The sequence below is a fragment of the Musa acuminata genome, chromosome BXJ1-7 (assembly GCF_036884655.1).
Source record: "Musa acuminata AAA Group cultivar baxijiao chromosome BXJ1-7, Cavendish_Baxijiao_AAA, whole genome shotgun sequence".
Lineage (NCBI taxonomy): Eukaryota > Viridiplantae > Streptophyta > Magnoliopsida > Zingiberales > Musaceae > Musa > Musa acuminata.
This window is the reverse complement of record NC_088333.1, coordinates 37,881,003-37,951,965: the sequence shown is the minus strand read 5'-3', so window position 1 is coordinate 37,951,965 and position 70,963 is coordinate 37,881,003. Positions and strand designations below refer to the sequence as shown.

The following is a 70,963-nucleotide window of genomic DNA, read 5'->3' as shown; positions in this document are numbered from 1 at the left end:
TGCCTTGAAAATTTTAGTTAATCTGGTCAAGCTATCTTTAATTATTGAGGCAACACTGGAAAGCTTTCTAATTATCACTCCAATAATACATTAAGAAGACAATGCTAGAAGCAAATTAAAGATCAAGAGAAAGCAACAGGCACTATCATATAGTGCAGAATAAGACAAACTTGGAGCTTCTCCTCCACAAATCAAAGTCTTCTCTTTTGAATTGTTCTATTGGCAATGAACACATTGCATATGTGATCTTGGTAGGATTCTGAAACTAAAATAATGCTTCTTTTGGAAATGTGCTGCATCTCCATTTGTTCTGGAACAATTACTGGTACAGTAATCATAATTTGTCTTCCTCCTCTTCTTCTTCTTTTGGGTTACAAGAGAAACAAGAGAGGATTGTTCATCTGGTTTGGTAGATTATATTATCTTTATGCTAAAGCAACCTTGATTGCTTTAAAGTTAATCCAACTTCAATGTTTTCATCTAGACTAAGGCACATTATAATTTTCATCATCTCTCTCTCTCTCTCTCTCTCTCTCTCTTTCTCTCTCTCTCTCTCTCTCTCTCTCTGTGGTCAGGACAGACAGCTAGCTTGTCCTTTACCTCTGGCTTCACCAGAGGCACAAAAAAGTATACCCCTCATGTGTTCCCACTTGACTTGGACATCCTGTAATGATAACTATGAAGCTTTTCAGATAATAATTAAAAGAAAACTATGAAGCTTTTTCCTCTTTTGAGTTCTTTGATCAAACAAGTCAGTAAAAGGATGGAGAAGAGAAGATGAAGTAGGTAAGCAGTGGTAAAAAGTTAGACAAGTTGCACCTTTTGATCATGGTCACAGAAAAGGAGGTTATTCTGGATAGGAATGTGAAGCTAACCTTTTCCTCCTCCATGAGACATGTATCTTTCCTTGGGTGGCTGGTCATCTTCTCCATGCCATTGGGAACTTTGGCTGACCCAATAGAATCACAGAAGCTTGCTACTTGGCACTGACACCCTAAGGCCTAATATGGGCAAGAAAATGCTTTCACTCATCTCAACACAAACTACTTGGATGCTTTCACACAACAAATAATAAGAAATTATGTCTTTGGATGCTCTCACACAACAAATAAAAAGCATTTCTTGTTTGGGCTGATGTAAGAAACTGTTGCCATACTTTCTTCTAGATTGGAGTGTTGTGCCAATTTCAGTGGTGAATTATTGACATGCTTTCTTCTGCATTGGAAGGCTCAGGAAAGCTTAACTGAGAAGAATAAATCAAGTACATGTTCTATCTGTAAAGCTACAGCTCTGTAGCAACTTTTTGTTTGTGGTGGATACAATTATAGTCACCAGATGTTTCAAAGTTCATAATGAACTAACTAAGTGATTCACCTTTATCTGTCTGACCCCACAGTCTATTGTACCTAAATCATTACTTCATGGCATAAACTAGTGAGGGATCAAAGATTTTAGCTTCCATAAATGAGATTTTGACAAGAAAGCTTATCAGTAGGAGCCATCTAACATGACAAGAACAAAACATCAGAAAGAAAAATGGTTCTATTTGTTTTTCTTGAGAGATTTCCATTTATTAACAAATGTAACATTAAAAAATGGAGTCCTGTATACATGGCCACAATCATCCCCATGGACAAAGTTGGCAAATCTCTAAGAATGGATCAGGTGAGCAAACTGGTTTACTGTATTGAGGCATATCATATGATCAGTTCAGCTGATATTATTGCCAAGCATATTCTGCACAACATGTTTCATCAGATTCCTGCCATGTACAAAAGCTATGATGCTTGCATGTTGCAACCATTTCCAAGTGGGCAGTCAAGAGTTACTGCAATGAAAACCATTGACAGAGTCCAAAGTTTTCTTCTCTGCCTTGATTGGGTTTAACAGTCATGTGGGAAGGAAAGCAAATGTGCACTTTTTATCATTTGCAGCATGGAAACATTCCCTGCTGACACATTCAAGGCATTATTTGTATTTTGTCTCATCAAATCATTTATAAGAAGAACAAGAAGAAGGCTTCAAGCAATTAGGATTACAAGACCAAGATGTGCAGCGTGCGATTCATCCAAACAAATGGCACAGGAAATGGAATATCCTTCACATAAATCAGTTGATGGAACAAAAGAATGAATGCAGGGCAGGTGTTAGAGATCACTCACAAAACTAATGCATTTTGTTGGGAACCCAGAAAGCAAGTGATGTTCCTGCAATGATGAAAGGCTAGCAGATCTTGTGGACACCCCCCTTTGAAATTTGAAATGCTTTTTTGGTAGTCTCAATGAAGTGATTGATATTTAAGAGCAAAGACAGGACAAGAGATAAGGTTTTTGGGTGCAAAGGATGTAATGAATACACAGTTCATCAGAGCAGACAAAGATATAGAACTCAACAGTGACTTAGATTTCCAAGTTGTCACACAACTGGTCTTTGATAGGACCTTCCACAGGACATCATTGACTGGTTGTTCTTGGAGAAGCCAACTGGTTGAATGCCCCAAGGTCAGAGAAGGTCTATCTATCTATTCTTAATCAGCTCTTTGCCAGCCTGATCTGCAGAAGGTTATGACAACAAGAAATAGAAAGAGGTGAGTTTTGAGATGAGACTCAATTCTAAGAAACTTTGCTGATGAAATTATTGAGGTTGGCATATATGTCAGGCAATCATTGGAAATAGAAGTTTATACTCAAACTCCACATTGCATTCTGGAATACCTGAGTTGCAGGCAGCTCACCTCTTGAAACTTTTGGCTGGGCTATATGTTTATCCACAACAGTTTCAATAAAGAAGACCATGAACAACAAATAGTGCACTTCTATTGATGTTAGATTGCTGCTGAAAGAGCACACATCTAAATTGACTGCTAATAATAATTATCTAGTTTTCTTGGGGGTAGGTATAATCATTCTCAGGATATGTTGACAGAGAGATGCAGGACATGCTTCAATCATTTGTCAGCCACTCCATTTCTTCATATGTTCATAAAGATCATTGGTTACTTTATGTGCAAAATCTCATCAAGATCATTACATAAAGCCATTATTGTCTCCAAAATCACACGGCTCTCCTTTTGTACATATCATTTGTACATAGAATAGAGAATTGCATGTTTCATTTAGCCAGCAACTACAATTATATGGATTGCTGATAGCCACACTACACTGGTATGATTGAGTCCACAGGACTGGTACCATGTTTTAAGAGGGTTGTGACCATTAAAACCATCAATTGAGCCACTGAGTTAGTATCTTTTTATGATGAGTAAGGTCTAAGAGATGGTATTTAGCTAGGATCTATCAAGTATTCTAGTTCTTGTTATTTATGGATGATTGATCTTTTTTTAATTATTATTCTAATTCTAGTTCTTGTTATCTAAGTATTATTATCTTCTTTTTTTTAACAACTATCATTTATGATAGCATATCATACTCACCCGATAAACATGTTAGGGAAATTCCATTGTTGCTGACAAAAACAACTTGATAGGATGATAATTTATGATCCCTCGTGTTAAGGTAAATTATTACTTTATAATTATAACACCCGATGATTCAACGTATGATTGCACAACTTAAATGATAGTTGGATGATTCATATAATTGTTTCCTCCATTATCCTCGGCTTACGCCTCAACAATCACTCCATCATAAAAAGCCTTTATATATATCCTCGACGAATAAGGAAAGACATTGGATTTCTACTATTTCTTTTATATGATTATTATCGAATCTTAATTATTATGGAATCTTTGTTCTCTCCAACACATCAATTTGTGACGAGCACAAAAGCAAGTCTAATTCAATCGGGACTCTATTACTAACCTAGGCATCAATGAGTTTTTATTGAATATACATTAGATTTTTTACATGATTCTTCATCGAATCTCTTTTCTAGAACACATCGATTTGCGACAAGCGCGAAAGCAAGTCCAATTCAATTAGGACTCTATTAAACAATTTATATTTTTTCGTGATCATCTTTATAAAATAAAAATAATAAAGATGTTATTAATATAATAAAAATAAAATGATTAAGATAAAGAAGAGCTTCAAAAATTATAATAATAGTATACTGAACGGTTTATAAATTCCCGTGTTCAATAATTAAAAAAATAATATTAAAAAATTATGAGATTGAATTAAGAATTTTAAGATGAACATGTAAAGTTATTTGAAAAGATTGAAAAAATTATTACTACTTTTCTAAGATACAAATTTTTAAGGATGCAATCAATTATGAGCTGAGTTTTAGGAAATTTCAAGTATAGAATTTCAGATGGTGTATAAAAATAATATAAAAGAATTGTGTTGATGACATGAGGGGGATAAAGAAACATAAATAGACGACAACCTCATGTCTTCGACCTCGCCTCGCTCCTTCCACTAAAGTCTTCCCTTTGCTTCTTCTTCTTCTTCTCCTTCCACCAGAGAGACAGAGAGCCAAGAAAAGAAAGGGATCGAAGGATACCAAGAATGGCTGGCTTGGACTAGGAATCGATCCGACATGGGAAGTAGTAAGCAGCGATGGAAGCTGTCCTTCCGCCGGTCGGTGGCCACCTCGCCGTCGACCTCCGCATCGACTTCGCCCGCGCCCTCCTTCACGGCGGAGATGCCGGTGGAGTTCCTCTGCCCCATCTCCCGCTCCATCATGGCTGATCCCGTCATCATCCCCTCCGGTCACACCTTCGAGCGCAGCTGCATCCAGGCCTGCCTCGACCTCGCCTTTCCTCCACCAGGCCTTCCCCTCGATCTCCACCTCCCCTTCTCCTCGCCGGAAGCTGCTCCGCCCCTCCTCCTCATCTCCAACGCCGCCCTCAAGGCCGCCATCGTCGCCTGGTGCTCCCGCTGCGGCCTCCCCCCTCCCCTTCCCATCCCCCCGGAAGCCGCCGTGGCCATTGTCCGCCGCCTCATGCCCCAAGATCAACCTCTCCCTCCCTCTGCTGCTGCCTCTGTCGGAAAAGACGGAAAAGATGAAGTCTGCAATGGAGGTAAAGAAAAAGGTATGGAATTGCGAGCTTCCGAGTTCGTTGATGGCGGAAAGGATGCGAAAGATGGCATCTTGCCATCGGTGTTGGAGGAGTCGAAGCAGACGATGAACCCCACCACTTCTCCCCCTCTCTCCGAGCGACAACGAGGGAAGAACAAATCCTCAAGCTTTTCGTCGGCGTCTACTCCGTCGTCATCCTCTTATCACTCGTCATCTTCCTATTCTTCTTCTGAGATCGTGGTCGTCGACGAAAGATTAGGTCGAGAGCAAGCTCCAAGAGTCACCAATTCGCCCTCGCGGAGGACGACCGATGCGATGGAAGAGGTGTTGACCAAGTTGACGGATTTGGATGAGGGGGACCAAGAATCCGCCGCGGCAGCCCTCCGACAGGCCACGAGGGAGAGCTGCGACCGGCGCGTCGCCCTCTGCACCCCGCAACTCCTCGGCGCTCTCCGGCCTATGCTCCTCTCGTCCTGCGCTGCCGTCCAAATCAACACTGCCGCGGCGTTGGCGAACCTTTCGCTGGAGCCGGTGAATAAAGTTAGGATCTTGAGGTCGGGGATAGTGCCGGCGATCGTGGAGGTGCTCCGGAGGGGCCATTCGGAGGCCCGCGACCACGCAGCCGGCGCTTTGTTCGGCCTCGCCCTCCAGGACGAGAATCGCACCACGATGGGCGTCTTGGGCGCCATCCCGCCGCTCCTTAACCTATTCGCCCGACACTCCGCCGACGGCCCCCGCGCCCGTCGCGACGCAGGGATGGCGCTCTACCACCTCTCCCTCGCCGCCGCCAACCGGACCAAGATCGCGCGCGCCCCGGGAGCAGTCCACGCGTTGCTCGCGGTCGCGAGGGAGAGGGAGGAAGAGGCGGCCACTCTGGGGCAGGGCACGAAGCCAGCGAGGATAGCGTTGATGGTGATCCATAACCTGGCCAGCTGCAACGAGGGGCGCGCAGCGCTGATGGACGCCGGCGCAGTGGCGGCACTGGTGGCGCTCATGAGGGGGCCGCCGCTGGAGGCAGCGGAGGAGGAGCACTGCGTGGCGGTGCTATACTGGATGAGCCAAGGGAGCCTACGGTTCCGGGGCCTGGCGAAGGCGGCGGGAGCGGAGCAGGAGCTGACGAGGGTGGTGACGGAGGGCGGCGGAAGAGGGCCCCGGGGGGAGATGGCAAGGAGGACACTGAGGGCGATCCAAGAGGAGGAAGGCGACAATGAGGCCGTGGCCTCCCTGGGGTTCGATGCGGGGGACGACGTCAGTAGCGCCCTCTCGGACGGGCTGATGTCGCTTCGGCCGCGACGCAACGTTTTCGATAACAGGCCGACCGGGATCAACTCAGCCAACTCAGCCAAGTTCTGAGTCAACTCGGCCGAGTGCGTTAGAGTTTGCCTCGCCTTTCATCTCTCTCTTACCGAGCGAGGGATGGTGAGCTCGTTGAGTTGGTAGTCTGTGGAAGAATGGAAGCTTGTACGTCTTTGTTTGTAAGCTCTTCCGTAACTATTTGGGAACGGCCATGTGGACAAGGCTTGGTGGATTCGGATGTGTGTAAATTTGTTCCTTTTATCTTAATTTCTTCTCTCTCTTTTTTTTTTTTTAATCCTTGTTGGAGCTTCCGGTGTGTGACTTGTTTCCGTACCTTTCAAAAGCAGGTTGGATGAGGTAACATTTGGGAGCTATTATAACAGTTGAATACAGTTGATGGTGTTGGTTGGTCCAACAAGCCATCATGGTATTGTTGGCCGGTAGATTGACCGGGTCTTTAGATCAATTCCGCCCTTGAGAAGATTGACCCAACAAACCATTATGATCTTTCATCAATAACTAAACACAATATCAACACTGGTCATTAGTGATCTATCAATACAATAAAGTATAAGCTCCATAGTCAACACAAAGGAACTCTTCCCTTGAATCCATAAGATTAATCGAGGATGCTCTTCAAAGAAGGCATCACGTCAATTCTCCCTTCCACTGACCAAATCTAAAGAATTTCTCTACATGACAGATAAATAATCATTATTTATGGCAACTTGCCTCAAATTGTTCCGAGAGAGACAAAAACCCAAGGACAGGTTTGTACAGAACATATGATATTTTTTAAATGACATACTTGACACACACAGCTAGAAAATGCCTCGAGAAAAACAAAAGAAACCTTCAATCTACTTACATTGAGCGAATCCAGCAACCTTCAAGGTAAGGAAAAACAAATAATCGGTGCATGTGTATAAATAAGTTGTCTTGTTGCAGAGTTCTTCGTTTCAGTCAATGAAATGATTAAATAAGTTGTCTAGCTAGCCGTAACACCAACTACTTCATCTCTAAATACTGTACTTTTTCAAGCTTTGTGTCCCGCATTATTTAGTAAGTGCAAGGATAAAATTGTGCAACACCAATTTGAAAAAGCTTTCAATTGACACTGATGAATGAAAGGTTTAATCATCTGAGAACATTAGATTCCAAAGATGGGTATGAAAATAAGCGTTAATTGAGGATAAGATCCTACAATTTGGTGTCTCAATTGCCATAACAAAAACAAACCCAAAATCAACTGGCATTTGGTTTTCTCACCGTTGCCGTTGTGGATGTCTTGCTTGAGATACCACTGCAAGAAGGATTTTCTTCCTAGGGCCCTACATAGAAGAAATGTTAGTTTCAAGCTTTAATAAAAGACAAAACAAGAATTACATACATGTACTAAAAACAGAAACTATCAAATTAAAACGACAAACTAAAAATATTCAAATGAACTATTGTTCAAATATGGCAAGTAGTTTGTCAAAGTTCTTTATTTGGACAAGGTAAAATATATCAAACATCTGAATTAATCTTATAAACAGGTACTTAAGGAATAATATGTTAGGAAATTTACTTCAGGAAAAGCCTAATTGTGGATAATATACAAGCAAAAGAAGACATTGAAAGCAATGTAAAGTCACCATGGGAATTCCCAATTCTTTGAGGTCATTGTCTCCCATCTGCCTCAGCGCAGTCATATCCACCTGCAACCAGATGCAATACAGTGATTATGAGCACAAAACTCCATAATGTCAATCTTAAGCATTATCTATAATCGATGGTCTCACAGGAACAAGAAGCATAAGTACCAACTGGTTCAGGCAAACTTTAGTCATGTCCATTCAGGAAACTTTATTAGTTCCAAGTACTGTAGAGTCTAAAGTAGATTAGATATTCTATTTTAAATCAAATAGTGTCAAATCTAGTTTTGTAAGTATTATAGGCAACTTCTATGTCCTTTTTAGCATTAAAATTGGATGCGATTGCCCAAGAGTACATGTGAGGAATAAATTTCTATAAATAATATTGGCTAATTCAAATAAATTTCTTTCTAAATATCAGAAGTATCTGTGTAACACCCGTTTAGTCCCACATCGAAAGTGGGTAAGATTAAGATCGACTTATAAATATTTGATGAGTATATTACTATCAACTTTAAAGTTAAACATTTTAATCAATAGTTTAGGTCAAACAAAGTTAATGGGTCAATTACCCTATCAAGCTCGGGTCGTGACATTTGGTATCAGAGCTGACCTAGTAATTGAGCATGGTAAGAAGGCTCGAGTAGGAAAGGGCTACCCGTGGATGGAGTCAAAGGACGACTCGTCATGATGTGGAGCCACCATTGGGCTACGCCTCGCATGTATCATGCTTGAGTTTAATCTGGGCTATGTTGGGCCTTGACGAAGACGTCAAAGTCCTTGAGGGGGAAAATTATAACACCCTGATTAGTCCTATATTGAAAGTGAAAAATATTAAGATTGACTTATACAGATATGATAAGTGTACTACTATCAACTTCTACCTTAAGCATTTTGAACAGTAGTTTAGGTCAAACGAAGTTGATAGGTTAGTTAGCCTATCAAGCCCATATCATAACAACTAGTCTTTTATAAAAAATTTGAATGGATCTACATGTAAGCATGCATAAACATCCAAACATGGATTTGCAAGTTCACATAAATTTTACATGCATTCATGTAGTGAAGATGTGACATAAAGATAAAGTTTTACATAATCATAATATACCAGATAAATTTATTTCTAAAGTTCCTAACACATACCATTGAACATGTTACCTCATGCAAAACGATAAGATAGATTTCTAACACAATATAGTTAAAAACTATGGCATATTTGACTATAGTCTAGATCACTTGACTAGTAAAATTCTCAACACCCGATAGAATAATATGAACAAATATTTCAAGTTCTCGATAGTTGTAGAAGACTCTTAAAGTACACCAGAAATTTAAGCACCAAGAAGTATTCTAAAAAATAAAATTGACAGAAAATAATACCTCTTCTGCCTGAAATAGTACGGCATATTTTCCAAGACCTAATGAGTGTAGTAAGCCAGAAACTGTTAGAGGTTCCTCAGGCTGCATAAAGGAAAAAAAGTTCGATACATTGTGTCCAATAAGGAAAGCTTGGCTATAATTATAATATTAGGAAATACACATGATGTACAATATTGCAAAAAATTATAAGCTCATAAGTTAGTGGAAGTTATCATCACTCATCTTGCAAGTTGTAGCATAATAAGCTCTTGAATCAGTCATAAGCATTTCTATAAGTCCTAAATGAATAAAGTTAGAGACAGTTTTGTTGAAGGCTAAGGCACATAGCGCGCCAAGGTCCTCACCAATTAACCAAAGCTAAGTGGCTTTAGCAAGAGGTGACTGAGGTGCACACAGAATAAAAACCCAATGCACAGAAACTGCATCTTCTGATACAACAATAATAACAACGACATATTGTCATAACGGCTACATGGATCTTTTGTCGCTATTGAACAAAGGTGCATCTCAGGATATATGACCAACCAACAACATTAGACAAAAATCTAATACATTAACGTTTGCCATACCATGGGATATAGACGTGCCAACTAGACTATCCATATGTCGGAACATCTGGCACTTCAAAGGTCCCAATTCAAATCCATTGGGTAAAATCGACTTCACATGGATCAAACCCGTTCAAGATGACTAATCGGTTAGGTTGGGACAGGATTGAAACTTACCAAAACCTCTAGCTAATTGAGTGGGTTTCAGGCCATAAGGCCTTGTACCATCAAATCATGGTAATGCCCACAATCCTATAAAAATGTTGGTCTCAACCATGTAAGCTGTATTCATAAACCCACAATCACAAGCTCGCACCAAGAAGCCTGTTAATTTCCTAAAAGAAAGGACGAACCCAGTGCACAAGGCTCTCGCAAAATGGGGGTTCAAAGGAGAGGGTCAATATATGCAATCTTATCTATTGCTTCAATACCAATGCTAAAAAGTAGAATTTTCTCCCGATCTATCCATCTTGTCCACAGCCATGCAAAGAATTTTTGAGCAAGTTCCTCACCCCTCTACCATGCATAGACTTGAGAATGGCAACTCATGCATATATCCAACTACCAAAGAACATACAATAAATATAGAAAAAGAAATCTTATTTTCTCATATATTTCTTTTAATATTTATGATTAATGTAGAATTAACATTTAACAGTAGAAAGATGAATTGCTTAATGGTGGAAATATATTAAGCCTCTATAAGAAACAGTGGTAAAGACATTAGTGCAAGTAAATGGGTTAAAATGGTTAAACTCCAACCACATGAATCATGTAGGGTTCATGCTGGGCCATAGCTTGGCTACGCAACCTGTTTATAAGTCTAGGTATTAATTCCGTATCAGCATTGTAAATTTTATCCATGTCAGGCAGAATGATTGAAAGAACAAATCCATTCAAAATAGGAATATTTAAGGTATCAAAACCATCAATTTAGGATATCACACTCTTCCAAAAAAAAAGTCACTTAACTATGCTTCAAAAAGTGGTCATATATATTACACATCTAACTCTTTGCTTCCAAGACAAATAGCACTACGAAAAATAAATTACTATTTAATTGTATAACAATTTAAGAATTCCAGACACCATAACTTTACAGAGTTAGGCATGTGACAACAGTGAAAATTGCCTCACAGTCTGAAGTTACATTTTTGCAGCATATGAGTTAAATCTAGTGAAACTTAATTACGAAAGTTTGTGAACATCATAGTTTCTAAGATCCTTATTTTTAACTGACCATAATCAACAGATGATTCATTTTAGAAAAGAAATTTTGGATTTCATGCATGTTCACCTTCACTAGCAATGAAATGGTGTCAAAATAGCCATTTAGAATAATATATCACTATATAGTGTGTACAATAAAGAAGGATAGGCATTCCCCACACAACTACTAATCAGTAAAAAGCTACTGAGTTTTACAAGTATCATAAAGCAGTCCATTGGATCAGATATCTACGATTCTTCATCTGCAAATGCTCAAGTTAAAAGACATTCACAATAATGAGAAACAATTTGGAAGAGTCAGATATACCTTAAGTACAACTCTTTGCCCAATATCCCCTGGTACAGGAGCTCGGACAACTGGCTTGACTGCATCGGCAGAAGTGTTTTTAGTCATAAAAGCAAAAGATCTAGAAGAATCACCTACTCCACTGTTTGTTAGAAAACTAGTTCTGGAAGCATCAACAGATCTTATCACAGATGTGTGCTTCAGTTCCTCGTATCTTCTTGAAGGAGAGATACGCCTTGGAGCGCTAATAAGCCTATCTGGAGAACTACGCCTCTGCTGATCCAAAGTCCAAGAATATGACTTCCTATGTGAATCCAATTCAAGTAAATCATCCGCACTTCTTGTAGAAGGTATTCTCCTTCCAAAGCCAGAGGTTCTTGATTCTATTGTATGTTGCCGAGGATCAGATACGCGAGAAGCACGTGTATTCTGAGAAAGCTTTTCACGTAGGTCAACATCATATTGTCCTTCAGCAACAGGATGTCTTCTTCGAGATAAGCTTTTATTAATAAGTTTCCATCTCAGATCATCTCTACGAACCTGATGATCTTTATGCATTAAGGCACCAACAAAGCAGAGGAAAGAAAGTTCAAGTGGAAACAATTAATTCTGTATAATTTCAAATGGATACTAGATTTGATATGCTTGTCTCTCGGATTTTTATTCATGAATCTTGAATCATGATCATCTGTTCTCTGACTGCAACATAGTAACAAATTACCAGCATCATGAAACATAATATAGAATTTGGTTAACTAATAAAAAACAACAAATCAGGATAACAGGTCAGAAAATTATTCTCTTGTGTTCTCAGGGTTGTGACCCAACACATTGCTTTGTCAAGCAAATGAGGTTTAAGTCAGAGCCGCAAAAGGCCAATTCCACGGCAAAATATATCTTAAGTGCTAAAGTCTTCAGAAACATAAAACTGCTCAATTAAAGTAAATGTTGTACTCATTATGTAGATCTTTTAAAATTGACCATACATTGTTCCAAAATTCTAAAAACTAAAAACCAATATCCACAAGTAAAGTCTTACAATTGAATCCTGAAGTCAAACACTAAAACAAAAGAAAATGAATACACACACACACACACACATAACCCTTTACGTGAAGCCAAGGGCAGGAAAGCTAAAATGTCCAGCATGTCACAGAAACAATATTGTTTCCATTGCTATTGCCAGCAAAGAGAACTGTTACAACTAGTGTTAATGAATAAAAATATTAAGGACCGTGGATTAGGAATTAGGATCCCCTTTCAATGTAGCTTTCTGCAAAAGTGGAGATGATTTACATGCATATGGCCAAATTGGTATAGGACAAACATCATGATAGGCAAACACTTGAAGAGGGTGTAAAGTTGGACGAAGCTAGCTTATTGTTACAACATGGTGCTAATAGACAGCACAAGTACAAGAGTATAACCAGTAAGCAGAAAAACAATTGGCAATTATATACATCTATTTAATTTCTCTAGCAACGAAAAATGGTGTATGGTCAAAAGTCATTTTGGTATACAAGGAACAAGAGCATACTTATTAAAGAAACCTTAAAAAGTTGGACAAAGCTAATCTCAAAATAATGTTTAAACCTTGATGCTCATAGATAGCACAGCAAGAGTACATACAGCTAAGCTGCAGTAAGCAGACTAAAATTTCTTTAGCAACAAAGAATACGAGGACAAGAACAGATTCAGAATGAAGATCATCCATTAGAAAGGGCATATATCTATAAAATGGTTCTAAATATTTCTTTTTTGCCACATAAGCTAACTGACAACAGAGTAAATTTTATCACTACATTACGCTAGAAAGAAAAAAGCACACCGTTTGTTTTCATACTGGCTCCCATAACAACTGCTATTGGCCATGTTGTTCTCCAACCTTTCTCTCACTGATAGCTTGGATGCTAAGGAGGGCATGTCATCATCACAATGACTGCCATCAGATATAGGTCTTGCTCTCTTAACAACCTGCAAACATCAGAAAGGAAAGAGGTCAACGTATCTATGAATTTGCGTTTTGTAAATCTGTCAAGTGTTACATACACATGTCAACCAACCAAGCATAACATGTAACACAATCATACAAAAATATAAGCACGCCACAACTCTCTTGAAGAAAAGGCTAACAAATTCTTCTAGGTACTGAAAAGAACCAATGAGAATTGAAACTGAGGCAGAATCTTATTTGACAACTGAAAAACAAATCTGAAACTCTCCCTGAACATCTGCAAAAATGACTCAAACACAATAATTAAAAAAAAAAAACTCTTTCAGGCAGAAATCAAAAGGCAAGCATATAAAATTCTCTTAAGCTTGAATATCCACCGTACTAGCAAGAGAAGCCAATGTCCACAAGAAACACCATTTCCAACCCTAAAAGCAGAAGGCTCAAATCAAGCACCCATTGTGCAGGAGGAACCGTGTATTCATATAACGGATATTATTTGACAATAAATAACAGATGCGCGAATGTGACGATGTAATTTCAGAGAAAAATGGAGGAGGTAGGAAGTTCTACCTGACCGCTTCGGCCCAGGGTGATCGTGAACTGGGGCCGAGCAGACATCTGTTCGTTCTTACTCTCCCCTCCCTTCTTTTTCTCCTTTATTGGTAATTCCTTCTCTCTCTCTCTCTCTCTCTCTCGTCAAGCGAATCAAGCGGCACCAACAGAACAGATCCGGAACCCTAATAAACCAAGACGGTAAAAGGATCAGGATCTTGCTCTCGCCCGGGAACCCTAGAGATCGACGAGGGTTACAGAACACACGAAACAAGGAAGATGAGTAAAAGAACAGAAAAGAATCGTTTATTTACCTCCAAGCTTCGCAGTCAGAACCGGAACAACCAATCGAGAGATGGTATGAGGAGCAACAGAAGAAAGCCCGGCCCGGAGAATGAAAGGACGAGGCGGTTCAAGAAAATAAGAAATATAGCTACTATTATTATTACCGCTGTTTCATTATCTTTTTTGTAATCAAGCGCTTGAGGCCATTTATCAACCAAAACCTCTTTTTCTTTCTCTTATTCTTCCTGAATAAAATTCCTATTCGCCCAGCACAAGGTAAAAAAATGTTACATACTAGAAAAATGTTATATACTAAAAACGAGACAACTAATGACCTAATTATACTAATAATTAATGATTAACAGCACGAGAAAATTGAAAGAGAAAATTCCAATTTTCTTTAACGAAACACTTTAATGAAAAGTATTAGTACCAAATCATCGTTGGCTAATTTCCCACTAATTAGCATAAATCCACGGTGCCATAAAATAAAAGACCATTAACGACCTCTTATAAACCATACTGTAGGCAGAGATCAGGAAGTTCAACTGCTGTTGTTAAAACATGTTTTTTTAGTATTAAACGGGAGCAGTAAAATCATATATATATATATATATATATATATATATATATATATATATATATATATATATATATTGCAGCACACAAGTGCATCAAAGAAAGGAGATTGCCCATATTAATCATGTAATAAGAAAGTAAAATTCTTCTTTTTGCCCCATATGCATTGAACTATTCCATCCGCCGACAAAATATTTGATAAAAAAGGTGGGCAGTCTAAAATACAAAAAAATATTTCTTATCACCAGAGCCACAGGTGATTGGCCTGAAAGATTTCGTATGATACAAGAGGGATTCTGTCGGTCACCAGGAAGGACACGGTAATCAAGCCTAAGCTTCAACCATAATCAAATCCAAACAACAGATCCTTGAGAACATTTTGTAGGCCTATACTGCTACAATTGAAACACGGCAAGAACTTAGTATACGATCGAAATACAAGGACTAAAAATATAACAACCAGGTACAAACAGTACAAAACTGATTACTGGTGGTTAGATTTGTGATATTGCTTCTTTGATCTCTTCCAAGGTGATGGACTGCAAGACAAGAAACACAATGTGAGTAGAATGAATGGTGGGAAAGTTGTAGGAATTTCTTATAATTATGAAGCATGTGTGCTAACAAATGCACGAGTATCAGAGTACACTTTTATAAGTGTGCTCAGTAAAATTTGAAGACTCAGAGCCAAACATGAATCGGCAAGGACACTGTCATGCTATTCAAACATCCAAATTCCTACCACAACACCCAAGGCAGATATATTGACTGGTACCTTTAACATGTTGGGATCCCAATTTGCCAATTATGACCTTACTCAGAAACTACTGTAACAACTAAAAATGTTGCAAAGAAATGTTCAAGGAAACAAATTGCAAACATATATGGATTGTGAACTTTTATCAGAAGTTTCTTACTCAAAATGTTCAACAAACAAACTGCATAAAGCAAGAAACGATAATGATCAAACAGAAAAGAAAAAGATGCTGATGAGATAAATTGACTTTTGTTTAACCCATCCTACAAAAGTACTTGGTAGCTCTGAATGCCTAGCAAATCATACTACATATCATAAGAATCATATATGTGGGAACCACACATCCTTCTAGAATTCATCATCCTACTACCAAATAGTCCAATATCCATCATATTTTTCCCCACTACTTGTCTAGACCTTGACTCGTTTGATTCACACCTAATGTTTCTCACATTTCATATGAGCATCACATTTCAGAATGGGTAATATTTCAGCAGCTTTATATTAATTACTTCATCAACTTCCAATTATTTAGTTCAATTTTGTAACTTCCGTTTCCAGGTTAAGATAAAACTTGAATTACCATAATTTTACTCCACTGCTATAAATTTATATAGAACTGCTAGGGATGTTATCGTCTTGGATGTACCTAGGGTCTAAATCTGTAACAGATAAGATTCTGAATCCAAAATTAAGATCCATGCTTGATTTTTGGGTAGTATTTGAGTTGGGTATCAGATTTATCCATATCATTAAGTATAGTACTTTTGATGACTGACTGATAAGGTTAATGGGAGAAAAAATAAAGATCTATACCCACGTTGTGGATTTTTGGGCCCCAATAGGAAACCTAGTACTAGCAGCAGAAAAACCTTTGAAAAGATAATAGAACTCAATACGATATAATAGCATAACTTGGATCTAGTTCCAAGCAAATGCATGATATGTTCTAGAATGTTGGTATGTCAAAAGGATGATCAATGTACTCAACCAATGAGTTAATATGCTCAAAGTAAAAACACACCTCAATAATCATAACAGAGTCTTAGATATGATATTCTTAGAAGCAGATTGTTAGAACCATAGTTTAGAAAAAAGACAGATTAACAATTTCATTGGTCACCAACCTGCTCCTTTCCAGCAAAATCATTGTCAGAGTTGAGAAAAAGCATACAGTGGCACTCCTTCCTGCCAAGATATTGCATGTAAAAAATAATACACCATAGCATCCATACATCAGAAAATTATCTACTTGGATAAATTTAATATCATCCATTTTTCAGCATATAATACATAATCCGAAAACACCTGCAATCAAATGATTATAAGATGTAAAAAGAATTAGTATGACACATTAATCTCGTAGACCAAGGAAACATTGAATCAATTAAATAAACTGCTAAAGGATGTAAGAAAACAACATGTGACACCACTGAAATTAGTCGATACTCAGACATGCAAAACTAAACATCTCTTGTGTAACAAAATGCTCTAAGTTACAGTTAAGAACTGTTACTGAATTTCTAAGCATTCTAAAAGTTCAGTCATGAAAGTACGTCTCGTGAACAACAAAGAAATCAAATCATGAAACCGAATGTATTCAGAACATTTGAATCTGACAAAAAGATATTACTTTACGTTGATCCCCATAAAGAATGGAACATAACCAGTAAGAAGTTACTCAGCTTCTTCGGAAAATAATGACAAAAGGTAGCAATGACATTAAATAAAAATAAAAAATGCAATTTATCTGGGATATTCAGTGTACAACTACATATACATATATGTAGGTCTCTTTGTATACCACAGGTATTAAAAACTGGACACACCAGTCGATACAATCTGGTATTTATCAATTAGATCATGAATCATACATGGACTACAGGTTTGCTCGGTACCTATTTATATTGAATGGTACAGGCGGATATTTATCGGTGATCAAAAACCAGTATGTGGACCATGGGTTTGCCCGATACCAGTTCATACAGGAAGGTTCACCATATCGGGTGTATCGCCCAAATTTTACAGCTGGAACTGGGTGTATCAGACAGTAAGCCTACCACCCAGACACTTCATTAATTTTGCCAGCATGATAGCTGTCTTTTATTGTTTTTTCTCTTTCATTCTCTCCTCATGCATTCTCTTTCTTTCTCTCATGCAATGACAGTCATCATTTCTGCCACTGTCTTCCTTCTCTCTCTTTCTCTCTGGTCCAAGCAGTAGCTCTGTGCTAAGTATTGATACAGCAGGCAAACCGGTACCATACAAATTCAGCCGCCAGCCAAAACTAGCACTGGTGAGATTTTAAACCTCACATAAAATTATATATAATTCAGGGAAAAAATTCATATTTAAGCATATCAAGATTTATAATCATTTTCTCTCCTTGAAAGAATAATACTTTACCTCTCTCGCATAGGCACACATGGGCAATTCCAAAATCCCTGTGCTACTTCAGCTGCTTTGTCATCATAATGCCTGATACAGAATTATCATGTTGGGGTGTTAAAGATCTATTACAAACATATTTCTCATAAAAAAGAATAGAAGATTTCATGAGATTATTTACCTACATGGACACAATGGTGCTCCCAGCATATCTTTATGATCAGCAAGACCCTGTGGCAGTTTACAACATTGTTACTAAACATTCTAGGAATTCCAGGATAGAGATAACTTTATAACAGCTCTAAGTCCTGAATCAAGTAAATGTGATGCAGAAATGTAGCCTACAAAAAAGATAAAGAACATCCATAGATTCCCCATATCCACCGTTGGTGACACAAAGTTGCAATTTTAGCAATTTCGTACTAGGTAGTTATAATCAATATGTTAAGTTAGCTGACAGATATTTGGCAATCTACCAAATAATAGTAGATTTTGTCCAGGAAAAGCATTGCTTTGTTATAGCTGCAAGATCTTAATCAAATAAAAGTTATGCATGACAGCTGCTTAAGTATCGTTCAAATCCATCGAAATAATACAGTAAATAAATAGCAGTCACAAAATACAAGTGACACAATATTAATTCTTTAAAACTACCTTGATAACAACAGAGGTGACTCCTTTATCGATGCAGAAGTATGTCTCAGACTTACGGGCATATTGCTCTGAGAATTTTCTCATAATTTCAACAGACTTTTCAGAGGGTTCTACTGCATAAATGCAAATGTTAGAAGACTAACACATTTCTTTCAGCAAGGGACATATTATGATATTCAAGAGTTCATAACTAAAATTAATGCAATAGAATGTACAGATAATGTCCAAAATATCCCGCCTATTGCATGGTAAATGCTTTTACAAGCTATAATATTTTTTACAGTAAAATATTTACACAAATCTCTGAGCCTTCTCAATGATCTTGGAGAGGGATCCCCTTTTCTTTTTACATAAAATAAAATAGACCTGTTATGAATGGACCCTTTTTTCCGTTTGTCATTTGTGCATACTGCAGAACGCCAATGCATAAAATCTGGGACCAAACTATGAGAAAATGATGATTGACTATCACATAAGAGTTCTTTTGGTAGAAATAGTAGCCTTATATGATCCAAAACACCCAACTGAAAACTCTCCCAACAAATAGAAATAAAAGAAGGGCGTGGACTCCCTATTCATCGGGCTCCTAACATGTTTCTTCCTTCAACCTAAGTAACTGTTCAATAGAAGCGCAAACAAGGTCAAAGTAAGACGAAGACAAAAGGTGAGATGATTTCCTTGTGGCATTCTCTTTCTTGTTGAATTATCTTCCCTCCCTATCTTTGATCGATTACCAAACTATACCCACAACTTCTGTAACCAAACCTGAAAAGACAATCATACATTGTCAAAGCACAAGCAGTCTCAGATTTGGAAATAGGACAACATACGATCGCCCGTCGTTGTCCGATTTTGGAGACGGAATATCATCAAGAATCAACAATTCATCAACTGAAAAGGAATCTTTAATCAATAATTACGTATTTTCTCTCCTGATCACTTCGATTCAGTAGTCCCACATCAGAATCTGCGGAGCCCTATCGACCAATCGATTACGCTACCCAACCGCATCATAATCCCAAATCGACTTACCGAGACCCTCATCGACAGCCAGTTGGTCAGGAAGTCCAAGGAACAATAACACGAAGACGGGATCGAGGATCCTAACCTTTCGCGCGGACATTCACGCGACGGGAGCCGCAGGAAGTCAACGAGGGGAGCCTTAAGCGAGGAAGCGGCGCGACGCCATGAAGGGCGGCGGTCCGGGGGCTCAGCGCCATCGCTTCTACTAGCTCGGATCCTCGCGGCGGCCGAATCGACAGCTCTCGCCTTATTCTGGAGGGGTTTCCGCCTCCGAGCCCTTCGAACTGCGCCCACTCTTCGGGAGACAACCGCGACGACATCGTCCAAATAACGAATGTCGTAACGGTTTCGGCCCGACCCGTTACATGAAAGCGATACCGTATGTTATCGTTATAAACATTTTGTTTGGGCTAAAATCAGTATTTTATTATATTATTAACCACAAATTTGATTGACATTATTATTATTATTATTATTATTATTAAGATAGAAACAATATTTTTTGATTAAATAGCTATCCTAAAGTCTACTACTAACTTTAGACTAATTATATATTACCTTTGTAATTAGTTATTCTTACTATTTTAATCTTTATATTTTTAAAAATTATATTAAGAATCCTATATATATAAAAATAAAATATTTAATTATATTTCTTCTCATATTATCGAGATTCTACTAATAGAAATATCATAGGTTTTACTATAAAAAATGTGCTAATTCTATCTCATTCGATTTATCACTTAGCACGATAGTATTTTCGCTAGTAAAATCTACAATATAAGGAGAACTGAGATTAAATATTTTACTTTTATAAATATATGGATCTTAATATAATTTTTAAAAATGTATAGATCAAAACACTAAAGGTAACTAATTATAGGGGATAATTTATAATTAGCATACTAATTTTTGTTAGATAAACACATTTGTGTTGTTGAGAAAAGTTGTGCCAAAATCAAAATATGTATAATAACTTAACATCCCTAATTTGAAATTTGAGACATAGTAGACACAATTATGAGTCAATTATTAGTTTAGACTTATTAGGTGGTCCAAGAGGTGGCTTCTGTGTGACATGTGATGCATTATATTATTGGAAGATCAATTATGCAATGGATGCATCTTGTCTTTCTATTGATCATCTTCCCAACTACTTGATCTTGAGACAGAGATGTGAGATGTGTTGAACTAGCTAAGTCATAATTTAAAGTGATATTAAAAATTATTGCATGGCCAAGTACATTTAGGGTGGCCAATATATTCAAATATCATGGAAGCTATAAATCAAGCCAAATATATAGATTAATCATTTACATGTAGGGTGGCAAGCACACATAAATCTACTAAACCATGATATTATGATGTTCATAATGACCATTGTAGAGCAAGCAAATATTTCCTTGATATCTGAATTATAATATCCAACTCAAATCTCCACCATGTAGAAAAAAGGCCACTAATTCAAACCCCATCTCTCCACCCACACACAAAGCATCTATCTACCTATCTTATAGATGGATGAATGGATGTATAGATAAAATGATTAAGAAGTGGATAGATAGATTAGATTTTCTGAAGTTATGTTGTGCATCTAACATTTGTTGAACCAATTGTGTCTCATCCTTCTATACATTTGTTGAACCAATTGTGTTTTTGTTACTTGAACACTCATTCAATTTCTTAGGTGTGTGCATGTAAAATAATACTTTAGCAAAGAAAAAAAGGGGAAAATTATTCTTCTATTGGAGAAATATTTACATCACATATCCCAACAATGTTTTAAGCTCCCAAAATTTGCAACTAGGCATCAGACTTTTGTATCTTAATAATAATGATGAGGATGATGAGGATGAACTTAAAGAAATATAGCATTTGAACCATTAAAGAAAATTTAGCAGACTAATTATTTTTTTGCTTAATCCATCATAATAGAAAACAAATTTGTGCTGCATGTACTTTAAAAAAAGAATGTATAACATTACATAAGATAGATTTCAAGGTAATTTTTAGCTGGAAAAAGATAGAAGACATGGCCAAATATCTTAGATTTCTCGTGCATCTAACTGGAAGAAAATTAAATAAATATATGTTGATGCACAACAAAAAATAGTTCTTGTAATCATGACCATGGCAGATCTTTCACCATTTCATGCATAGAATTAAGTTCTTGCATACAGCCAAAAACTAACTACACTAGTGCAGTAGTAACTCACAGAAAAAGGAAGAGAAAACAAATCTATATTAGCCAGTATTTATACTTCCTGGGAATTGATGAGCCTGATTCTAATTAATCTCTGAGTCTCTAAACATAGAATATAATGACTTTTTTCGTTGCCAGAAATCATCCTTCCACAGTGATCTTTGCATATCTACTGATGGCAACTAAATAGATGTTTATGTTGTAATCTGAATCTGGAACAGAAGAAGATCATATCATCATCATGAGCAGTAAGAAAATGGAGTAAACAAAAGCAGTAGGATACATCTTTCTCCCTCCTTCAGAAGGATGTGATCGACACACATATCTATCTGTGAAAGGAAACCCTCTTCCTGAAACAAACATGATTAGAGACTGTGATATAGGAAAAGATCCGAAATTTGCTCATACAGACAAACAAATCACACAATCCCAAACACAAACTCCTTGTCACACCATGGCTAGGGTTCAAGCAAAGTTGAAAGGAAACACAACATGACCACAGGATGAGCTACAAATGAAGAGATCGGACCAAGACGCTTGATTCCCCCAAAGGAAGTCCAGGAGAGAAGGAACGGATGATCTCCTTTCACTGGAAAGGGCAAGTGCTCTGCGTGATCAGCTCCCATGTCGTAGCCATGGTATCCTCTCTTCTCCTCCTCCTCCTCCTGCTGCTGCTGCTGCTGCTGTTTCACTAAGCTTCGCTCCCTCCTCCCACCGCTTGTTCTGTGCTGGTAGGGGCGTGGTGACGAGTGGCCAAGTGAGAAGAAGAGAGGGGTACCGATGATAGTGGTGGGAAGGCCATGATTGGTGGCGAGAGGAAGGGAGAGGAAGAGAGATAGACGCCAAGCAGCTCGTGATGGTGGTAGTACCGCGCATGCTTCCCATGATCACATGGGAGAACGATCATAAAGCCCATAAGAACCCTCTCCTCCCTCCGTCTTCAAAAGGGATGCTGATGTTACCTGCTGAGTTACTGCCATGCTGCCTCTGACCAATCCCCATGACAGAGGGTACACATGTTTCCGTGCCAGCTTCAGTTAACAACAAGCTGCATCAAAGTTACACTGCCTTCTCTTCCCTTTCCAAGGGCAAGAGGGAGCATTACAGGTTCACAAAGACAAGGGCGGGTCACAGGTGTGGGTCGCCCTAATTGTGTGCCGATCGGAAGCAGCTAAAGAAGGGGCCATGTGGCAGGACACCATTATCGCTTTGGTGAAGTGGAGAACGGTAACTGTGCAGTCTCATCCCTGTCCTTTTGCTTCGACGTTGGGAGTAGGAAAAGAGTAAATGTGTGTACTATTGGGAGCACATATTGGCCAAAATCTCAGTGCCAAACGTACAGACGTTTGTATCGAAGCTGGAAAATGATGCATGTTCTTAGTACTCATGGATGCTGTCTGAAGCAGCTCTTGAAATGAAGTTTGAAGTCACACCACATACCTCAAAACGCTTACAGCTTCGCTACGAACATTTCAGCTTTGTTTGGTACAAAGCATTGGAATTCACTGCTAACAACGACAGGTGAGTCGCTCAAAGTGAGTCGGGCGACGCAGCTGAATACATCTTTCTATAAGTTGACCTACCAAAAGTAAAACCAGCAAAAGCTCGCATGCACCCAACCAGCGCTGTTTCCTCTCCAGCTTTGAAATTAATTTACTCATTCTTTCTACGGAGGGGAAAGGCGACGCATGCATCGCCTTTATCTTCACATGTGTATGACGAATCTTCAGCTATCGAGCATCATCATTGTAAGAGCCTCTCTCTCCTTCCCAGCCACAAGGCAAGCCTTCCAGATTCCAACACCAGGAGTCCACTGCTACAAATACGTGAGACAGTCCCACGTCGGTGGTGACTATGAGCAGCAATCTCGGTGACAAACAACAGCCCCTTCTTAAAGGAGCAATGAGTCGTATCGATCCATGCACACCTGTGAAGACGATGCTCGATACGACTCATTGCTCCTCCTTGAACATGATACATCGAAGGCTGTAAAATAAAAGAGGAAGGCAGCCTTGGTATGTGCTACCGCAGAGGACGCCCTCCCTACGGATTGAGGTTGATGATGACCCGAGGAGGAGGGGAGCCATACGACAACAAAAAGACACGTCAATTCAACGAGGCTATCAATCTATTTTGTTCCATCGCATTGTCTTTATTTGTAGGGTGTCGACTTGCTTGGGTGTGTGATTCCTTTTGTTTTCCTCCTCGGAAATAAACCCTTTGTAGGTCTTGTCACTCTTTCTTTTCATTGTCAGTGTACGTATACACACATCCATATACGTATAGATCTCATGCTTTTATACTAATACCTGTTACTATGGTATGAATGAGAGTATAAATATGAATTGTTTGTATTATTATCAAAATATCCAAAGAATAAGGATGCTTACCACTGATGCATCAAATAGGATCGGCCCATTTATCGGATTGAAAGCCCAAAACAAGTAGATTGTTGGCCCAGTAACAAACATCTAATTAATATTGCAAAAAAAAAAGAATATAAATAAGAAAAGAATTAAAATCAAGATCATAATAAACACATGGATCACACTTTCCTGAGATATTAAGTATTTATGTTCATTAAAGCTTGTGATGTGTGTCAAAATTCATTAATAATCTGTCCCTGTCTCACTGCTCCTTGTTCAATAAAAATAATGAAAATTATGTATTTTTAGAGCCCCATAAATAAATTATATATATATATATATATATATATATGTGTGTGTACAAATATTAATATACGAATAGCATTAGAGTATAAACGGCGTTTTTTTATATGTTATTAGCCACGTTGGATTATACATCAAAAGGCTAACTTGGCATGGTTACAGCGGGCAAAAGCCGGTGAGGATCTCCCGTCTGTACCAAACAGGAGAGCCCTTCGTGGCGCCTCCGGCTGTCTCTCAGCTGGTCCGACAAGTCTTTAATGATGGGCCCCACCGATCTTTTGTATGTGGAAAATCCTGTTTTCGGGCTTAGGAGAACAGGGGATCCTCACCCCAACGCTAGCTCTTCTTTGTCGGGCGGAGGCAAAAAGCTGTTCTCCCACCCATCCAAGAAGAAGAAGGAGAAGAAGAAGCCGTTAATTAACAGAAGATTCCCTCCGGAGGAGGAGGACGAATCGAAACCCTCCACACCTTTATCTCACCCGCCAAATCCCCACTTAGGACCAGGCATGAGGAGCTGCTGCTGCTTCCCCCCAAGCCACAAGAGCTCTCAGTTCTGCTGCCTTCATCCACCACCGGCGCCGCTGTCAAGCTCTTAATCGGACCCCCATGCCCTTCCAACACGGCCAAGCACCAGTAGCGTCCCTTCTCTAACACCCCCCTCTTCCACACCCTCACCGTCCTGTCCGCCGACCCGCTGCACACCACACCCCCCACAGCCGCCAAGCACAGGATGGCCCTCCGGTGTCCCCTCAGCGCCCCCGCCGCCTCCATTCGCCCTCCGCCCCCTTCCCACACCACGACCGACCGGTCGCACGCGCCCGAGTACAGCACCGACCCGTCGGCGCTCAGCGCCAGCGCGTTCACCGCCGACCGGTGCCGCTCCAGCGTCTGCACCAGCGAGTGCTTGGTCCCTCCCTCGGACCCCCGCCGCCACACGTTGATCCGTGCGTCGGCGGAGCCCGTGTATACGTGCCCGTCCAACGACACGGCCACGGCGTTGATGGCGTCCTGGTGGGCGCCAGCCACCGACTCCATGCACTTGAAGTCGGAGGTGCGCCAGACCTTGAGGGCACGGTCCCAGGAGACGGAGTAGAGGAGGGCTCCGTCGTGCGAGACCGCGAGGCCGGAGACGGCGTCGACGTGGTGCACCCAGGTGCACTTCTTGTGTCTGCGGACCTGCACATAGTTCTCGGGCACCAAAAGGCTGAGGAAGCGGTCCTTCTGGGTGGGCAGGACGGCTTTCAGCTTGCAGTGCTGGCGCTCCCTTCGGTTTATCTGCCACACACAGATCTTCCCATCTTGGTGAGAGCTGAAGAGGTTGTCCCCTGCAACAACAAGCGACTTCACCGGGCTTTTAGCAGCAGCGACCGTAAAGCTCGTCAGACGATCCGTTCTCGGAGCGGATGATGACGATGACGATGACGATGCTGAGTCCAAGTGGACGCAAGGCCAAAGCCTGATCTCTTGGTCGGGGCTGCCGCTGTAAACCGACTCCCCATGAACGGCGATGGCAGAGACGTAGGAGGAATGAGCTCTGAGTGTGGCGGTGCACCGGTGAAGAGAGTAAGGCAAGGTTTCAGCGCAGGAGTCAAGGGAGCGGAGAGAAGGAAGGCTTAGTTGGGTGGAGAGGGAGATGGATTTAGGTAGCAGATGAGTGGAGTCATCATCGTCAACATGACAAGGAATGGCGCAATGAGGTGCTAAGCTCATCTGTAAGAGAGAGAAACGGAGATGACATGGAAGGAGAGCACCCCCAACGAGATGATTGCAGTATATATAACCTCTTTAACTCTTCTTCTTCCCTTTATACTGTAGAAAGTTAGTGCATGAAGCAAACGAGAGTTGGAAATGGAAGGTCAGCTTTGGCGTTGTACTCTGCGGACCCGAGTGTGTGTGGCGTGCAGCAGACTTGTTGACCAACCACTGAAAGATGAACATTAAACATGGGATTAATGAATGCCTCCATTGTCTTCTTCCTAACATCTTCTTCTTCAACATGTCAATCTTAGAATGCTTTGTTACTACCCACTCCTTTCAATCCCTATCAACCAGGATCTTCCCTATAAACCAAGTAACAACTGCAGATCCATCTTCTCAGACTGACACTTCAAGAGACTAAACACCATGACTGAACTGCTAATCCCTGCTGCCAACACCAGTCACTTGTGTTTCAAGCATTAAATCATGATGCCATGAATCCATTCTTACCTCCCATCACGTTGCATCTGATAAAGAAAGTTCTGTGGATAACATGTACCATGGTCTAGAATTTGGATAACAAGGATAACATTTCCTGCACCAGGGAAAAGGACTCTCCGAACAAGGATACATCTATTCCAAACTAGAAATAGATGTGCAGATGCAAGTAGATGTTGTTTCCTGGCTATCTTCTTCTCTGTTTCTTAGTGACTTCAACCATGATTTAAGAAGCTCCAAGCTTTGTGAGTACACATGTATCAGAAACTTTGGGCACTCTGATTCCTGAGAGATCACAAAGTCAACCAGGAGACTTTAGTTGAGCAGATCAAAACCAGCTCGGATAGCATCTTGCCTGTGGAAACATACAAGCAAAGAGGCCAATTTGGAGGGACCCGAACGTTGGAGCAGTGTTGACATGAAGCCCTCAAGCATGACAAAGTCTACACTCATGAAAGCTACTCGATCAAAAGCAGCCGCCTTGTTGAAACCAAGCACGTCCTTCAAGCCCTGCTTTCCCAACCCTGTTACAGCGACACAAGAGCAGTGCAAGACAAGTTGCAGGATTCCCATGGATTGGCCTCAATTGACATGGCTTACAGCTCTGGATTGGGTCGATCTAAGGATTAGCTTTTTCCATAGAAAGCATCCGAAGGCCACTCTTTCACTGGAAATGTTGGAAAAGCGTGAGGAAAAGATTAAGGCTATGAGCATGACACTCTTTCCTTGAGAAACTATGTAATAGGAAAGGACAAAGGAAAGAATCCAATATTGACCTTAAGAAGGTGGATTCAATAATTGTCCTCTGACAAATTTTCAATCTAATTCCTTAATTTTGTTGAAGGATTTATATAACAAGTTTTCATCTCTCTCTCTCTCTCTAGAGATTTAAATCTACTAGTTTCATAGCAACAATGCTATCTACTTGAGTAGAGTAGGTCTTCCAATGGCACCAAACAGCAACACAAATCCAAAGCAGCATGAAACTGATAAGCTCCAGTGAAGAGTATGGCCCATATCACTGCAAATGGTAGTTCCATCAAAGTTCAGATTCAAGAACCTATCGATTGATGAAAACAAAACCGTGAAAAGGTTGATCTCACTGCTTCTATCATCCCAATAATTGCTGATACCTTTCGGTGCATTTGACATGTTGTCTCCATTCAAGACCTATGATTACAGTTTTGTGCCAGACTTTTGTGCAGTTTTTGTTTGCACTCTTTGATCCACGACATAATCTGTCTCCCTTTGGTTCTCATCCGGATCTTGATGGCATTTTTGGCTGACTGTGCTTCCCGTTACTTCTCAACAATTCACTGTTCTGATTTCCCTCCATCTTCATTATGATCATTCGGTATAAATATTTCTTGATCAAACAGGATATAGGAGCACTTCATGCAGATCATGGATGCAGGTGTTCCACAGAACCTGAGACAGCAATTTACCATCTGTAAAACATTCACATGAATCATTCACCATTGATCATCCTCAATTCTCTCTACTTTTAGATTAGATGCTAGTTTATTGAACAAAGGCTTGAGATGTCCTTCTTTGATACTACATTGAATTGCTCCAAACAAGAACATAAGTATATTTCACCAAGTATACAGTGTCACAGCACTGTTAATGGTTTTAGTTACAGTGTAAGCTTGATTTAAGTGGCAGCAAAGAATGGATTTTGCTTGTTTAACAGCAAACAAATAACATTGAGCTAATCTGTTCATGGCTCTTGGATGTGTTGGGCTGCTGCTACTTGGATGTGTTGGGCTGGATTCCAGTAATCTCTCTGTTCATGGCTCAACTTGGATGTGTTGGAAGAGGATTGGAAGCCATTTTTGGCAAATGATTGTTCTTCTATATGAACCAACAGCACAAATCACCATAGTTACATATTAGGGATGTTTTCTTCCAAGTTCTAACCAGAATCCATTACATATTCAGATCTCAATGCCAAGCCACTTTCCATCCTCCGGTGGCTGTTAAGAAGGATCTCATCTTTTTGCAGACAAGATTTAAGAGAGTTCATGTTATAATATGTTAGATAAAATCTAGAAGAATTGAACTTTATGCATTAGAATACTTGTTCTTAGTTCCCTGAGAAGGTTCAAGGAGTCAACTTCTTTAGAGTTAAGGAATAATAGGCTGGCATTCAACCTTCAAGAAGATTGAGAAACCTGCCTGCCTCCATATGCTAAATTGACTTCTGTTCTATTCTATCCTGAGAAGAGTGCAGACCATTTCACCACTTTTTCTCTGTTTCTTTTGTGGCCAACCAAGTCAACATCAGCTCAAACAATCCAATCTTCTCCCCTGGTGGTTATCTGGTCTAATCATACAAGTAGACAGATAAGAATGGAAACTTCTTACAGTTGAAGTGGGACATGGAAAACCCATTTCTCCCACGAAATGAATAATTCTTGGAATTGGAAGGGCATTACTTGTAAGATGAGGGCATTACTTGCTATCAGGCACACACAGGAGATGTTTCATTCCAAGAGGAACCTTTAAGCCCCTTTTTTAAGGCAGTATGCAAAAGCTTGATTGCCATGTTCACTTCAAACTGCTGAAGAATCCTAAGTTGACCAGGAACTCGGTAGAGGTGATCGACTCAGTATGATCTATCTATCACACATCACCTACGTCATCAAGGCCCAACCAGTCAACCATGGGTTTGTTTTTCCTTTTGATGATCTACAACATCCTGCTGCTAATTTATGTATGATAGATTGAATCAGACTGAACTGGGAGATTCAGGAATGATGCAGTCAATTTTGGTTCCTCTGCTTTTGGGCTATTCAAATATAGTTGTTGCATTGATTACAAATATACAATATATATGCACATATATTGATCTGCTAGGAATTAGGTTCCCAAGAAAAAGTGATTAGGAAGAAGGTATCACTCCAATGTATCAGATCATATCACATCAGGAAGAAGACAAGCTGTGGCCACAAGAATAACACCATTTCAAGATCACACACAGGAAGATTGATGTTTGTTCTCTTGCTACATAGATGCTGCATGGAAATTGAACTTAATATTATGTAAACTGGAAGCTTTACATATAGTAATATCTCCTCCTAATCTTTATAGGCATATTTGCCCACATGCCTAATGCCATGGGAGTGACATGAGTTCTTGCGACATGCTTCTGGTAAAAGAGACCGTCAACTTCCACTTTGGACAGAATTAAAGAATAACAATGTGCTAATTGTGGCTTTGCAAAGCCAGAGGAGTCCCACACGCTACATGATTATAAGCTTTTAGGATGAACCCTTCTTCCAGAATAATCAAACTTGGACACTCAACATACACATTAATTAGAATAAATGTTGTTCACATCCTGCAGGGTGGTCAAACCCTGCAAAATGTTGTTCTTTTAGAATAAATGACTTGTTTCATCAGCTCAAATCACAGAGCAGGTAAGCAAAAATGCTAACTAAGTAATCTGATGATGTAATTAGAAGTTTACTTGTGCAGGTTGAGAGCTTCATATCTGAAAACTCTGGAGACATAGCTACAGGGTTGATTTCATCAGCAGGATTGTCATCCATCGTCAGACTTCTCATGCATCTTCTAAGAAACAGTGATTTATATACTATATATATATATGTATGATTAATGAATAATACAATTTTCTTGACGTAGTCTTCCCAAGTTTTCCATATCATGCATCCAAATGAGCACAGGATCTCTGGAGACGACAAGCTCCTGGCCAAGTCTGCGGTCCATCTTTGACATGATCTCTTCCTTTCAACACCTACCAACTTCATGGCCTGGTAATTCTGACATATATTAGAGGAACCAATCGCTACCCCCTTCGACCATTCCCTCTTCCTCCTTCCAAGTCACAGAACCATGAGCAAGTCCCACATCTCCCTCCTCTTCCTTGTCGCGGCCGCGGCTGCCTTCTTCTCGTCTTCGGAGTCTGCCTTTCCCTTTAACTTCCCTCCGGTGCCCACTGAGAACCCATGGATCCCCTTCAGGAACCTCTCCGGCTGCCGTTTCGGGGAGCACAGGCCCGGCCTCGCCGACCTCAAGGAGTACCTCAACCAATTCGGCTACCTCCCGGCCGCCCCCAACTTCACCAACTCCTTCGACGACAACCTGGAGGCGGCGATCAAGACGTACCAGCGGAACTTCGGCCTCAACGTCACCGGCGAGCTTGACGACGCCACGGTCGAACAGCTCATCGTGCCGCGGTGCGGCATGCCCGACATCATCAACGGCACCTCCACCATGAACTCTTCCTTTGTTCGCGGCCGCAACCTCTACGCTTACTTCCCCGGCACCCCCACCTGGCCCAGCGACAAAACCGAGCTCAAGTACGCCATCACCGCCACCTCCGCCGTCTCCATCGACCTATCGGTGCTGAAGACGGTCTTCGCCCGCGCCTTCGGCCGGTGGTCCGCCGCCACGACGCTGACGTTCACCGAGACCGACTCCTCGTCGGACGCGGACATAACCATCGGGTTCTACAACGGCTCCCACGGCGACGGCGAGCCGTTCGACGGGGTGCTGGGAACGCTGGCGCACGCGTTCTCGCCCACGGACGGGCGGTTCCACCTGGACGCGGCGGAGACGTGGGTGGCCGAAGGGGACGTGACGCAGGCGGACTCGGACGTGGCCGTGGACCTGGAGTCGGTAGCGGTGCACGAGATCGGCCACCTCCTGGGGCTCGGCCACTCCTCGGTGGCGGAGGCGATCATGTACCCCACGATCAAGACGCGCACCAAGAAAGTCGACCTGGCCAGCGACGACGTCGAGGGCATACAGAATCTGTACGGGAGCAATCCGAACTTCACCGGCGTGGCGCCGTCGTCGACGGGGAGCAGCAGTCCCGAGATCAACGGCGGCGGCTTGGGCTCGATGGCGCGGTCCGCGTGGCGGCGGGAACTCGGATCCGCGTTGGCCGTTGTAGCAGTTGCCTTCTTGGTGTTTTAGTCAGCTGTTTTTTGTTTTCTGTTTTTGTTTTCTTAGCCACTGATTCATTGTCATTGATACTGTATTGTTTTGTTTGTCTTGTATACTCATACATTATCGTCATTGACACACACAGATTTCCTCCGCTTGTGCTTATACAATGAACACATTTATCGACATGCAACAAATCGATAGGGTTCAGAGCAAAAATCCGGAAGAAAAAGAAATAATAATAATAATTGTGATGAATGCCGTGGTCAAAGATTAGCTTCGTCGACAAGTTATTTACAGAGAAAACGATGGCTTTCGTAGTCTATGTTCCGAATGCAGAAGGAGATCGGTCAGAACAAGCAAAGGACAACAAGTCAGGCAATCTAGAGGTGAAGACCGGCGACACCTCAAAACCCCGTTGAAACGTAGCTGATTCCGTGTCGGCTTCTACATCGCCCTTTTGAGTTGTGTGGCGGAAGGAAGGAATGACCTCAGTTTTATGTTCCATCGATCGGTGAAGATTTAATACAGCTCTCGAACAAAGATTAGAAGTTTCTACAGTTGTCGATCTCCGTGTAGCCATCTGTTGACCCCTGTCCGAGCTGAACTCAAAAGAGTGCTCTGTCTGCTCCTTTTTCGATCATGCTTTCCATTCGTCGACCCTCTCTTGCTCGCGGTCTCGCAGAACAGCAGCAGCTTGAAGAAGGCTACTGTTCGTAGCTTGCGGTGGATCAATGGCGAGAGTACAGCGAGGAATCTCTATCAGTTGGTCTATTTACCTTTTGCTGTGTTCTTGGGTCAGTAGTTGCTGGGGAAGAAACAAGACCTCTAAAACCAAAAGAAATATTATAGATTGAACCTTCAATAATATACTATAAAGCTATTATAAGATTAATATGATTTGATTCTTTAAATCAAATTCTTTATGTGAGATTTCATGGAATATTTTCATGGAATATTTTTAATTAAAAAACTAAATTTATAATTTATAATTTTCTCTTACCCTCTCTAAAAATCTCAAAGAATATTTTTCACATTTTACAGTCTTCTCACTAAAACTTAAAAATATATAAAATATTTATAAAAAATCGATTTATTTGATTGATTGTAAATTATTTATCTAAATATAGTAAATATTTGCTATATTTACATTTATTCTTTTCAAAATGTTTGTATATTTTGAGATAGTAATTATAGATATTCTCAATAATTATAGATATTGAGAATATCTATAATTATTGTTATTGCTTGATTTTAGTTAGCCCATATCATCCCAAATCCATGCAAAATGAGAATATACATAATATAATTTCTATACTTTTTAATTATATTTATAAAGTAATTTTTTTTTGATAATTTAAATAGTAATTTGATCAATTTTATAGTGGTTCGATCGTCGTGACCTACATTCGATTCTTCTTCTGTCAATGTCAATTTTATAATGGTTCGATCATCGTGATCTATATCCATTCCATCGATTCCTCTTCGGTCGAGACCATCACCATCCACCGTCACAAACGATAAGATGCGATGATGCTAATTTGAATAGTTAATGGATATGAAATCAGTACAGATTAAATTTCATATCTATTATCGCTTCAAAATTCCTTTATTAACCCGCAAAATACGGCGTAGTTTACAACGTCCGTTATAATATTATAACGATTCGGCGACGAATATGTCGGTCTGCTATATATTTATGCGTTTCTTGGTCGAGGGGGTCAGTCGGAGTCGGTCACGCCATTTTCCAACCGAAAGCAGCGCGGCGAAGACACCTCTCTCGCGCTCGCCAAGAAACCATGCGGGGGGGAGTGAGAGCGTCGGCCGCCATGATCTCAAGAGCGGCGACGAGGATTTCACGGCTCGCGAAGCCACCTGGCACCTCCTCTTCTTCCTCCTCCTCCCGCTTCTTCGATGCTGCCGCCGTTGATCCTTCGAGTGCGCACCTCTCCCTCTCGCTCACTCCCTTTCCCTAGGGTTCATCAACCTGCCCTGTGGTCGTTTCTTGATTTTGTTTTTGTTTGCTTTTATCTGGCAACGCAGGGCCGCGGTTCGACCACCGAACCCTTTCAAGAATTCGATTCCAATCGTCGTCCGAACGGCCGCTCTATCAGTCTTCTTTTCTGCCGGCCATGTTCTTGATGGGCGCGTTCGGTGCCGGGGCGGTGCAAATATCTTACGCGGACGCCAGTGAGGTCTGTGCGTCTTTCTTGACATTTGCGAGGTCCTCTTCTTGGTTTCTTGGTTTCGAGCGCGTTTTTTTTGATGCCATGGTTCGGTGTTAGGAGGATTACAATCCCCACGCCGTGGAGGATTCCTGGTCCGGTTCTGGTGGGGCGGATAAAATCGTTCGTCAAGTAAAGCAGCGGTTGGAGGAGTTGCTGCGAACCAAAGGAATGCAGCGTGGATCATACCCGTCCTTTACCGTTTGTGCAAAGGGCAATAAGGTTCGTATTTGATGCTTTTATCCTTTGTTTTGGTTGGAGGAGTTGCTGCAAATCTGACCCTCCCCCACACCCTGTACATTCTCGTTCACTGGGTTTGCCCTTTCTATGCTTAGCTTTGGCGTTTGTAGCCACGAGACTTCTCATTTGTTAATTTGATTTTTGCATTGTTGTTGTTGCTTCTTTTATTGTCTTCTTTGACCTATGCGATTCTTTCCTGAAAATCTGTACTTTTGCTATGCTGGTTGTTCCGAATGCCACTAAAAGGAGTTCTGATCGCACAGATTGGCTGGAAATGATGAATTGTATTAACCTGTCATGCCAATAATCAAGAACCAGTATTTGCTGGATGTCATTTATTATGGACCTACTGAACATTGACTTCACCATTCAAATTTATACCACCTACTGAAGATTGACTTCACTATTAAAATTTATACTTATATGGGGCTAAGTAAATAGGAAATATAGAAGGACAAGTAGATTGTTGAGAATGACTCTAGGGACTGAATAAATTGCACATTATTAAATTTTCCTTTTTTTGTTGCTTTATTGTTCTAGTAAAATGTGTTTATTTTGTCTCCAATTATCCTAATTATCTGAATTTTCTGGGTTCAATTGCATTATCATCTTTTCTATAAGCTTCAAGAACTTAAGTTACTTTAAATTTTGTCATGTAAAATCTCAAAAACATGTGTTAAAGCTTCTTGTCATTAGAAAAATTGTCATTCTAATTTTAAATGGATCATAAAGCTTAAATAAGATTCAACCTATCAATGCTGGGTCATAAAAAACCTTTAATTGTTTGGCTGAAGCCAGCACTGGAATCTCTCTTTTGTGTCTAGAATTATAAATGCATAACTGATCTAAAAAATGTATGGGCTAATGTTACCAGTGAGGTAAATTTTTATTCAATATATAGCCAAGTTGAGTTCAGGCAGCTTTGCTATAGACCAATTGGCTATTAGGAATAAAATAAAAGGGTTTAAATTGAAAAACAATATGATTTTGCTGCAAAGAAAAAAAAATATTTGTTGGGCTTGCCTCATGTCCTTAAGATAATCATCAACTAATTCACTGCAGCAGGGAGAAACAGCAGAAGTCATTTTTGTCAAGTGGTTATAGAAGAGAATGGAGATAGAACAAGTGTGAGAGAGTAACAACAGAGTTCCATGCTGTTGCATAAAGAAAAATAAGAAACATACTACCATTTAGTCAATCATCATACAGCATAAACTCAGCCATAATGTTCTTTTCACGAATTGTAAAGACAAGTCACACATAGACTCTTACACCTTCAACTTAAGAAAGAAATGTGTCATTCATATGAATGATGATGTACGACCTTTCATGGGTCACTCATTTGAGGAAGTCATGGGCCTATTATATCCTTTTTAAGAAATTTTCAACTGCTAAGTAAAATTTGTTTTTAGATTAGATATCAGCTAACTGATCCAGTTGGTCGACATTGTTCTTTAGACTTCTCAATAAGAGCTCTGCCTGCCAGCCAAGTGGAGCATAATAAGTTGATCTTAAGAACTTAAAAAGGAGATGAACCTCTAAACAGTGCTATCTAGCATAAAACTGATCCCACTTGCTCGCTATACCCTGCCTCGTCAAGCCTATAAGAAGGGGAAAACTAAACTCTAGACATGATTGAAATAGCTGATCTAAATGTGCACTTTGAGTTCCATCTTACTTGATAAACAAACTCTATGCTTCAGCTATAAAATACTTGTTTCTACTCTCTTTTCTCTCGCACTTGTGCTAATGATCATCATGGTTGGTCACCACCTTCTTTGGATGCTATTGTATCTTTGGCAACTTGTATTTGTCTTCTCCATCTCTGTTGTGTTGTTTATAATTATATACTTGCTCTTGATTATCCATTTGTTTCATGTCGATCACCTTCATAATTTTGTAATTTCATAGAATGTATTTTTGTAAGTAAATTTGAATTACAATTTTGCTGTTTTTGACATCGCTCTCAAAAATCTAAAAAATGTTCACACCAAATATTGTAGGTTACAATCAAGTTCATAGTTCCTCCTGCATGTGAGATATCACACCTAATTGTAAATATTGTAAAGCACCTTGGTGAAACGGCTGAGCACTATGGTGGTGGCTCAGAAATGTTATTACGAGCTTGGGACAGGTTTGCTGAAGCAATAATCAGAGTTTTTTATATTGTGAGCTTCATTTTAATATTACAGTTCTTCCCTGTTGGTTTTGAAGAATATATTTTCAAAAGTTGTATATAATCTACATGCAAGAAAGGGTTTCCTATGTACATTATATACTTGTACATGTTGGTTCAGAAATCTGAACACTTAGTTTCTTAGCAGAAAAAGGATAAATTTTTTAAGCATTTTAATTGAATTTAGGTTCAGAAATGTCCTAGACATGAAAAACGTATTTAATTGCAAAGTCCAACATGGCAGTCATTTAACAACATTTATGTCATAGACAGAAAGTGACATGACGCTATGATCATGAAGTCTTAGGATCTATGTTACTCAAGAAGGGATATGAATTTTGTTGTATTAAAAATTTCAAACTAATCAATGAATGCCTGGTTAATTAAAACTCAAATATATTATAACAAGCAACAACACACAAGGTTGGCCTTCATGTGTGCAGTGAATGAACAATTAAGTTAATAGTACACAAATTTGAAGACAATGAGTGGAGTATAAGTAATGAGGGAGAGGAGTAGAAATAGAATAAGATGCACAAATGATGTATTTTGGCCAAAACACATCTTACATCTTCTCTTCAGATAGTTCTATTGAGGCCACCAATTATCCACTAATTCACCTACTTGGGGGCAAAGTTTGACTGCCTAAAGTTAAACCCTCAGTGAATAGTTTGTGGGCTTGAGAGATAGAACTATACGAGCAACGCCTTTTTAAAAAATCCACAGGCTAACCTTTTTTAAGTAGACTATTATAATGGTGGCCGGAGACTGATTGGACTTGCATCTTGTTTCTTTTGCCGTGACCTATCATAGCTTGGTATTTTTGGTCTGCTTTTTTGTCCATGTTGATCATATGTTAGATACACATTCTTGCCTAGTCACCATGCTTATGCACCTGCTTGGCCCAAATACTATTTCACCAAGTAAAAGCATTAGAGGAACAGGATCTTCATGTATGAATTAATTACCCCAGAAACTTCTGTATCAATGTATGTCTTGACCCGGAATCTTGGACCACATACCTCTGCATTATTGACTCCAGCAACTAAGAAACACTTTCACATTGTTTCATACAAGTGATCATGTATGTATTGTCTACTTAAAGTACTATATATATATTATATAATATATAAGGCTAGGCTGAACTGAAAAGCGAGGAACACCATTTAACCTGAGTTGTTAAGTAATGTCCTTATGCTGCACCTCTTAAGCTTCTCTTCTCTTCTTCTTTTCTTCCTCCCGACCACCACCACCTCCTCCGCCTCTTATGGTTCTTGGTAGTTGGTACCATGATATATATCTAATTGGACAAATCTACTCTTAGATACAAGCTATCTAAATCTTTTATCAGTCATTACCAGTTAGGCATATAATATTTCTAATTGAATGAGTAAAGGAAGAACATTGGATTAGATAGTGAGTTCTTAAGGTTGTTAACCAAGTAAAGCATCAAGAGTTGGACACCTTAGAGCTTATACAAAGTACAAATCATGGTTTGTGGTGCTGTGATGACCAGGCGTGTTGGTCCTTGGGTCAAATTGATATTTATCGGATGGTATCAGTATCGATGGACCGTATGTCCATATACTTTTATATGGATAAATCCAAAAAGGGCTGAAAAATACATCAAAATTTGGAAAAAAAAACCATAGTTTAGGTTTTTTATGCTAATTCAATTTATTGGTATTGGAATTAAATTTGGTACTTAAACATGCATTAAGAAGACTTTATCCAATAAGCTTGTATATCATGCAAATACATGTTATGCTAATAACATGACATGATAAAGCTAAATTTCATTAGGAGACAAATTGCAGACTTTGGGTTCAAAGTCCCTCTTTTATCCAAATCAAGAGGTTTATGTTCACTAATTGTCAATTAGAGATTAAACAAGTTTAATAAGAATGAGAAAGAAAGCAAGGATGAGAGTGAGTTGGAGTGCGTGGAAGGGGGGGGGGGGGATGTAGGTGCTTTCATAAGACTAAAACAATCCCATTGGTCAATCTGACCATTGGAGGGTCGTGTTAATCTGATTGTTAAATTTCAACAGTATCGGTTGATATATGAGGAATACACGTTATGTTTCTTCCATTTCGGGTTGGTTCGCGTCTAGGCTAGCTCTTGAACTGGTATGTATTGCCTCTTTCCTAATGTGTTGGGTGATATGACAGTCCATGGTATAAACCTCTATAAAAGATATCCAATTGGATTCCATTTATTGGTATTGAAATTAAATACATCAAAATTTGGAAAAAAAAACCATAGTTTAGGTTTTTTATGCTAATTCAATTTATTGGTATTGAAATTAAATTTGGTACTTAGACATGCATTAATAAGACTTTATCCAATAAGCTTGTATATCATGTAAATACATGGTCAATCTAAGCTAATTCTTCGTAATTGAGTCTTAGTTAATCATTAGTCAGTAATCAATCTTGAGTTACCAATATTCTTTATGCTAATAACATGACATGATAAAGCTAAATTTCATTAGGAGACAAATTGCAGACTTTGGGTTCAAGTCCCTCTTTTATCCAAATCAAGAGGTTGATGTTCACTAATTGTCAATTAGAGATTAAACAAGTTTAATAAGAATGAGAAAGAAAGCAAGGATGAGAGTGAGTTGGAGTGTAGGTGCTTTCATAAGACTAAAACAATCCCATTGGTCAATCTGACCATTGGAGGGTTGTGTTAATCTGATTGTTAAATTTCAACAGTATCGGTTGATATATGAGGAATACACGTTATGTTTCTTCCATTTTGGGTTGGTTCGCGTCTAGGCTAGCTCTTGAACTGGTATGTATTGCCTCTTTCCTAATGTGTTGGGTGATATGACAGTCCATGGTATAAACCTCTATAAAAGATATCCAATTGGATTCCCAAAGGGCCAATTTTGGAGTATGTTGTTAATGATTCAATAAACATTGTGGACTTGAATTTTAAAACTGCTTGAACTTTGGTTTTCTATCAATGATTCAATAATCAAAGATGCAACTGACTACAAGCGCCCAAATTTGCGTAAATTACAAGCCATATGCGTTTAGATGTGGGCCATAACTTGAGCACTCTAGTGACTCCCTAACAGCCTTTAAGTTTACTTGTATATTTTTCAAATATATAACTACATAAACCATAATATATTCTATATGTTATGTTCTAAATTGGCACCATCATATTGGAACTAGCAGTTACTGTGAAATATGATCGGTAATGAATTTGATACTTGTAATATTTACATGTATAACTCTCTTGAAGACTTGAAGTTGATTTAAATTTGACCTTATGTGTGTCTGAATCTAATACATGTCCATATATATTTCAAACAAATATAGCTTATGAATTTAGTATCCGCTTTATAGTCATATCTGAATTTACACCATCTGTTGGTTGCAGAAATAGTTTTCCAATATTTGGTTGATTCTCACTCTTAAAAATGCTTCCTCAGTTTTTTAGTTTCTTTATAATGCTTATTAGTGATAAAAAAAATAATATTTTAGTTAATTCTATTGAATCATCATGCTTTATTTTGTTATGTTCCTTATCTTAATTGATAAATATCCTAACACATCCCTAACAGCGTTCAAGGGCCATAACTTTGGTAAATATTATATTTTAGTAATTAATTATATTTTAAAAAATAAATATTATTTCTTTATAAAAAAACTAAGTGGGTAGGGGAAAAAAAATCCAAAGAGATTGATAGTACTTAATTTAAAATTGAAAAGTTAAACACATAAATGGTATAGAATTATTGTTGATAAGGATCCTAAGAACAATGTTATATATGTACAATGATTTGGAGATAAAATTATAGTTTTAAAATTGGTCAAAGGACAATATGTTTTGAATTTCATTAGTGTTTATGCTCCTCAAAATGGGTTACCAAAAGAGAATATTTGAAAAGCTTAGATGATATCATTCAAGTAATACCTATAATCGAAAAACTTTAATTTTTCATGTTCATATAGGGAAAACATATGGTGAATATAAACAACCGCATGGGGGTTTTGATTATGGGGAGAGAAATGAAGATAATGGTATGATTTTGAATTTTGCAATTTCGTATGATCTTATAATTGTATTACTCACTTTAATAAGAGGGATAAACGTTTAGATATTATAAGAGTGGTCTCAACTGTAGTTAATCTTTTTTTTTTTCTCACTAGAAAGGTAAATAAAATTATATGTAAGAAATGTAAAGTTATACCTAATGAAAGTGTTAGGATCGAGAGCACTAAGAGGGGGGGGGGGGGGTGAATTAGTGCAGCGGAAATCTTTCAGCGATTAAAAACGAAAGCTGCGTTCGTTCGATAAAAACTATTTTGATGCAAAAGCCGATTCTAAGATTACTTATGATTAAGTGCAGTTTACGTCCAAACACAGTTTACGTCTAAGCGTAGTTTACGCAGTTTGCGTCTAAATGCAGTTTGCGTCTAAATGCAGATTGCGTCTAAGCGCAGTTTGCATCTTAGCGCAGTTTGCGTCTAAGCTCAGATTGCGTCTAAGCGCAGATTGCGTCTAAGAACAGTTTGCGTCTAAACACAGTTTGCGTCTAAGCGCAGTTTACGTCTAAGCTCAGATTCGGAAAGATCTGAACTTAGACACTCGTTCGTAAAAGCGCAGAAGGCAGTTTGCAGTTATAAATGGAATCAAAACGTAAACGTAAACTGCAAAGAAACTCGTTCGTAAAAGTGCAGAAGACAGTTTGCAGTTATAAATAGAATCAAAACGTAAATGTAAACTGCAATGTAAAGATCGTACGAAAACACCGATTTACGTCTGAATGCAGATTCGGAAAGATCAGAACTTAGAAACTTGTTCGTAAAAACGCAGAGAGCAGTAGCTATGTAGGAGGTTTGCAGTAATGATAAAGTGCTCAAAATAAAAGCAAACCAGAGATTTAGAGTGGTTCGGTCAGTCTTGACCTACTCCACTTTTGGCTTCCTCCACCGACGAGGTCACCGACGTCAACTAGAGGCCTTCCTTCAATAGGCGAAGGCCAACTGTCCTTTTACAGTTTCACTCCTTTTGACGGGCTCAGGAGACAACCCTTACAGAACCTTTCTCTCCTCTCTTTACAACTCAAGACTTGAAGAACAGAAAGAGGAGAACTTTTGGACTTTACACAAATTTGAGCTCTTAGAATCACAGAAAAGATCAAGAATTCGGTGTAGGTCTGTATCTTTTCAGTGTTGAATGGGTGGGGTATTTATAGGCCCCAACCCAGTTCAAATTTGGAGCTCAAAACGATCAAATCCCGGAATTCCGGGATCAGGCGGTTGCACCTCCTGACTGGAGAGGTTGCACTGCCTGGCAGAGCTCGAGGACTGAGCCCAGGCGGTTGCACCTCTCTGTCAGGGGCAGTTGCACCGCTCTGCCAAAGCTCGAAGACCGAGCTCAGGCGGTTGCACCTCCTGACTGGAGAGGTTGCACCGCCTGGCAGAGCTCGAAACTTTGAGCTCTGGCTGTGCTACCTCCTGACAGAGGAGGTTGCACCGCCCAGTCTCGCTCGGAGACTGAGCCCTGGGCGGTTGCACCTCTTGGCTGGGGCGGTTGCACCTCCCACAGCAACCTGGGTCCGAATGGGTTGAACCATTCTACCCAATTTGAGTTCTTCAGGGGCCCAATTGTCCCAGGATTAAGCTAATGGGATCACCTCCCATTTCTAACTTAATCAAAGTGCTAACTACGATTATTTCCTAAGACATATTCTGCAGCTTGCTTCGGTGCGTCACTCGCTTCTTCCGACGAGTTTCCGGCGAACTTCCGTCGATCATCCGATGAACCCTCGGTGATGCTCCTGCGGACTTCCGGCAAACTCCTGGACTGCGACGATCCACTTGGCAAGTTCCGACGAGCTCCTTTGGCAAGCTTCTGGACTTCTCGGATTTGTTCCCGCAGAACCTCCGACGACTGTCCGAACTTCTGTCGAGTTCTCGAACTCCCAACGTGATCATTGTCATGACTCCGGCGCAACTCCTGCTGCATGTCTTACTTTCATCGTAGTTAATCCTGCACACTCAAAACAAAAACTTCGATCGAGACAATTAATCCTAAGCAATTAACCAAGTTGTCCGGCATGTCATTGGTCCCTCGACGCTTCGTCCGATTCTTCGGCGCATCGTCCTTTCCTGCAGCCTATTGCCCAATCGACCAGTTGACTCCGCAACTCCGATATCCTTGGCACAATACCTGCTCTTCTTGGCCCGATGCCCGAGTCCACAGCCCGAAGCCTTCTGTCGATACGTCGACCGATCCACCGGCCCGACGTCCAATCTTCTGACATGTTCCTCCGGCACAACATGATGTTCTTGCTTTAATTGTCTCATCCTGATCGAAGCACCCTGCGTCACTCAAGACGCAGATTAAATCATAAACATATATCAAGTAGTTTCATCATCAAAATACGAGATTCAACAGAAAGTTTGATGAATCAACATAGGTTGACCGTATTAGATATTTGTTATAGAAAGTGAAAGAATAAAAAGATACTAAAACAATTTCTTAGGACTAGATGGTGAAATTTTAAAAATGATATAGTTAAGATTTTTAAGAAGAGGATGAAAAGGGTGGTGACTTTGAACCTGTATGGGGATAATATTAATAGTATTTAGAGTCTTAGACTATGATGATTAATAAGATTAGAAGCTTGACAAAGAACCTTAATGAGACTAAAGGTAGAGGTGTTGCTTTAAGAGAGAGTTGTGGTGGTGGAAGGAAGTTCAAAAAGCATTTGTTACTAAAAGATCATGTTTTAAAGATTAACAAAATTATAAAAATGAGGAGAAATTTAAAAGATATATAAAGCCTAAAAAAAGACTAAAAAGCAGTTAGTATGACAAAATAATAAAGCTTATGATGATTTTCATAATAAATTAGGTACTTAAGATGGTTAAAATGATATATATTGAATTGCTAAAGCTAGGGAAAAAAAATATAAGGATTTAGGTAATATTATATGCATTAAAGGTGAAAATCAAATAATATTTATTAATGATAATGAAATTAAGAAAAGATAGAAACATATTTTTATAAATTATTTGATGAACTTTCCATGTAGGACTTAACTTTAATGATAAATAATAATTGTAGATTTAATAATTATTGTTTTGCTTGTACAATTAGAGCTAGTGAAGTAACAAAGTCTTTAAAAAGATGGAAATAGTTAAGAGCGTGGAACTTGATGGTATACTTATAGAAGCTTGGAAAAGTTTAAGAGGCATTAGAATAGATTGGTTAATTGGCTTATTTAACAAAATTATGAGACTTAGAAAGATGTCTGATGAATGGAAAAAAAATTTTTGTGCCAATTTACAAGAATAAGGGTGTCATTCAAAATTGTTCTAATTATAAATGAATGAAAATCATGAGCCATACTATGAAACTTTGGAAAAGGGTTATTGAGAGTAGGATATGAATTAAAACAAATATATCTAAAAATCAATTTAGTTTTATGCTTAGAAGATCAACCATGGAAGCTATTTATTTATTAAGATAATTAATGAAAAGGTATAAAGAGAAGAATAAAGATTTGCATTTGCATATGGTTTTTAATGACTAGAGAAATCCTATGATAAAGTTCTTAGAGATTTATTATATTAGATTTTAGAAAAGAAAGGTACATACACTAATTTTATTAATGTTATTAAGGATATGTATGATAAAGTAACTACTAGTCTTAGGCTTATATTAAGAATCCGCTTTAAGTCTCTCCCTTTCCACATTGATAATGGATGAGCTTACTAGTCATTTACAAGATAGAAGTCTCTGGTGTATGCTATTTGTTGATAATATTATCTTAGTTGATGAGAGTCTAAATGGAATTAATTATAAAATTGAGTTATGGAAGCAATTTTTAAAAACTAAAGGTTTTAGATTAAGTAGGACTAAAATTGAATATATGAGATGTAATCTTAGTAATACTAAGAATGAATAGGAGACTGCAGTTAAATTGGATGGATAAGATATTCCTTTAAATAAAAACTTCAGGTATTTTGGATCAATGATTCAACAAAATGAAAAGATTGATGAAGATATTGTTTATCGAGTAAAAACAAGATAGTTAAAATGATAATGGGCGATAGAAGTCTTGTGTGATCACTGGATACTTTTGAGATTAAAAGAAAAAATTTATAAGATAGTTACGAGGCCAACAATGCTTTATAGTTTGAGTGTTGGATAGTTAAAAAACAACATATATAAAAAGTTTGCGTTACTAAGATGAGAATGTGAAATGGATGCATAGAGTTACTAAGAAAGATAGGAAAAAGAATATTTTTATTCGTGAACAATTAGGTTTTACTTTAATAGAGAATAAGATGAGAGAGAATGATTTAAGATGGTATGAACATGTGCTTAGGAGATCTATAAATACGGTAGTTAGAAGAATCAAAATAATTAATCTTAGTGGTAAGAGGAGAGACAGAGGAAGACCTAAAATGACCTTAATAGGAACTATAAATAAAGATTTAAATACACTAAATTTAACTAAACATATGATTTTTTAAGATCTCAATAATGACAAAAGATCCATGTAGTCGATCTCAAACAATTGAGACTTAAGGTTTTGTTGTTGTTGTTGTATTATATTTATTCTCTAGCATACATGGAAATATTATAGCCTATTATTAACTTCCAAATTATTCAAGTATTGGTGGTCTTCTCATACTTTCTACTCTTTTGTTTTCTTATAATCATATGAAGAGTGGCTTGGTCATCTGGTGAACCATGTTGCCTACAACTTTTGTTAAATCTCATTTGTTACCTTAAGTGCTTTCTTTATAGAATTACTATTGCAGTGCAGCTGCGTGGCAAATAACTCTTAGTTCTTCAGAAAAGGAGGAGGGTGATCTCTGCATCATGTTATTCAAGACTCTACTAGATTCTGAATATTGTGTCAGTAGCTTTTGATCTTGGCCTCTATTTATGTGTTTGCATGCCTGTAATAATTATTACTCTGTCTCTGAAGTTCCTGTTTAACTTTTGCTTATTAGGAGATCGAGTTTATTAAACAAGGCAGTTACAGTTTCAAAGAGCTTGAAGCTGTGGTTAGTGCATTAAAGTTAGCTGGCGAGAGGAGTAATATTAAAAAATCATCAGGAAGGAACCCAAATGTATTCAAGAGAAATGATAATTATGATTCCAAACAGCTGGCTTCCATTGAAAAATCAGTGTCTGCTCTAGAGGGCATGGGTGTGAGAGTATATGGACTTGATGAGACTTCTAGCTTTCCCTGGGATGGTACAATATCCTGGGAAAACATTGCAGGATATGATGAGCAAAAACGGTAACTGTACTATGAATTACATATACAGGTTTATCTCAAATGGCAGTTTAATCTTTAACTAGGAATTCATTTGCCAATGTTACTTATCTTGCAAGATACATAATCCAACTTCTCTTGCTATGGTACTTTCCCTAGCTGTCCCAGGGCAGGGATTTAAAATAATCAACTATGAGCTATAACAAATTATGTGATTTAAAATAATTCAGATGGTTGAAGTTACATGATCTTATTGGTGATCCTGGCCTGATTAGAAATAATGAGTTCCTACTCCATTTTTCTGAATTTTTACCTGGCTATAGTCTAAACATAATATATGCTGTTTTATTTTGGTCCGTAGCAAGTAGTTTTGATTCTTAGTTCCAACATACATACTGTTCATCTTGAGTTCACTTAGTTGTTTTAAACCTATTTTGGATATTTTTATCAACTACCCTTAGGAGATTCCATCTCTTTTGTTCTCAGGATGTTTTAAAGCTGTGCATTTGCATTGTGAAGTTATCATGAATGTAAATATTCCTCTTGGTATTGCCTCGTGTTTATCTGATTCAAATTTGAAAATTATTGTTTGTATACTCTAATTTACAATTGTCTTATAGATGATGTTTTTGTTGGACATAGATCTTTGTTCATCTTGACCCAGTGTCCTTCTTGTTGAATAATCTGGTAACTGGCTTTAGGCCAGGCCTTCTTGACCCAACATACAAAGACGAGCTAGTATTTTGGTGGCTTTTGTGTTCTTTAAGATTTGTTGGTTCACAGTCAGAGGCCTTTAAAAATTTGAAAGATGTAAGGCTGTTAACTCAGGTGATTTATGTGGCGCCTTCTCATCCATGAAAGTTTTAAAAATTGAGTTGTTTCTGTCTGGCAAATATCTGTCAATAATATCATAGATCCACAGCCAATAATATCTGACAAACAGAACTCTCATATTGACAAATATCAGTCAATAACATACACATGACAACTTTACCAAAAAAAGGAAAATAGAATAACATTTTCTCTGTGATGTGGGCCTGGTCTAGGCTCTTCTGTCCATCTCTCATGGCAATCTTTAGTGATCGGTTGCTTCGTTGGTGACTCTCAGGCATCCTTCCCCTACCTTCAGGTTGCACTTTGCCCCCTTTGTTCCTCGTCCCTAGTTTTGATGTCTCTACTATTATCACGTTTCCTAATCTGGGCAGTACAATAAGAACTTTTAGTGAAACATTTGAAATTAAAAGCCTTGTTTATCTTACCTTGTTTGGCAGTTTAGTGATTTATTATATAAATCCATAAAACTGTTACTAGTTGCTATTAAGTATCATTTTAGAGCAGTTTTCTATCACCTGCAATTTAGAGGCAAAAGTAATTTATAGTAAGCATGTGAATAATTGTGATATAGGTTTCTCATTATCTTGGCAATGTTCTTAACATACATGTTAGATGTATCTCAATATGAATATGATTGGACTTTGTAGGGAAATAGAGGATACTATACTGTTGGCATTGCAAAGCCCTGAAATATATGATGAAATTGCTCGTGGAACCCGTTGTAAATTTGAAACAAATCGCCCAAGAGCTGTGCTTTTTGAAGGCCCACCAGGTTAGTTGCTAGATCCATCGTATATGTGTGTTACACAATCCACTTACATAATTCATGTTAATGGTGACCATGAGTTGATATCTGGTTGAATTCTTTTTGAATTGATTGGCTTCATATTTATGGATACATGTAAGTATATTGTATTTGACTCTCAATTTCCATCATAATGATCCTGCAATTTTTTTTAAAGCATTGATCTTTTTTGAGTTGGGAGCAAGTTCTGCATAAGTGTTAATCATGTAAAGGATCAAAGTCTTTGCTGTTGTGGAATTTGAGTATGCTTAATTATATGTATTGCATATTGATTGTATCAAGAACATGGAAGTATCAGCCTATCAGGAATTGGTTTTAATGTGTAATGAAAAGTTTGTGTTACTTATTCTGTACACGATTTCGTGTGCATATTGATTATATCAACCAACATAGATGTGTCATGAGTAGGGAACACAATTTCGTATTGATTGGTCTATGCTGATCGGTGTTTATGGGGCCAGATTTGTATCGTTACACAGACCTGATGCGTTTTGAGTGGTTCAATCTGATTTGATTAAAGAAATATTTTAGTTTGAACTTTACAAACCCCCAAATGTTTTAGGTCTCGCCTAACTATCCCTGTTTGCGTTTGTCTGACCATTGTTGTTTGCTGCCTATCACTTGCTGTGTGATGCTTGCCTCCTTTTAGGTACCCCTCTGCGTCTTTACTGTCTTCTTGCTTCATTCACTTCTTTCTTATGTGTAATGCGGAGGATGTGTGAAGCTCAAATAGCCACTACACTCATGCTAAGAGAAGACTATGTATAAGGGTTGATGACAATTTATATGTTTGAGATAGATTTGTTTATTTCATGGAGAAGTTATCTTATGATTTAAATTTTATATTCTTCTTATTGCCCATAGCTTTATGTTACATTTATTCATTTCTTTATGGTATTTAACTATTTATTGGAAAACCACTCACACTTTGGTCTTTTCATCCTTTTATTTTATCTGATGACTATTGTAACTGGTGAAGATCCATCATGAACACATTCTTTCGCACTCGAAAAAGGATATTTCAAATATACCTCTGATTATTGTTTCTAACACTTGGTGAGTTGTCCATTTATCACTATTCTAACAATATGTTTGGTATATTATTTTGAATACCAGGAACTGGGAAAACTTCTTCTGCTCGAGTAATCGCTCGACAAGCAGTATGCCATCTATTTCTGTTTTAGCCATCTGCTCTTTTTCCAGAGTATTGCCCATTCAATATTCATTTTGTATTTCTTGTTAATGGTGATCTTTTTGACTTCTTAACATATTGGTTTCTGCATAAACATTTTTTTAATATAAAAACCCTAAATTGGATTCTGTCGGCATTAAAAGGATTTTGAATGAGTTTTAACTGACCCCCAAAGTTTATAACATAAGATGTTTAAGTCCTTACCTAGTGTTGTGTTTTGACTTTCTAATTTAATTAGCAACCAAGAGACTTCTTCATTATCCTAGAATAGAATGCTTCAAAAGTTTAGGGCCTTGGTCTTAATTGGGTTCACAGCATGGCCCCAACATCTAAACTAAGCCTGGAGATAATTGATCTTAGTCAAGATGTATTAGCTCCCAACTCACTCCTGCCTAAGGAGAGTACTGGTCCTATTCGAGTTAGAAATATATTTGTATTTTTATTGTTTTGAGAGATGAGTTTGGAAGCCCTCTTTATGTTGTTTTTAGTCGAGCTAGTATACAAAAGCTGAATATGGTTGTAGACTAGTGTCTTGTATTCTGAAAATTTTGAAGTCTTATTTGAGAAAAAGAAAATCCAGATATGGGATAAAGATTCTTTATGAGTCTAGGATGTCTAATTTGTACTTTGAACCGCCTCCATTAGAAGTTTCTAGTCATTGAGATGTTCGTTCTCAGAATTATATGGTTGGCTATAACCCTATGATTCTCCAAGAAATGTACCCTGATTTTAGTTAGTGATTTGAGGCAAGAGGGTGCACAGAAAGTATAATAATTTAGTAGCTTAGTTAATAGTAGAAAGATCTCTCTCATTGGTTTTAGTCAAGTATAATATGTATGTAAGCTCAGAAGTAATATATATGGAGGGAAAATGATTTTTCTTCATGTAGGTAAGTTTACGTACCATAATCTTGAAGTTTGAATCATAAAAAAATCCATATTAGTACAATGATCTCTGTTGGCCCTTTTTGGCGTAGCCAACATTGGAAATGTTAATTTGGAGATATTTTAGGATTTTTATGATTAGTTATAGACCTTCAATCATCTAAAACATTCTGGTTGCTCTATGGATGGATGTTGCCTTGCAGCAAAAGAACAGATTTCTGGGATTATGTACTTGAAAAGGATCTGAATGAAGACTAACAATATGTAATCCAGATTGGGGTGTTATTTTCATCTCGGTTGCAAACAAGCAAAACACAGTCTACTTCATAGTTAGGTAACCGAGAGAAATTGCTGAGTATAACCAAATTGGTTTCTGTGTAATATCTACTTTAGCAGAACATTTCTGTAATTTAGACAAAATTGTTAAATATATGTTGAAGAGCTATAAATCTGCATTATTCAAGCCATCTATTTGTGATTCCTACTCTTTTGATTTCTGATTGTTTTTTGTTGCTTTTGCAGGGCATTCCCTTGCTATATGTGCCGCTAGAAGTTATAATGTCAAAATACTATGGTGAAAGTGAGCGTTTATTAGGGAATGTGTTTTCTCTTGCTAATGAACTTCCAAGTGGAGCAATAATCTTTCTTGATGAGGTACATATCTTCATTTCTTTCACATTGAATCCTAGTTTTATAAGTTACTTAAAATGCCAGCATTTTGTCTTCGTCCTTCAAATGAGTATGATGTTACTGGATACTTTTCAGAAAGTAGAAAATACTTCTTCGTAGTAAATTGTATAGTCATAGTGTCTAACTTCAGATAGCAAAAAGACAATCTCGTAGTTACACCTACAAGTAGTTATATTTTCAGATTTACCCCATTAGAAGTAAGCATTGCATATGATACCCATTCAAAAATTAAAAAGAATAAAAATATGATTTATTTTTGGCTATATATGTATGTTAAGATTTCTTACATAGATTTTTTTCGTTGATGCACAAAAGAATTTTTAAGTACTTCTTGAAAGAGTGTCTATGACATTTATCAAATTCTAGTGGGATGTTTGTATATCTTTAATTTTCTGTGGCTAAAATTAAAATTCAATGGATATAGGATACAAATGAATATACCATTGCAATTAATAATTCCACTGGGATTAGACATGCTGGGTGCACAACTTATTATGAAATTGCATTGAGGAAAAAGGCCAATCAGTTATGAAATAGCATGCAGGTGATTAGACATGCAGGGTTGCAGTGTATGCTGTTGGACATCTTAATTTAACAGTATACTCCTGTTCATGTAGGTTGATTCTTTTGCTGTTGCTCGAGATAGTGAGATGCACGAAGCTACCCGTAGGATTTTGTCAGTGATATTGCGTCAGGTTGGTTTTTGTGTATTGATTTACCATTTGCTTTGTCATTCAGAAGAGCCAGGCAGGAGCTTCTTTTTTAGCCCCTTTTCGTTGTCTTTGTGTTGATTGCTTTCTATTAACCAGCCTTGATAATCATTATCCATGTTTAATTGTAGTTCTGACTAGGATGAATAAATCAAAAATGCTATTCTAGTAGAATAATTTGTGTAAATAGACACATGGTTGAAGTATATAAAAATATGAGAAATGAAGTATTAGGTGTCCTTAAAAATTTGATGCTTGTATATGTCCTGAAAAATAATTAATTTCTTTTGTTTTCTGTAATGGTTAACAAGCTTCATCAGCTAAATTTGATGCTTGGTCAGAAAAAAAATATTTTTTCCAAATGAACCATTATTATGTCATCACCAATAAGTGACATCAGTTAAACAAGTGCATGCCATGCTGGTGATCAGTATTGATGTCTAGCTGATTAAGTTGGAAAACTGCTGGACCTTGGATTAGATTGTGTTGATCTAGTTATGATGATTCATAGTTCATATGACGTAGTTATACAAGGGGACTTTAGTGTGAGAAATTTCATCTTCATAGTTATGTAGTGCAAGTTCTTTTTCTGTCTCTCAATGTTACATTGTACTTGCTGTGTGGCAAAATCCTACAGTGGTAGATGAGATACCATGCACACCAGATTTTTAATCATGAAAATCATGCATCATCAACAACTTTGGTTTGCGTCCCAATGTTGATAGATAGATTGTCACAGGATTATTATATTTATTTTTTTGTGTTGATCTCAACTCTAGCATGTTAATTGGTTGCCTTCCTACCATACCAGTTGACACTGTATGCTAGATCAGAGGCACTTAATTCTTTTCATTAAAATATAAAATAAGAATTTAAAATATAAAATATAAAGCAGTCTATTAAGCAACAATTTGTAAGGCTTGTTCCGAAGCAATGTAAGATTGAAATGAAGCCTTTGCAGCACCAGCTTCTGCCCTCTTCTTCACCTACTGTTTCTTGTCTGTGAGATACAATGGAGAAGTAATACTATGATAGGGCCCATGACTTTAGTCAGTGGGACCCTCTAGGAATTTGCAGATGATTGGTGTACCTTTGTTGCTATTAGTTCTTGTACTAACTTTTCTTGTGACAGCTTTGTTTGGCCATATGGTTTTTCTTGAAGAGTATACCTAAGCATCTAGCTGTGTTGATTAGTAATTTTGGTTTCCCTTCCATCTTATGCTGGCGAAAGATTTTGTGAGTGACATGTCTTTTTATGAAGTTGCTTGAATTCAAGTTTCTTTGTAAAGATACCTAAATATTACTTTTGACTCTTATGGAGATTCTACTGTTCTTTTCATTCTTGATTTATGGAAGATCTTCACTTGTTGTTATCTCTTTTACTATAATTTCTTACTTTTTATCTTTAGTCTCTCTTTTTTGGGTTAAAACAAGTTTACTAAACAGATTAGCATGAATTCAATAAATATGTCTGTATAGTGATCTAGAGACTACTTGCTTAATATGTATGTGTACTTGCCCGTCTTCTTTTGTCTCCTTGCTGAATTAGAAACTCAAATATGTATATTTACATAGATGGTCATGTGCATACACTTGTTTAATGGTGGTGGAGTGTTCAAATTCTGATTTCTGCTTATCCTGGCTTGGTTTTTGTACCTTTTTTCCACAACTTTCATGGAAACAAACTCTTTGATTGTAGGGGATATGGATGTGATCATAGATACTGGACTGCTTCTCCTCGGTAGAAGTAATTATCTAACAATCAGTTCTGTGAGGTCTTGGATTACTTATGGTTGATTGAAAATACAGATACCTTGATTTCTTGTTGTTCTTGAGCGTAGGTCCCTGGTTGAAAATTTTCGCTGGTGTGTCTACATCTGTTAATTGTGTTAATGCCATTTGATACTATTAGTTGGATGTGGTATTGTATGTTTGGACAATTTCTACCACTGTTGAATTCTCTTTAAGGCATAATTACTTAGTGACTGATGGGAAAAAAATATAGAAAATGAAGTATCAATGTAATGGTGTAAAAGTTATGAAAGAAATCTTGGTCAGTAGTGTCATTACAATACACATGTAAGAAATCTTGTCAGTTTCTTGTTCCAATCAAGCAACAATGGTCATGATAATTCTGGCTAAAGATCATCATACTGTTTAAATGTCTTTTGGTCCCAGTGGCCAATTGTTTTTAAACTTTATTTAAAAATTATTTAGTTATCGTACTACTATTCTACAGATGTATATTGATGTTATTAAAGCAGTTGATGCATATTATTATTATTATTTGTTTTTTTCAGATTGATGGTTTTGAGCAGGAAAAGCAAGTAGTAGTTATAGCTGCAACAAATAGAAAACAAGACCTTGATCCTGCTCTCATTAGGTAATAGAATTTGGAAATTTTTGTATTTTTAGTTCAGTTATATTTTTAATCCTTCTGAATTTTTTTCTTGGTAGAAGTTTGATTAAAATAGTAATTAACAGTATGGTGAGTTCTGATTCTTAATTTGCCATCTTTTCTTTCAGCCGCTTTGATTCATTGATTTCGTTTTCCCTACCCGATCAAAAAACTCGTGAAGAGATAGGTGCTCAGTATGCAAAGCATCTACTGAAGGCTGAGCTAGTTTTGTTAGCCTCGGCTACCGAAGGGTAATGTGAAAAATTAACTTTTTTTTTTAACTCAATATCTTACTATGATAATCTATTAGGATTGTCAAAATGAATTTTGACCTCTGCTTTAATCGGTCTTGTTAGGCACTGTAAGCTGTTTAATGAGGCAATTTTTCATAGTAAACCCAAGAAGATTTTGGTCAAGTACCTGTTGGTAGTAAAATTTGTGTATGGACATCTTCCAAGGGAGTTGGAAGGTTGAAATATTAGAATGTTGGATAATGATGTCGAGATATCATAGATGAATTTGTGATGTTAATCTTATTCAGCTAAGCTTTATGTTTCCCTTTTAATGGGTAGGATGTCTGGAAGAGATATCAGGGATGTCTGTCAACAAGCAGAACGGCATTGGGCATCAAAGGTACATCTCTAATCAGGATACTTGTCTTTGCTGTCGTTCAATACTTGGTGTAAATTAATGTTTGTGGCAGCGGATAAGAGGCCAAGCACCAAAAGATGCTGAAGGGAGCGGGAAACTTCCTCCTATCGACGAGTATATTCGGTCTGCCGAGCAGCGGCGTGAAGCTGTGTTAGCGACCACAATAGGAGGAGGGAGTAATAGCTCTAGCTTTGGATGGAAGCCCTTGGCACTTGCATGAGAAGTTGTGATTTATAAGTCGATGAAGTGTGAGCAAGATTTTCCCTGAAGAGTGTCAATACATGTTTATCTTTCATAAAAATGAACTGAATCATATTTTTTTTCATCTTTCATCTTACAATCATTGGGAGGTATCTTTTCATAAGCTATGCTTTTTTATTTATTGGGAGGTGTTGGCGACTTGAGGTTCGAATTTTCAATCAATGGAAAAGGGACTTCATGGAGGTTCTTCTGGTGTAGCAAGAGAGTACCTACCCAAAGGGTTGCTGCAACATCATCCTCTAATGGACTGCTGCTATGTCTAACAAGTATAGACGTATAGCGGTCCGTTCCAAAATAAAGACTTAATCATTAGATTCATCCTCTAATTGGATCTGTGATTAACCATCACAAAGAAATAATAGGCCAATAAAAACTTATCATTGGGTAACTTTCAAAGAAATAATAGACCAATAAAAACTCAAAGTCCGGGGTTTCTCAAAATTACCTCGTTTACCCGTCTCCTCCTGCGGGGCCATCGCTGCCGCCCTCAATCACGAGGCAGGTCGGGCGCGGGCACTAGGCAAACCGAGTAGGAAAGTTTGTATCCTCGCCATTTTAACCCCTTTCTGAACCTCACCACCGACTAAAATAAACAAGCGCTGCTTTCTCTACTTGGTGAGATCGCACTCCGCCTTCAGCCTTCGTGATGTCTAGGTGAACACGCGGTCCCACAAGATGACCCCATCTTTGGATCCAACTACATGTCGGTGTAAGGAGTAGGGTAGTAACCTAGTCCGTAGAGGGATAGCCCTTCTTTCTTAATCTACTGTCCTAACCTCCCACATCAGCTTGCTATTAGCAGCGAGAAATCGTCGCCCAGATCCAGAGCCACTCCGTTTCTCGCACGCACTCCTCTTCGAGGAGAGAGAGAGAGAGAGAGAGAGAGAGGGGGGGAGGGAGCGACTTAGATCTCGATCTCCTGTACGGTGGGCCAATGGCGCGCGTCGATCCCGCCACCGCCGATCCACCTCTTCGTCTCCGCAACCATGGTGGCTTTCTCTTCTTCTTCCTCCTCCTCCTCCTCCTTTTCTCCTCCGTCGATGCCTCCGTCCACAGCTACATTGGCGAGAAGTTCACGCCAAAGGGCAACGCGTTCGTCCTCCATGGCGGCAGCGAGGGCCTTTACGCTTCGCTTCCCCACGCCAACACCACCGCCGGCCGCGGCGACTCGTTCATCCGGTAATCCCTCGTGTCCTCATTTCTTTTGCTAGATCCGGGGCGCTCTTGATACCGACTTGCGGGTTTTATGCTTTTGTGGGGATTTCGGTGTCCTGCAAGCTCAGTAATTTGGGTTCTTGGAGGAGCATTGAGTTGATAGGTTGGAGATCTGGCGCTACTTCGGTCAATCAATGATTTACTTTTGTGCTGTAAATATGCTTTCTTGATTGGTATCCATCGAATTTGTTTGAGGCTTGACACCAATTCTAGCGTGATGCTGGTATGTACAACTGATGTAACATGAACTTAAATATTAATCAAACCATATGATTGTTCTGATGCAATCAGATAGATATACACCATCAAGTTTCCATATTGATGTAGATTTTTTGCATAGATTTCAGAATTTCAGTCATTTACATTATCTGGAAAGATCTGTTCCAGCTCTATCGTTATATAAAATAGTTTTCAAGTGCTACGCGTGGGTACGAAGTCTCTGGTTTGGTTTAGCATAATTTAGTCCGAATTTTCATCTGATTTTAGAAATTTCAATATTTGACATGTGTTTGCGATCCTTAATGGGGAGCTTGTTAACTTTTTAAGGTATTTCCAGTTGTCTGCTAATGCACTAATAAGTCAAACAAATAGTAATTGCAGGACATGAATGAGAAAAATATAACATTATGCTGGAGTTGCTTAGTGGTCGATAAATGGATGGTTAGGGTTCCATGTACCAAGGATAAGTGATGATGAATATTGTGTTGAATTTCACCTAGGGTTATGTTTTTCTCTCATCCCCGACTTTTACTTCTCTTTCTTTTGTTGGAATGCACTACTTATTTTATATGCAGCACTGTAAATTAATAGTAAATTATTTGTAAAATGTGCTAAAATTGCATCTCTTGATTAAAATCTGATGCATTTTCAGTAGTCATTGAGTGATAAATTCAGAAGATTCTCTCTGCTTAACCTGTTGATTTTTGGTACAATATCCTGCTCATTTAGTTCTTTTTATTAGAAATCCTGATATATCTAGTTATGAAAGAAAATGTATACACAGAAATGAAGTGCCTTAACAGAAAGCTTGAGAATTTTACATCTGAAAGCTATTACTCTGAAAAGATAATTAGTTTGCAGAATATGGTTCTTAAAAACCATAATTTACTAAAAATACTGAATATGATGCTACCAACTTGGTTCCATATCAAGTAAAACCCGCGTCAAGAAATCTCAGAATTTGTCTCGTTTGTTTTTTCAGCTTTGAGAAGATCACTTTCACACGGCCTGAGAAATCTGTTGAGAACAGTAAAGTTGGTGATTCTGTTTTGGTGCAAGCTATCATATTTGAAGTAGAAGATCGGGAGACAATTGGTGGGTCAGCCTATGGTGGTCAACGAGCTGTTTGCTGCACACCAGATCTGGCAAAATTGGGTGCTTGCACCCAAGGCACAGTCATCTATCGGCCCTCTGCTCAGAATCCTAAATGGCCTCAGGTGCTTGCTGCCACTTTTAATGGAAAGGATCTTGTTGCAACATTGCCATCCCAGAGTATACCCATCACAAGAACTGGGATGTATAACCTGTATTTTATATATTGTGACCCAGCTCTTAATGGGCTGGTCATAGATGGGAAGACCGTGTGGAAAAATCCCACTGGCTACCTGCCAGGAAGGATGGCTCCTCTCATGAACTTTTATGGATTCATGTCTCTTGCATTTGTGATACTTGGGATATTTTGGTTTTCACAGTATGTGAGATTTTGGAGAGAGGTTCTTCCACTCCAGAACTGCATAACACTTGTCATCGCATTAGGCATGCTGGAAATGGCATTGTGGTACTTCGAGTATGCTGAATTCAATGAAACTGGACTTAGACCAATGGGGATCACCTTTTGGGCAGTAACGTTTGGTTCAGTTAAACGAACAGTGTCGTGGGTTATTATTCTAGTTGTTTCTATGGGGTATGGTGTTGTCAGGCCTACCTTGGGTGGTCTCACATCGAAGGTGATTATGCTTGGAGCAACATTTTTCCTTGCTTCTGAGATACTTGAGTTGGTGGAGAATGCTGGTGCTGTAAGTGATTTTGCCGGAAAAGCAAGACTCTTTTTGGTTCTTCCCGTGGCGCTTTTGGATACATTTTTCATTATATGGATCTTTACTTCTCTTTCCAAAACTCTGGACAAGCTCCAGGTAATTGCAATTTTCTGATTTCTGATAATGGCTGTCGATTTTAGGAAATTTTTTTACACTATTCCTTTCTTACTTTGCATTTGCTGGGATATGTTTGTTTCTCTTTAAAGTTATCGATGTCAACATTATTTATGAAAATAAACTTTTATTAAAAATGAAGCCTAAGAAGTGTATTATGATTCCTGACAGGCAAGGCGATTGATAGCTAAGCTAGACATTTACAGGAAATTCACAAATGCATTGGCCATCACTGTTCTTGTATCTGTTGGATGGATTTGCTATGAGGTAACAATAATCTCTTTTGCATCATGTTGAACAAACCATGTCCTGTGCATATACTGTAAGTGGCAGTATAACGTTTTATGCTCCTGAGATTTAAACCTGTTATTGATGGTGCCTAAAGTTAGCACTCTAAAATTAGAATCACACTAACTCTAGCTCTTTGGTATATATTACTTCCTATGTGATTATTCTGGGACCACTCTTGTTAGCATAATATTTCATAATTGATTTTCTCAGTACCTTATCAAGTACTCATCCTTACCTTTACAGCCTCTTTGATGAGTCATTTTGTGATGCCTGCAGCTTTATTTCAAGTCAAATGATGTATACAATGGGCACTGGCAGAATGCCTGGATCATTCCTGCGTTTTGGCAGGTCCTGTCGTTCTCTCTTCTCTGCGTAATTGCTGCTCTTTGGGCGCCCTCTCAAAACTCAATGAGGTGAAATCCCTAGATCCCGCAGATTGTGCAACTTGTTTTTTATGGCCTTTTATGTGTACTTCAGGATGTTTCACTGATTCAATCAGTAGTTAAGTGAAAATCAGGGTGGCATAACCTGTTTCTAATTCTCTACGGAGTACCAAGTTTGATTCACTGTAGAGAATATGTTTCTCAATATCTAAGGAACACGATGTTTAAATTACTGCACTTATGAACTCTAGTTAGACTAGTACAATATTGAACAATATATAACAGCATAAGAAGCAGATTTTTTCAATTCCAAGTCTTCTCATCAATTTTATCTCTGGGGTTTTGGTGTTCTTACAAAATCATAAAATAAGTGTGCTTTCTTTTTAATGATTCTTCCGTGATGTCTCCCCATATCTGCATGCTGTGTCCTCACCAGATTGGAGTTCATATACTTGGAGGCATCTTCATGTCAAACTCTGGTGTTTGTATCCATGCAATGCTGGATGGACTAATTTAATCTTTTCTTTCAGATATGCTTACTCGGATGATGGATCTGAAGATTTTGATCGAGAGGACTCACTTTCTCTAATAAAGCCAGGACCAGTTTCTTCAAAGGATGCTCGCCGTTCTGCTGGTTTGATGGATGCTAGAGCAGCTGTGAGCAATGACACTACCACCTCACACAATGGCGACATCGAAGAAGATAAAAGGGAGTAGCAACACGATCAGCATCTACCTGCTTGTAGTGGCTAGTTTGTTATCGAAGGATTTGATTAGCTTGTACGACTTAGCAGTAATTTACTTTATATCGGTTGACGAAAAATAGTACTCGTTCTGTTGTCCTGTTGTTTTAGAGACCGGCAAATAGCAATCTCTTCTTTTATCTTTTCATTTCTTAGTCCCCCATTCATTCTTTTTTGTACCAAATGGGTTTTCAAGAGGTGAATTACTGCCGGATTATTCAAAAGTGTGCTTTGGATTCTGCACTTGCAATCTCTTCTTTTAACTTTTGCTGTTGCTTGATGAAAGTATTACAAGAATTCAGGCCTTCATTTCTACAATTTGGCAAATTTATGGGCTGATGTATTATACTGTGCTTGTTATGTCCTGATTATAATCTGTTATTGTTTCAGCTGCCATTGATCGAAGCATTATTATGTAGATAATGCAAACAAAACTACTTGTGATTCTACACACCGAATTCATGTTTTGAGACAATGTTTTGTTAGTCAATAACGTCAAATCAACTTTGCAGTTGAGAGACACTTTGTGCGGAGGACTCAAAAGTCGAAAAGCTTATGTTCATCCACAGGAAACAGGCCTCTTCAGCTGGGAAGAACAAGGAAGTCGAGAACCGGTTCTGCACGAGGAGCAAGAGCTTTCAGATCACCGAGCACGGCCAACTAGAAGTCCTGAAACCGGAAAGCCGGTGCACATGTGCAACCTACAAGAGAATAATGCAACTCGGCATCCCTTTCCGCCCTCTTCACCGGAAGACTGCCCTCGGCTGCGCACGATTCCACATCCAGAGTCGGGAACGAGCCAAACCAAACGTTGGGTGGCACGGTATACTGTGGCCGCTGGCCGGCATCAATATCTGAGCCAAGTACTGTCAGCTTGACATGCCCGTCATCGTGTACCTCGAACACCTGGTGGGTGTGCACAATGAGTCATGCTCCGTCGCAAGCGTGGAGGACGTTCGCAGCTGGTGGGTACTACAGTTTCCTTCCCGTGAGAGGTTCTCCGAGGTAAATGATGGGGATAATAAATGACGATATGTCGTGCCACGATGTCGGCCGCGCCCGGACGACACTCTGCCCAAGGAGAACAATAATGCCGACTCGACGTGCGCTGACGTCACCCGCTCTCAGACAACGACTTCATCGTTGTCTGACCCCGTGCGCTTGGCCGAGGCAGAGGAGGAGTGAGAAAAGATAAATTATATTAACGAGAAGCATTTGATAGCAGATAAGACTTCTCTAACACATATACGTAACTACTAAGCATTTGTATATCGTCACTAGAATATTATTTTACATGTATGAAACTACTAACACATATATTACTTTTGCAAAAAAATAAAAAAATAAAAAGAAGAAGAAGAAGGATTGATCAAAGTATTGGATTGACTCGTTTTTCAAATCCTATTGTATTTGAAAGAGAGGAAGGAGTTCGGATGCGGCATAAATCTTATTACATCAATTATTGTTTATTGCGGAACAAGTGTAATATTAATTTAGTGAGTGTAGAGTAAAAATATACTTTAAAAGATTATTTTATATATTGTTGATTCTATAATCACCATTAATGACTTCATATTTCCTTTAAATATTATGTAAACATGGCGTATCTAATTCACCTTTTATCATATTGACTAGGCTTCTTCTTATATTAAATGTTGATCGATTAAGAATAATGTCCAATAATATATCTTCGACATTTATTTTAAAAGCACAATACTATAGTGTCTGAGTCTCACATACTTTCATCTATAACTAGCTTGCTAATAAAAATATAATATATATATATATATATATATATATATATATATATATATATATATATATATATATATAATATCATCACTTAATGATATGATTTGTGATGTCTATCATTTGTAAATATGATAAATGATATATTTATATTTATCATTTTAAAGATTAAAATATATATTTTTTAAAAATATTAATTTTAGTATTATATAAAATATTAATTATGTTGAATCTCGGATTTTGATGATAACAATCAATTGATGGGTTAATTGATCTAATCCATATTATTGAGTTAAGTGTGCAGGATTAACTACGATAACCAGAAAACACAAAGCAAGTATACCGGAGTCAAGTTCGATGGACGTTTAAGAGTCCGAAGAATCGTCGGAGATGCTGCCGGAACCAACCGAGAAGAAATCGGGAACCTATCGGAATTTTCGGAAGTTCGCCGAAGAGGTCGTCGGAGGTTCACGGAGATCACCGAGAAGGCTCGGCTACTCATTAAAGTCATCACAAGTTCGGGAGCTTGCTGGGAGCCCATCGGAAGAAGTTCGTCGGAAAGCTCGCCGGAACAAGACTCGACGTTCACAGTTGAAAACTTGCTTAGGATGTGTTTTGTTATGTAGTTCACATGTAATTAGGATTAGGATTAAGAGATAATCCTATATCCTGGCTAGGGGCCAACTGGGCCCAAAATTAGAGTTGGTTGGGCTAAATTTGAAGCCCAATCAAGTGAATCGAAGGGTCTGGCGATGGCACCGCCAGACTGGGCGGTTGCACCGCCCAGCACCCGAGAGCCAGGCGGTGGCACCACCCAGCGCCCGAGAGCTGGGCGGTGGCACTGCCCAGCACTGTCAGTGTCTGACACTGACAGGCGGTGGCACTGCCAGCATCAGGAACCCAACGAGAATTCAAATTTGGAGCCCAAATTTGAATCCTCTTGAGGCCTATAAATACCCCTCAAATCTCAGCTGAGATTACAACTTTTTGAGAAGCAATTGATTGAGAGAAAAGTCTTAGAAGAGTCTTTGCTAGTCTTGTTTTCAATTTGCTAGTGTTCACCTCCTTCTTTCTTGCTGAAAATCTGTAAGAGAGTGAACCGCTTGTAAAAGTTGTAAGAGGGGTATTTACCCTTCCCTTTCAAGAGATTTGCTAGTGGAAGGTGGGAGCCTCATCGAAGAGGGGCCTCGCAAGTGGATGTAGGTCATTTGACCGAACCACTGTAAAATCGACATAATCTCTGGTTTGCATTTACTTATTGTCATTTATATTACTGCAAACCATTTGCACTTTAATGCTATACTGCTTTGTCTCCGTCTTACTTATCTCTTCAAGTTAAAACGCAATCGAAACGGTTTTAAACAAAAACATTGCTTTTATTGTACGAAGTTTTCGAAAAGTGTTTAAATCGTGAAAAGTTTATCGCACTTCACCGCTGTACTAATTCACTCCCCCTCTTAGTGCCACTCCGATCCTAACAAATTAAGTATGCATAAGTATTAATATTTACTTTAAATACAGTACAACAAGCCAAAGTGTACTAGTGGATTTTAGTATGATATTAAATTATGATAATAAGTATGCATATAGTGATTAAAAGTGTCGATTGAATTTTAATCAACATTAAGTAAATCTTAGGGTTTGAATGAGTTTGAATATAATTAAAATAAAAAGTTTAAGTTTTAAATTTAATGTATACGAAGGATAATAGACTACTTTGACATGAATAGAGTAATAAATAAATTAAATAGAAATATAAGTCAAAAGAAAGTATTATACTACAAATGTTGAGACATATAAGTAGATTGAATGATGAGTTTAGACAAAAAAAAATCATCTTTGTCGAATCAAATTAAACTCAATCGAAATTACTGCTACCATTATTTTAGTAAAAAAAACAAAATTGAAATAAGGTATAATGAGATTGAACCTAATAACCCTAGACCTCAAGGTAATATTTTAAGTACCTCTACCACATCATCTTGTTTATTAATCTAATAACTCATGACTCTCTTTGTTTTTTTAGTTATTTTCGTAACTTTTATCATGGAGGTTAGGAAACCCCAACTGTAAGGAATATAGAGATAAAAAAATTTAATTCTTCTCTTTCTATATTTATGACCTTAGTTTTATATATTATAGGCTAATCTTTTTAATCGCTTTTGAGTAATCTAGATTTTAAATTTATCATTATGTTTTGCCTCATCTTAATTTGAAATCGGTGCAAAGAGTTATGATTATCCTAATTTGAGATATTCAAAATTTCTTATTCTTTTAGAAGAATTTTATTTGAGCTAAATTTATATTTTTAGATATTTGATTTGATTCTGTCCTTTTGATATATTTTAAAAGATTTCTTTATGGACTTGTAAAATTTAGAATTGAGTAAATTCTATCTTTGTGTATCAAGAGATAAGATTTATAAATTTAGCTAGTCCTAACCTAGTTTTAACATAATAGAATATGGGTTGGTACTTGAATTAGGAGGCTATTTTAGCCTTCGAATTATTATGTTTTAAGTTAAAATTTATTACATATTTAGTTTTATATGCTTCCTAATTTTTTATAAAATTTCATGATAATTCAAGATCGTTTGATCAGTTAAAATAGTGAAGAAAAATTTCTTCGTAGAAAAATTTCTTCGCAGATTATATGATGGTTTGATTGATACTTAGTTCATTTGATTATAGAGTAAATTATTAAAATAATAATAATAAAATCTAGATGAATTTTTAGGTCATGTATAGTTTATTTTATGATAACTTTAATCAAAATTTCTATAAATTATTATAATAAATTATTATAAAATTAATAATTCAAGAGGTAGGGTTCTTAACTAAGATATCTTATGACCTTGTACTACTAATTTGATAGGTGTATAACTCCCTAGCACATCCCTAGCACATCCTAGACTTATATGATTCTCATGAGCTGAATATATATATTTTTTTTATAAGTATAAAAATATATGAATAATAAAAAATCTTATATGCATATAAATGATGACATAAAGTGTAGGAGTGTATAGATATGTTACTATTATGACATTCGGTGTGAGAGTATACATATATATTATGACGTGTGATGTGAAAGTATATATATATATATAAAACGTCTAGTGTAAGAGTGCACATATATATTATGATGACATGTGATATAAGAGTGTATGTATATGTTATGATATAGGACATATAAGTCAATGAATTTATTATACTTCCTACATGTGCATATAATCATTTCAAATTATTTGGATGTAGAATTTTATCTTTTTATTTTAGATATGCTATATTATAAGATTATACTGTTGAATCTCGTATTTTGATGATGAAACTACTTGATATATGTTTATGATTTAATCTGCGTTTTGAGTGACGCAGGATGCTTCGATCAGGATGAGACAATTAAAGCAGGAAAATCATATTGTGCCGAAGGAACATGTCAGAAGATTGGACGTCGGGCCAGTGGATCGGTCGACGTATCGACAGAAGGCTTCGGGCCGTGAACTCGGGCATCGGGCCAAGAAGAGCGGGTATTGTGCCAAGGATATCGGAGTTGCGGAGTCAACTGGCCGATTGGGCAATAGGCTGCAGGAGAGGACGATGCGCCGAAGAATCGGACGAAGCGTCGAGGGACCAATGACATGTCGGACAACTTGGTTAATTGCTTAGGATTAATTGTCTCGATCGAAGTTTTGTTTTGTTGTGCAGGATTAACTACGATGAGAGTAAGACAAGCAGCAGGTGTTGCGCCGGAGTCAAGATCAGGATCACGTTGGGAGTTCGAGAGTTCGACGGAAGTTCGGACGGTCGTCGGAGGTTCAGCGAGAACAGATCCGAGAAGTCCAGAAGCTTGCCAAGCGAAGCTCGTCGGAACTCGCCAAGTGGATCGTCGCAAAGTCCAGGAGTATGCCGGATGTCCGCAGAAGGATCACCGAGGGTTATCGGTTGATCGACGGAAGTTGGCCGGAAACTCGCCGGAAGAAGCGATTGACGCATCGGAGCAAAGCTGCAGAAGTTGTCTTAAGAGTTAATCGTAGTTAGCATGATGATTAAGCATGAAAATGGGAGGTGATCCCATTAGCTTAATCTTGGGGCAATTGGGCCCCTGAAAAGATTCAAAGTGGGCCGAATGGAGTGAACCATTCGGACCCTGATTGCACCAGGAGGTGCAACCGCCCCAGCCAGGAGGTGCAACCGCCTGGGCTGTGGGGTTGGGAGGTGCAACCGCCCCAGCCAAGAGGTTGCACCGCCAGAGCTCAAGTTCCGAGCTCTGCCAGGCGATGCAACCACCGAGCTCAATCTTCGAGCTCTGGCAGAGAGGTGCATCAGCCTGAGCTCAGTCTCGAGCTCTGCCAGGTGATGCATTCACCAAGCTCAGTCTTCGAGCTCTGGCAGAGAGGTGCATCAGCCTGAGCTCAGTTTCGAGCTCTGCCAGGTGATGCAACCACCGAGCTCAGATTTCGAGCTCTGCCAGGTGATGCAACCACCAAGCTCAGTCTTCGAGCTCTGCCAGGTGATGCAACCATCAAGCTCAGTCTTCGAGCTCTGGCAGAGAAGAGCAATCGGCTGAGCTCAGTCTTCGAGCTCTGCCAGGCGGTGCCACCTCTCCAGTCGAGAGGTGCAACCGCCTGATCCCAGAATTCTGGGATTTGATCGATTTGATCGTTTTGAGCTCGAATTTTGAATTGGGTTGGGGCCTATAAATACCCCACCCATTCAGCACTGAAAAGATACAGACCTACACCGAAATCTTGATCTTTTATGTGATTCTAAGAGCTCAAAAGTGTTGTAAATCCTTTAAGTCTCCTCCTTCTGTTCTTCAAGTTTTCAGTTGTAAAGTGAGGAGAGAAAGGTCTGTAAAGGTTGTCTCCTGAGCCTGTCAAAAGGAGAGAAACTGTAAAAGGGCAGTTAGCCTTCGCCCATTGAAGGAAGGCACCTAGTTGACGTCGGCAACCTCGTCGGTGGAGGGAGCCAAAAGTGGAGTAGGTCAAGGCTGACCGAACCACTCTAAATCTCTGGTTTACGTTTATTTTCGAGCACTTTATCATTACTGCAAACCTGTTCCATTGCTACTGCTTTCTGCGCTTTCACGAACAAGTTCTAAGTGCTGTTCTTCCGAATCTTCATTCAGACGTAAATCGGCTTTCCTCGCTCAATCATCAGATTTCAGTTCACGTTTACGTCTTGATTTCAACTGCATACTGCCTTCTGCGAGTATACAAACAAGTTTCAACGTTTAGACGTAAATCTGAGTTTAAGACGTAAATCTGAGTTTAGACGTAAATCTGCGTTTAGACGTAAAACTGCGTTTAGACGTAAATCTGCGTTTAGACGTAAATCTGCGTTTAGATGTAAATCTGCGTTTAGACGTAAATCTGAGTTTAGACGTAAATCTGCGTTTAGACGTAAATCTGCGTTTAGACGTAAATCTGCGTTTAGACGTAAAACTGCGTTTAGACGTAAATCTGAGTTTAGACGTAAACTGCGCTTAGACGCAAAACTGCGCTTAGACGCAATCTGCGCTTAGACGCAAACTGCACTTAGATACAAACTGAGAATTTGCTTTTGCATCATAATAGTTTTTGAACGAACGCAGCTTTTGGTTTTTAATCGCTGTAAGATTTCCGCTGCACTAATTCACCCCCCCCCCCTCTTAGTGCTCTCGATCCTAACAATTGGTATCAGAGCGGGGTTTTTCTCATTTCGGATTTACACCCGAGAGAAATGACTTTTCAAGAGGGCTGTTCGGTCTTTCGTCCACCGTTCTTTAACGGATTGGACTACACTTATTGGAAAACTCGAATGAGAGTTTTCTTAATTTCTCTAAATCTGGATTTATGGAATATCATTGAAAACGGTTTTCAACTTCCCTCCAAACCGATGAACGAATGGTCGGTTTTGGAGAAGAAGAATTTTTCTTTAAACGCAAAGGCTATGAATGCCTTATTTTGCGCATTGGACAAAAATGAGTTCAATCGGATTTCTACGTGTGAAACGGCTTTCGATATTTGGCGCACTCTTGAAATCACGCACGAGGGAACTAGTAGAGTCAAAGACTCGAAAGTTAATATTCTACTGCTTGATTTCGAGCTTTTTCATATGAAACCAAGCGAAACCGTTGTTGACATGTACACCCGTTTTACGGATGTCGTCAATGGTTTAAAATCACTTGGTAAAAGCTTTTCGGATTTTGAACTCGTTAACAAAGTTTTGCGCTCACTTTCTAAAACTTGGGATTCAAAAGTAACTGCTATTCAAGAATCGAAAAACTTGAACCATTTTCCACTTGAAGAACTAATTGGTTCATTGATCACATATGAAATGACGTGCAATGCACGTGAAGAACTTGAGAACCACCTTCCAAAGAACAGGAAGGATTTGGAACTCTGGACAAATGAATGCCACTTGAGCGATGACTCAAGTGATGAGGACAATGATGAACAAACCAACCTTCCAAAGAACAGGAAGGATTTGGGACATAGAACATTTGAAGACCACTCGAGCATAAGCTCAAGTGATGGTGAACTTAAAATGAAACGAAAATTAAAAAGCAAAAAGAATGGAACTACTTGCTTTAAACGCAAGAAGAAGAACAAAAATTGGGATGAATCGAGCTCCTCCGAAGAAGAGAAAGTCAACAAAAGCAAGGCGGCAAACTACGCCTTAACAGCCTACAATGATGAGGTAATCGAAATCCCCCTAATTTACTTCGAAATTACATGATGCTTTTCATGATGCACTTTTCTTTTTCTTTAAATTTTGTTGAAAATTATATTTTTAATAATTTAACAATGAAAATGCAAAAATATGATCATGCTTGTAATCTTGAAAATGATAATGAAAATTGCATGTCTTATGTTAATGCAAGATAGAAATCTAATGATTTTACACCTAGTGAGATTAATCTTATAGAAGCAAGAATGTATATTTTGATGATTTTCATATTGCTTTTCAATGACGATACATGGCTTTTGTCTAGAAGGCTTGATATTTTTCATTGTCTTTGTTTATTAAATATAATGTATGGTTTTGACATAAAAATAAAGATTTGAGCATGCTATTATAAAGTCAATCATAAATTAAAACTAAAGAAGTTTTAGGCATTTATAAGAATCATTCAAAATTATGTTCAATGAAACCTTGCTTAATGTTGCAATGAAAATATTAAAGTTATACTTGATGATTTCAGATCTGACAAATGCTACACTTTAAATATGAATCATTCTTCAATCAGATTAAATGCTTCAATCATTTTCTATCTCTAAGAGTTTTCGATTTTGGTGAAATACAAGTGATAAATTCATTTATGATATCTTGTAAATCACTTGAATTATGAATGAGTTTTTCTTTTTTATGATGTGTTAAAAGAATCACTTAAAAAGAAAATGTTTTTCCCATTTTATCGAGATTAATGATTTCATGATATTATGTGAATCTCGAAACTGATTTTGATGAAATAGTAATAACGTTATTCATGTTATGAATCTTAAAAATGATAATATGCTTCATGTGATAATATGGATACATGAAACACTTATGATTTTCTGTGTATTCATGAAATATTTATCTCATCATCCAATAACTCTTCTTGATATTCCTTATGAGATGAAATGAAATAATGCATGAAATACAAATGAGGAGTTAATAATCATGCATAATAGGATGTAATGAATTCTAGATACCATCGTTTGAATATCTATGATCATGCTGCCAAAATGATATATCACGAATGCTTGAATATCATGTTTGATATACTCATGATGATGATTGATTTTTCGGTATCATGCATAAATTTTTTGAAATGTAATGTTAATGAATCTGTGCATTGAAACTATAATGATGCACAAATAAAAATGATTACTTACCTTTGTCATGATTTAGAAATTGATGTAAAGGGTTTTTCCCTTGTTGACAATGACAAAGGGGGAGATAGCTAGCTTGTACAAGTCAAGAAGATGAAAAAACTTGATTGCTAGCTTGCCTATCTCAAGAGGCAAAAATGCTAACTTGCACATCTAGCAAAACTTGACAAATTTGCATATATCAAGAAGCAAGAGTTGCTTTCTTGAACATCTCAAATTTGCTAGCTTGCATGATATAGAACTTGCTATCTTGAACATTACCAAAAGTGCTATCTTATATGTTATAAAACTTGAATATCTAAAACTTGATAGCATGAATGTTCTAAGCATTATATAACACTTGCTAAATCTTCTAGCTCCAAGATTGCATGATGATAAAACTTGATATTATGATTTTCATGCAATAAGTTGAACCAATATCACACACACTTGATTGTAGTACTTCTCCTTTTTGTTGATGACAAAGGGGGAGAAGTATGTTGATGACATGACATGTGATGCATAAGTTTATGCATAAGTTCATGTTGACGTGTTGCAAGTATTCATGATGAATATTGCAATGACTTGAATTCAGTTTGAATTCAAGGTTCTATCAATATGGCATATTGATAGGGGGAGTTTGTTTAAACTCCGGGAGTTAAGTTTAACTCCGTCATCAAGTGGTTGTCATCATCAAAAAGGGGGAGATTGTTGAATCTCGTATTTTGATGATGAAACTACTTGATATATGTTTATGATTTAATCTGCGTTTTGAGTGACGCAGGATGCTTCGATCAGGATGAGACAATTAAAGCAGGAAAATCATATTGTGCCGAAGGAACATGTCAGAAGATTGGACGTCGGGCCAGTGGATCGGTCGACGTATCGACAGAAGGCTTCGGGCCGTGAACTCGGGCATCGGGCCAAGAAGAGCGGGTATTGTGCCAAGGATATCGGAGTTGCGGAGTCAACTGGCCGATTGGGCAATAGGCTGCAGGAGAGGACGATGCGCCGAAGAATCGGACGAAGCGTCGAGGGACCAATGACATGTCGGACAACTTGGTTAATTGCTTAGGATTAATTGTCTCGATCGAAGTTTTGTTTTGTTGTGCAGGATTAACTACGATGAGAGTAAGACAAGCAGCAGGTGTTGCGCCGGAGTCAAGATCAGGATCACGTTGGGAGTTCGAGAGTTCGACGGAAGTTCGGACGGTCGTCGGAGGTTCAGCGAGAACAGATCCGAGAAGTCCAGAAGCTTGCCAAGCGAAGCTCGTCGGAACTCGCCAAGTGGATCGTCGCAAAGTCCAGGAGTATGCCGGATGTCCGCAGAAGGATCACCGAGGGTTATCGGTTGATCGACAGAAGTTGGCCGGAAACTCGCCGGAAGAAGCGATTGACGCATCGGAGCAAAGCTGCAGAAGTTGTCTTAAGAGTTAATCGTAGTTAGCATGATGATTAAGCATGAAAATGGGAGGTGATCCCATTAGCTTAATCTTGGGGCAATTGGGCCCCTGAAAAGATTCAAAGTGGGCCGAATGGAGTGAACCATTCGGACCCTGATTGCACCAGGAGGTGCAACCGCCCCAGCCAGGAGGTGCAACCGCCTGGGCTGTGGGGTTGGGAGGTGCAACCGCCCCAGCCAGGAGGTGCAACCGCCTGGGCTGTGGGGTTGGGAGGTGCAACCGCCCCAGCCAAGAGGTTGCACCGCCAGAGCTCAAGTTCCGAGCTCTGCCAGGCGATGCAACCACCGAGCTCAGTCTTCGAGCTCTGGCAGAGAGGTGCATCAGCCTGAGCTCAGTCTCGAGCTCTGCCAGGTGATGCATTCACCAAGCTCAGTCTTCGAGCTCTGGCAGAGAGGTGCATCAGCCTGAGCTCAGTTTCGAGCTCTGCCAGGTGATGCAACCACCGAGCTCAGATTTCGAGCTCTGCCAGGTGATGCAACCACCAAGCTCAGTCTTCGAGCTCTGTCAGGTGATGCAACCATCAAGCTCAGTCTTCGAGCTCTGGCAGAGAAGAGCAATCGGCTGAGCTCAGTCTTCGAGCTCTGCCAGGCGGTGCCACCTCTCCAGTCGAGAGGTGCAACCGCCTGATCCCAGAATTCTGGGATTTGATCGATTTGATCGTTTTGAGCTCGAATTTTGAATTGGGTTGGGGCCTATAAATACCCCACCCATTCAGCACTGAAAAGATACAGACCTACACCGAAATCTTGATCTTTTCTGTGATTCTAAGAGCTCAAAAGTGTTGTAAATCCTTTAAGTCTCCTCCTTCTGTTCTTCAAGTTTTCAGTTGTAAAGTGAGGAGAGAAAGGTCTGTAAAGGTTGTCTCCTGAGCCTGTCAAAAGGAGAGAAACTGTAAAAGGGCAGTTAGCCTTCGCCCATTGAAGGAAGGCACCTAGTTGACGTCGGCAACCTCGTCGGTGGAGGGAGCCAAAAGTGGAGTAGGTCAAGGTTGACCGAACCACTCTAAATCTCTGGTTTGCGTTTATTTTCGAGCACTTTATCATTACTGCAAACCTCCTCCATTGCTACTGCTTTCTGCGCTTTCACGAACAAGTTCTAAGTGCTGTTCTTCCGAATCTTCATTCAGACGTAAATCGGCTTTCCTCGCTCAATCATCAGATTTCAGTTCACGTTTACGTCTTGATTTCAACTGCATACTGCCTTCTGCGAGTATACAAACAAGTTTCAACGTTTAGACGTAAATCTGAGTTTAAGACGTAAATCT

The 70,963-nt window shown here is 38.6% G+C and overlaps 7 protein-coding genes across 10 annotated transcripts; 4 read left to right on the top strand and 3 right to left on the bottom strand.

The window, feature by feature from the left end:
- The first annotated feature begins 4,359 nt into the window (after positions 1-4,359).
- Positions 4,360-6,549, top strand: LOC103992345 (U-box domain-containing protein 41). Its single transcript, XM_009411998.3, has one exon. It carries the CDS (start codon positions 4,504-4,506, stop codon positions 6,337-6,339), a length of 1,836 nt encoding a protein of 611 aa, XP_009410273.2. The 5' UTR covers positions 4,360-4,503; the 3' UTR covers positions 6,340-6,549.
- An 827-nt stretch (positions 6,550-7,376) lies between these two features.
- On the bottom strand, positions 7,377-14,630 carry LOC135679230 (uncharacterized). Of its 2 annotated transcripts, none has more exons than XM_065192732.1 (8): positions 14,184-14,630; positions 13,888-14,106; positions 13,192-13,337; positions 11,995-12,062; positions 11,385-11,911; positions 9,300-9,380; positions 7,920-7,982; positions 7,377-7,613 (listed from the first exon to the last, which is right to left on the bottom strand). In XM_065192732.1, the coding sequence occupies exons 2-8, from the start codon at positions 13,933-13,935 to the stop codon at positions 7,548-7,550; spliced, it is 999 nt and encodes a 332-aa protein (XP_065048804.1). In that variant the 5' UTR covers positions 13,936-14,106; positions 14,184-14,630; the 3' UTR covers positions 7,377-7,547. The 2 variants fall into 2 exon arrangements, with proteins under 2 accessions (XP_065048804.1, XP_065048805.1); XM_065192733.1 differs by having other exon boundaries at positions 13,888-14,054.
- Positions 14,631-14,860: 230 nt separating this feature from the next.
- On the bottom strand, positions 14,861-19,890 carry LOC135679234 (ferredoxin-thioredoxin reductase catalytic chain, chloroplastic-like). 3 transcript variants are annotated; one of them, XM_065192744.1, is made up of 7 exons: positions 19,641-19,890; positions 18,533-18,645; positions 18,060-18,109; positions 17,897-17,968; positions 16,618-16,678; positions 15,222-15,272; positions 14,861-15,128 (listed from the first exon to the last, which is right to left on the bottom strand). In XM_065192744.1, the coding sequence occupies exons 1-6, from the start codon at positions 19,873-19,875 to the stop codon at positions 15,228-15,230; spliced, it is 576 nt and encodes a 191-aa protein (XP_065048816.1). In that variant the 5' UTR covers positions 19,876-19,890; the 3' UTR covers positions 14,861-15,128; positions 15,222-15,227. The 3 variants fall into 3 exon arrangements, with proteins under 3 accessions (XP_065048816.1, XP_065048817.1, XP_065048815.1); XM_065192745.1 differs by having other exon boundaries at positions 14,861-15,125; XM_065192743.1 differs by having other exon boundaries at positions 14,861-15,272.
- Positions 19,891-24,508: 4,618 nt separating this feature from the next.
- Positions 24,509-26,195, bottom strand: LOC103992342 (protein JINGUBANG-like). The gene has a single exon (XM_009411987.3). It carries the CDS (start codon positions 26,135-26,137, stop codon positions 24,845-24,847), a length of 1,293 nt encoding a protein of 430 aa, XP_009410262.2. The 5' UTR covers positions 26,138-26,195; the 3' UTR covers positions 24,509-24,844.
- Positions 26,196-30,307: 4,112 nt separating this feature from the next.
- On the top strand, positions 30,308-31,691 carry LOC103992341 (metalloendoproteinase 2-MMP). The gene has a single exon (XM_009411986.3). The coding sequence runs from the start codon at positions 30,482-30,484 to the stop codon at positions 31,565-31,567; it is 1,086 nt and encodes a 361-aa protein (XP_009410261.2). The 5' UTR covers positions 30,308-30,481; the 3' UTR covers positions 31,568-31,691.
- A 1,560-nt stretch (positions 31,692-33,251) lies between these two features.
- Positions 33,252-53,929, top strand: LOC135679226 (uncharacterized). The gene is made up of 14 exons (XM_065192727.1): positions 33,252-33,475; positions 33,581-33,732; positions 33,823-33,984; positions 36,006-36,136; positions 44,977-45,073; positions 45,172-45,464; positions 46,922-47,046; positions 48,196-48,239; positions 49,678-49,809; positions 50,463-50,540; positions 52,856-52,938; positions 53,082-53,204; positions 53,526-53,586; positions 53,657-53,929. Exons 1-14 carry the CDS (start codon positions 33,337-33,339, stop codon positions 53,822-53,824), a joined length of 1,788 nt encoding a protein of 595 aa, XP_065048799.1. The 5' UTR covers positions 33,252-33,336; the 3' UTR covers positions 53,825-53,929.
- A 724-nt stretch (positions 53,930-54,653) lies between these two features.
- On the top strand, positions 54,654-58,890 carry LOC135679225 (uncharacterized). Its single transcript, XM_065192726.1, has 5 exons — positions 54,654-55,044; positions 56,282-57,212; positions 57,402-57,497; positions 57,798-57,934; positions 58,435-58,890. Exons 1-5 carry the CDS (start codon positions 54,800-54,802, stop codon positions 58,619-58,621), a joined length of 1,596 nt encoding a protein of 531 aa, XP_065048798.1. The 5' UTR covers positions 54,654-54,799; the 3' UTR covers positions 58,622-58,890.
- The last annotated feature ends 12,073 nt before the right edge of the window (positions 58,891-70,963 follow it).

Bases quoted from the DNA above. Each gene is read 5' to 3' on its own strand.
- LOC135679226 (XM_065192727.1), top strand. From the start codon at position 33,337: ATGCGGGGGGGAGTGAGAGCGTCGGCCGCCATGATCTCAAGAGCGGCG. The intron at 33,476-33,580 runs GTGCGCACCTCT...CTGGCAACGCAG, and splicing joins TGCCGCCGTTGATCCTTCGA to GGCCGCGGTTCGACCACCGA. The intron at 48,240-49,677 runs GTATGCCATCTA...TTGCTTTTGCAG, and splicing joins GAGTAATCGCTCGACAAGCA to GGCATTCCCTTGCTATATGT.
- LOC135679225 (XM_065192726.1), top strand. From the start codon at position 54,800: ATGGCGCGCGTCGATCCCGCCACCGCCGATCCACCTCTTCGTCTCCGC. The intron at 55,045-56,281 runs GTAATCCCTCGT...TTGTTTTTTCAG, and splicing joins CGCGGCGACTCGTTCATCCG to CTTTGAGAAGATCACTTTCA. The intron at 57,498-57,797 runs GTAACAATAATC...TGATGCCTGCAG, and splicing joins TTGGATGGATTTGCTATGAG to CTTTATTTCAAGTCAAATGA.
- LOC135679230 (XM_065192732.1), bottom strand. From the start codon at position 13,935: ATGTCTGCTCGGCCCCAGTTCACGATCACCCTGGGCCGAAGCGGTCAG. The intron at 9,381-11,384 runs GTATATCTGACT...TCCTTTATGCAG, and splicing joins GGCAAAGAGTTGTACTTAAG to CCTGAGGAACCTCTAACAGT. The intron at 7,614-7,919 runs GTGACTTTACAT...TCTTCTATGTAG, and splicing joins AAGAATTGGGAATTCCCATG to GGCCCTAGGAAGAAAATCCT.
- LOC135679234 (XM_065192743.1), bottom strand. From the start codon at position 19,875: ATGTCGTCGCGGTTGTCTCCCGAAGAGTGGGCGCAGTTCGAAGGGCTC. The intron at 18,110-18,532 runs GTAGTTTTAAAG...AAACTGCCACAG, and splicing joins TCACCTCTGTTGTTATCAAG to GGTCTTGCTGATCATAAAGA. The intron at 17,969-18,059 runs GTAAATAATCTC...ATTCTGTATCAG, and splicing joins GCACCATTGTGTCCATGTAG to GCATTATGATGACAAAGCAG.
- LOC103992342 (XM_009411987.3), bottom strand. From the start codon at position 26,137: ATGAGCTTAGCACCTCATTGCGCCATTCCTTGTCATGTTGACGATGAT.
- LOC103992341 (XM_009411986.3), top strand. From the start codon at position 30,482: ATGAGCAAGTCCCACATCTCCCTCCTCTTCCTTGTCGCGGCCGCGGCT.
- LOC103992345 (XM_009411998.3), top strand. From the start codon at position 4,504: ATGGGAAGTAGTAAGCAGCGATGGAAGCTGTCCTTCCGCCGGTCGGTG.